General features: G+C 39.3%; 1 protein-coding gene across 20 annotated transcripts; it reads left to right on the top strand.

The window, feature by feature from the left end:
* The first annotated feature begins 36,861 nt into the window (after positions 1-36,861).
* On the top strand, positions 36,862-64,650 carry LOC143852704 (uncharacterized). Of its 20 annotated transcripts, none has more exons than XR_013236841.1 (8): positions 36,862-36,969; positions 37,093-37,125; positions 37,478-37,566; positions 37,738-37,918; positions 39,267-39,382; positions 40,069-40,138; positions 42,203-42,273; positions 43,095-43,263. XR_013236841.1 is itself a non-coding variant. In XM_077362258.1 (7 exons), exons 4-7 carry the CDS (start codon positions 37,879-37,881, stop codon positions 63,362-63,364), a joined length of 336 nt encoding a protein of 111 aa, XP_077218373.1. In that variant the 5' UTR covers positions 36,862-36,969; positions 37,093-37,125; positions 37,478-37,566; positions 37,738-37,878; the 3' UTR covers positions 63,365-64,650. The 20 variants fall into 20 exon arrangements, 3 of the variants coding, with proteins under 3 accessions (XP_077218373.1, XP_077218374.1, XP_077218372.1); XR_013236834.1 differs by having other exon boundaries at positions 42,829-43,263; XR_013236832.1 differs by having other exon boundaries at positions 42,819-43,263.
* Positions 64,651-72,089: the final 7,439 nt, after the last annotated feature.

The following is a 72,089-nucleotide window of genomic DNA, read 5'->3' as shown; positions in this document are numbered from 1 at the left end:
CAAACCATAGAACCTTTGGTATCCCTTAGATATTTAGGAATCGAAAATCCTTGAAAATAAAAAATCAGTCAATCTAAAAATCATCAATCTCAATAAATTGAATTAACTTAATCAAAGTCATAGGAGCAGTTGGATTGCGGTCTCCTATCGTTGGAACCTTTTTGGGCCCCTTAGGAATACTTACGTCACGTTGTGTCCTAGCTTTTAGGGAGTCCTAGAGTTAAGAGTCTAGCCTCATCACGGCCGTTTGCTATGGATAGCAACCGTGCCATAGATCTAGTTACACTAGTCACCCAATTTTCCCCTAGGACAAACCTAGTTACCTAGGATGTCGGTTAACCTGCATTAGCCTGAGGGACGATTTGCACTTAGATAGGACCATATAGCATCTTAGATGAAGTCCTAGGATAATAAAATCTTCAACTTGAACTAAATAATTTCTCTTAAACTGTTAAAACAGTCAATCCAGTCTAGATCGGTGTCCTAGATGAGTTAGGCATAAGTAGCTTAGTTCAGGTGCACCGAACTACGTTGACTCTGATCCCAGTGAGGCTTGGGTACGTAGGCAGCTTGGATGCTTGATGGCATACCAATCACGAGTCGGCTTCACACAGAAATTGTGGGGTTTTGTATATTAGTTTTTTCTAAATTCTTAATTAAATTAACTAAATATATAGGATTTCCTCCAAATTAGAATTTTAGGAAAACATTCACTTTGATTGAATCCAAACAAATCAAGAAAATCAAGATACACATTAGGAAATACATTGAAATTAGATTCTAGGATGCATATCATATAGTTCACACATTAACATAGAGTTAAATGAGCCATTTAAAAGAAATTCATGAGAGTTAACTTATGGAATTGAAGACCGGATTATCGGGCAAGAATAGTGCTTGTGGTGGTAACTCCCCATACCTTCCATTCTCGTAATCAGGTAGCGAATATAGATTTCTGGTCACTTATGGGTCCCAGATCTCTCATCTAGGTGGAGACTCTGTCATTCTCTTTTGCGTGAAATTCGGATTGCTTTAGTGATCCAAGTTCACGGAAATGATGAATTAAATCAATAATAAAAAGTACACGTCAATCGCGTGGGTACGAGAGACCAAGAGAGAGGAAGGCGGCTCACGGGCCACTCCCCTCTCGCGGGATCGGGTCCCACAGTTTGGCGACTATGCTGGGGATTACCTAACTTCATTAAAATTCCAAAGGATAACTCATTTGAATTGATTTTAATTGGCTCACGAAAACTCTATCTTATATCTTATATGCTTGATAGATTAGTTTATATGTTTTATTTTCTCATCACATCATACGCAAACTTAATCTAACAAAACCTGAAGGCATCATAGATTGCGCAAACTTATTTCACACACTTACATCACTTGCATCTAAACCCTTGCATCTCACATTTACACACGTCCTATTTTCGGAACCTGGAACCCTTGCATCTCACATGCACACACAACCTATTTTAGGAACCCGGAGTGTTTTCTAGCATGGTTGACTGGGATTTCATCACCTGGTGCCTCTGTGCTAGAAAAGCATTCCACTCTTAGCCTAATACCTTTATGGTGCGTAAACGGATCTCTTGTTCACGTACTCTTGGCCTTACCCCTAGATTACCCCACACATGCATATAGTTCGAACACGCGTGTACCAAGTGTGTGAACCTAGATTAGGATAACCTACCCATCTGTGTTTAGATTAAGCCGTAGTCCATCTTCCAATGGCTACGATCGGTCCTTAGGTACACAAACAAAGTCATGGGTCGTGATACTCTCTCCACTCCGCTAGATTAGGATTAGGGTTTGATGCCTTCAGGTAACACTTGTTAAAATGTAAGAAGATTAAAAGCTTTTCCTTTGGGATTAGGATATAAATCCCTTCTTTTCAAAGATCTCGTAGGATTAGTCTCTTCTTGATCTACCAATTGAAAGCAATCTCGTGCGATCTCATCTAATCTTTTGATCATGTGTCTATCATTCGCCTCTTGTGTGATTCGATTATGTCTTCATTCCCTTTCTCAATTGGCAAGAATTGTGTCTCAATCATTTGATTCTGCAATTTTGATGATCTAATCATACTTGTACCCTTGGTCTCTTCTTACTCTAGGGGCAACCTTTTTCGAGATTATTTTGCTAAACCCCTCAGAATTCACTCTTATGATCCTTGAACTAGGGGCATTCCCCTATACGATTCTGGCATCATTGTCATGTCTTGGTCCTTTAGGATTCATTTTATTGTCCCAATTACTTGCGTAGCATGTAATCTTTTTTCAGTCATTGAGAATGAACACTCCTTGAATGTCAAACTCATATATCGTTCTTATTGTTTCCATGTCAGGACTGTTCACAACTGAAAATCCAGGAAAGCTTCTTGGGTTTGAATCTATTCGCGGTCAGTGAGGAAGCTAATTCCCCATTTTCTTTGGAAGCGTCTCTAATCCTCTCATTCCATACTCATGGTAGACTCTATGAAAAATTCACAGCTCTCTTACATCATGGAAGCCTTGATCCACCTCGTCCAATTGATGAAGGAATTGAAGGAAGAAAATCAATTCATCAAAGCTCAACTGACTGACAAATTTGGTCCAACCACTATAGTTTCTAAGGGAAAAGGTCCTAGCTTCTCCATGGTTATGGGTTCGGAAGAACTAATTGTGAATCTCTCAAGACAAATGGCTGCACTAACAGAAGAAGTTCATCAGATGAAGCAACAAATGCAAACCTGGCATTGTCAGTCCCAAAGTTCTGAATATTTTGCTGACAAAAATATCAAAGTTAAGGATGTTACTAGGAACTCCGTCTCTCGGCACCATCAGGATTCTGTTGGGCCCTTAATTCTTGAATATGACCAAGAGCCACCATCTGAAACTCCTAAAAGAGAATTCACTGACTTGCCGATCTCGCGACCTGATGCTTTGAAATGGTTGCTCAAGGAAAGAATGATAATACTATTGGGACCAGAGCCTGTTCCTAATCCTCTTCCCAGGACCTTCCAAATGAAAGTATTTTGTGATTACCATTTACGTCCTGGTCATGCTACTGATAAATGCTTCAGTTTGAAATATAATATTCAAGACCTTATAGACATGGAGCTCCTCGACCCTCAAAATCTTTTGTCAAGCGGTGGAACTTCATCCTTTCCTGATGACCACAAACCATGGTTTGAGCAAATGAAGAGAAAGTCTTACGATAATCACGACCAACAATGTACAATGATGGGTCAGAATATATTGAGCCCGGTCTCCACAGGTCAGGAAATCAAAGAGGCCACAACGCATGGGGCTTATAACAGGGGCAAATTTAGTTAAAAAATATCAAGGAACTACAAAATCCTATGGTATTCAAATACGATCAGTCAGGGGCTACACCTAAGCAAGAGCTCAATAAGGAATTTACCCCTCTCCCATTTCTACCGTCTATCATATTACAATGAGAATTGGCTTCAGGCAATATTTATTTACCTCCCATTAAACCTCCTCCTAATCCACTCCTCAAGACATGGAGGGCGCAGGATCACTGTGATTTTCACCGAGGACGGGGGCATAGTACTGATCAGTGCATAACTTTGAGACATGTAATCCAGAAATTGGTTGATGAACGTAGGCTGGGATGCCAACAAGCGCTGAATATTGTTGATAATCCCATGCAGAACCTTCTCGTGTCGCCTGCCAATCTCAATGCTTAGAAGGCCCTATACTTGAGAAGCACCGATCCAGATGCAGTGAAGAAAAATCAGAAATTGAGAATACTAGACATGAACCGGCTTTCGTCGGGCCTCCAAAGCCAGACAGTTGCAGCAGTTACAGTTTTAGTCATTCACTTTTTTATTGAGTTGAGTCATTATGGTCAGTCTAGTTATTGAGTCAAGTCTTACAGTTCTACAGTTCAAGGTCAATGCCTAGTCTAGGCCAATTATCTTCTGCTTTTCTTCTTATTTTTGAGAGTTGTGAATCGTGAGCATGTTCAGGATAGGTCATGGGATGTAATAACCTTTCTTTAAATGAAATTTCAGTCCCAATAGCTCTTTGTGTTTATTTCTCAAGTATGCTTCTGATCTTAATAATAATAATAAGACTCCCTCAAATGACGAAGAGATCGATGAAACTCCACTTGATTCACAGCAATTGCTTGAACAAGTGGAGAAACGCTGATCTCAACCTCTCAAAGAGAAAATTGAAATGATAAACATTGGCACTGTAACTTTGATTCAGTGAATGCCTATTGGAAATACATTAGAATGTGCGGAATTGATAAACCCATTTCGAGGATAAAGAGATGGTAAAGTAAGCGCTACCATTAATGCCAGGAGAAAGACCTAAAAAGAAGGTTCAAGAAAGAATGAAGGAAGTGAATGTCACATGCTATACAAGGGGCATGGATTGGAAAAACTTTCATATCTTCAGTCAATAGCCCTGGTTACTGATTTCACCAGTAATAATGTAAAGCCATCGAATTAAATATGAAAAGTGCAAGAGCAATCATCTCAGAGCGATCATCAAATTATCAAGAGTCACCGATTCAAGGATGAAAGGATGTCTAAAAATCAGTATGCACTCTCAAAGTCAAAGTACATATCAGAATCTTGAAAGAAGAAGATCCATTATCTCTTACCTAGAAATGCCGTCAAACTCTGAAAAAAAAAGAGAGAAAATAATAAAGAGAACTCATCAACCTAGATCAATTCCAAACCTAAACATTGGAGGCCTTCTTTGGCCGAACAAATTCCAAATTCATGACCCAGTGTTAAAAAGAATACCCGTTTGCAAACCCCTTTGAGCCTGAATAAAATTCCTTTAAAAACCCATCAAACTAGGGGCATTCGCCTTGAACTACGCGAGACCTGATCCCTACGCTTAGGTACGTAGGCAGCTGTGGGACCCGATCCCGAGAGAGGGGTGGGGCGCGAGCCGCCACGCTCTCTCTCTTAGTCTCTCGTACCCACGCGATTGGCGTGTGCATTTTAATTATTGATTTTAATTCATCTTTTATGTGAACTTGGGATCACTAAGGCAATCCGAATTCCACACAAAAGAGACTGACAGAGTCGCCACCTAGATGTGAGATCTAGGACTCGTAATTAACCAGAAATCTAGACTCGCTACCTGGTTACAAGAATGGAAGGTATGGGAATTTATCCACCACATGCACCATTCTTGTCCGATAATCGGTCTTCGATTCCAAAAGCTAACTCTTTTAAATTTATTTTAAATGGCTCATTCAACTCTTTGTTAGTGTGCGAACTAAGTGACATGCATCCTAAAATCTAATTTCAATATGAATCCTAAATGTGTATCTTGATTTCTTAATTTGTCTGGATTCAATCTAAGTGAAAGTTTTCCTAAAATTCTAATTTCAGGGAAATCCTACATATTTTAATTATGAATTCATAATAAAATAAATATACAAAAACCCCACATTTGTTGTGGAGCCGACTCGCGGTTGGTATGCCATCAGACATCCAAGCTGCCTACGTACCCAAGCCTCACTGGGATCAGAGTCGACGTAGTTTGGTGCACCTAAGCTAAGCTACTTATGCCTAACACAACTAAGACACCGACCTAGACGGGATTGACTGTTTCAACAGTTTTAAGAGAAGTTATTTAATTCAAGTTGAGAATTTTATTATCCTAAGACTTCATCTAAGATGCTATATGATCCTTATCTAAATGCAAGTTGTTCCTTAGACTAATGCAGGTTAGCCTACATCCTAGTTTACTAGGCTTGTCCTAGGGAAAGATGGGGTGACTGGTGTGACTAGACCTATGGTACGGTTGCTATCCATAGCAAACGTACGTGATGAGACTGGACTCCTAATTCTAGGACTCCCTAAAACCTAAGACTCCCTAAAACCTAGGACACGACCTGATATAAGTGTTCCTAAACTGGCCTCTAATGGTTCCTATGACGGAAACCATAATCCAATGGTTCCAAAAGACTTGAGACAAATTGATTCAAGTTCTTGAAGTTAATGAATTTCAGATTTCATGGATTTTCAGTTTCTGGACATTTAAGGATTACCAATGGTTCTAGGGTTCACCAATTTCGGCCCAGAATAACATCCAAGGAAGGGGATCGTGCGCTCTTTCCTTGTGCAATTTAATACTTATAGCATCTTATTGCCTGGCATATCTCAGGATTTCCGTGGACAGTAACCTCGGAGCCAATGTGGACCCCGATCCGAGAGAGGCGGGGGGACGTGCCCCCACGCGAGTCTCAGGATCATCCACGTGAAGGAGAGCTCCGCCAAGGAACTCTCGAAAGAGTGCCCCTCACAGCATGAGCGGCGATGTGAAGTGAGATACCTCTCGATTCGGGAACTAGCCCGGATTCGAGACGCACCTTAAACAAAGAAAGAGTCGCCATCCAAGGAAGTGGGCCCTGGATCCCATGCTGTGCTCTGTCGCAACAGATAACCAGAGATACAAAGGGTCCGTGCCTGATGACGAATGGGGAAGGGGTTAGGCGCCCCCAATTCGCCCAAGTGCAAGCACCTGGTCTCTTATGCCATTTATTATTAACTTTGAAGAGTTTTGGGCAAAAATCATGTGAAATGGGAACCATCATCCCCGAGATAACGTCTATCTAAGCATGCATGACCCGAGGATGGGCAAAGAAAGTGAACATTCAAATCCTAACTCATCGCATCTAATCCTAACTCATCACATCTAAGAAAGCAATAAACAATCACATGCATAGCTACAGCTAAACAGATAATGACAGATATAATGAGATAAGGAAAGCAAATATCTAAGTTTAGACAGATAATCAAGCTAAGACGAATGGATAAATGCTATAGCTAAGCAATCAAAGCAGTAAGGTAAACACACTAGCATGCGAGCCTATGCAAGAGATAAGACTAAGAAAATGGCAATCGATCGCACGCTAGAAGAACAAACAAACTAGAATGCATAAGAAATCTAAGATAAGCGCACAGCAAGCTAAAAGGTGTAAGAAAAGAAAGAAATCGGAAAATCAACGGCACGTGAGAAGCAAAATGCCAGGGGAAAGAAGATGGAACACACGATAGGCTCAGAGGGCGATTCAAAAGGAATCAAGCCCAGCGATCCTAATCTGCTGAAGATCGGACAAGTCTCGCGATCGTCATAACCTATCGTTGGGCTCAGCAAGGGCAATCCCTGTAAAGGGGCCACACTACGTCATCGCCCGTCCCAAAACCCGATAAAACATCAGAAAACCGATGGAAACCGAAAATCACGATGAAAACCGAAAATGGAATGAAAAGAGGGCTCCGAGTGACCGGGCAATCACCATCCTTGCCCATTTTTGCTTTTGTTTTGAAATGTTTGAAAATATTTATTAAAAATGTTTGACTGAACTTGGGTGGACGAAAAGATGAGAAATATTTGTAAACTAGTGATTTAAAAAAATGGTGACTGGACTCAGGTTGTCAGCAGCACGCCTGAGCTGCCTACGTACCCCTCAGCTAGGGATCAAGCCATCCGTAGTTCGGACCAGATTTTCCTAACTACACTCTAATGACTCGAGATTTTTGAGATTTTTGATTTTTCAGATGTTTTTGATCTTTTCGACACAAGAGGACAGAATCCTATCATCACAAGGGGAGGACAGACTCCTGATATCCCGCAAAGGTTGGACAGCATCCTATGCTTTGCGGGGGGAATGAACAGAATCACGACTCTGCAAGGGTTGGACAGCATCCTATATCTTGCAGGAGCGGACAAAATCACATGACTTGATGAGGGGATGGACAGAATCCTAACCCCTATGATGATAGGACAGACTCCTGAAAGACTGAAGGACTGACTCCTATGCTGAAGACTGACTCTGAAAGATGCAAGGACGGAATCCTAAATTTTATGAAGGGATAGGACAGAATCCTAAACTCTACAGGGGAAGGACAGACACCTAAACCCTAGGATGGTAAGACTGACTCCTAAACTCTCTAGGACTGACTCTAAAGAGGAAGAAATCCCTTAACTTGCGAAGACTCTAAGGCAGGAAGGGAAGGGGTTGGCTCAAGATACATTCCGTCATAGCCTAGCGCGGAGGAAAGTTCCTGAGAATCGATGGCAAGATCAAATGGTGTTGACAATACCAAAGGACTTACGCTCATTGATGGTTCAAGTTTTCACTCATAAAATGGTCTAAAGAAGGAATAAGAGGAATGTCGTTGAAAGCGCAAGATTTATCTTCAATGGAGGAAATCAATCAATTAGGCCCTGCTGCCTCTTGCTCCAAACATACTCATAAAGACAAGAATACATTATGCACTGAAATGAGACCTGTGTCTACATCTTCCGTCAACAACTCCAAATACCAGGATCACAATCAAAGAAGAATAAAAATTATCGAGGCTAAAGATCATGATAGAAACTGAACTACAACAAAATCATACTCAATACTCATCATTAGCAATCGGAGGATCAAGATCACAATTAAAACAAAGATCAAACTCTATCACAATACCATACAAAGACACCTCAAGAATCAAATGTTGAAATTAGGAATTGGGAACAGGGTATTGGGGTTAGCAACCATCCAAATTTGGTTGGGCTGATATCCTTCCCACAAGAGATATATATAAATAAACAAATAAAAGGGTTGAGGTAGCATGCCCAGATAAAAACAGCAAGTGCTCTGATACAATTCACCTGATAGATCTAGTGATTTATTATTATTATTATTATTTTATTCAAGCAATCCCAGACCTATATGACCGAACCATTCCAACAAAATACATCTGGGCCAGACGACGAATTGGGTCGAATGACCAATTTCTTATCGAATCAGCATTTTAGATGCAACTCCACACAGAAATGAACAACAGTAAAGGAGCTAAGGGAATGAATTACCTGAATTTTCAGAGATAGGATCCTTTGCGCGGAATCAGCTCCGAGAGATCCTTCTCTTCTTCTTCTTTTTTCGGATGCTAGTGATGACCGGAGATCGTGATGATGCGAGGATGATGTGAGGAGCTTCAAAATTGCAGATGATGGGTTTGATTATTGCACTGTTGGGAATGAAATGGGTTATTGGGGATGGGTTCTTTTAGGAACAAGCTCAGGGAAAAATGACGTGGGTTTGATGGGGGAGGTGGAGTTTATAGGGAATCAAATGGGTGTAATAGTGGGTAATGGGCAATGGGAAAATGAAATGGGTTTGGGCAGAGATGATGGCTGGCCGGAGATGGGGCCGGATTCCGGCACAGCTGGTCGGGGAAGAGGATGAAGAGGCGGCTGGTTTGGGGTTTGAAGAGGGTGGTGGCTCGTGGAGCCAATGTAGAGGTGGCGGTGATGGAGGGTAGAGGCCGGCCGGAGGTGGCATGGCGGTTGGTGGTGGCGCGGTGGAGCTCGAGTTCCCTCCCTCTCTCTGTTTCTCTGTCTCTCTCTCTTTCTCTCTCTCTGTTTCTTTTTTTTTTTTGAAAAGGAGAAGGGGTTTAAGGATTATGGGTTTGGGTTTTCGAAATGTGATTGGGGTGGAAATGGGTTGCGATTTTGGAGGTGGGGATTGGAGGAGTTGAGGGTGGAAGAGGGTTTTCGAATGGGTGGTGGTGGTGGTGGTTCGGTGGAGGTGAGTGGGGGTGTGGGTTTCGGATCTGCAGAGGTGATGGAACGGGGAAGGTAGATTTGGGTTTCGGTTTTTTTGAGGTATAGACAAAGGGGTTTCGGTTTTGGGGTTGAGGGTGGTGGAGGTGAAGAATGGGAGGGGATTTTCGAAGGGTGGTGTTAGGGTGAAAATGGGTTTTGGGTTTCGGGTTGGAGGTTGAGGGTGGTGGCTGGTGGTGGTGCGGCGGCTATGGAGGTGGACGATGGGTTTTGGGTTTCGGGTTTGAGGTTGAGGATGGTGGCTGGAGGTGATGGTTGTCGGTGGTGGAGAAGGGTGATGGTGGGTTTGATGGGTTTTGGGTAGGGAAATGGTGTTGACGGAGGTGGTGGATGTCGGTGGTGGTGGTTGGAGAGGATGGTGGTTGTGGATGACGATGGTGGCGGAGATGATGGCCGGAGGTGGCTCGGCTCCCTCCCTCTCTTTGCTTTTTCCTCTCTCTGTTTTCTTCCTCTTCTTGTTTTTTTTTTTTTTTTTTATGATGGTGGTGGAGCTGAGGGTGGCGGTGGTGGATGACGGTGGTGGTGGAGGTGACAGAGAGGATGGTGGTGGTCAATGGTGGCCGTGGAATGGGTGGAGAAGATGCGATGGAAGGGTTGGAAGTGGAGATGAGGGTGGCTGATGGATTCTTTTTTTTTTTTTTTTGCTCTCTCCCTTGTTGCAGCTAATGGTGGTGAGAAAATTAGGGCTTCTCTCCCCTCTCTTTGATATATGTAGGTAGGTTTTGGGGGAATGATATTGGCACACCCATATCCTATAAGCGCACCAAAACCCACTCTTGATGCGCGCACGAATTTGGCTCGTCTTGTCTGCCATTTCTCACTCGATTTCCGCAAAATTTTGCGGGCGCATTCCCTGGGGTTATGACAATCTTTTGGGAGATTTGTACCTATAAATATACACAATAAGCTAGTAAAATTCGGGTTCTCTCCTCGCTTGGGGTCCGCTTCCTCGGGAATTTATTTTAACTTCAAAGCTTCGACTCAACTTTGGGACCTTTGGGGCCTGTCAAAATGGGGTGTCTACAGATTCCCCTCTTTGGCAGAGTGTGCTTGCCGCACGAAAGCCAAAGCCGAACAGACAACACATTTTGACTGGCCGAAGGCTTTAAGCAGAAGAGATGCAAGGGGGCGACGAGATGGATCGAAGAGACAGATTCTCATCGAGAAGGAATGATAGGATGAACTGACGAGACAGATCCTCGAACAGAAAACTGAGATGGACTCTCAAGGGATAGTGAGACAGACTCTCACAAATTGGAGAATGGAATGATTAGACAGCATCATGATCAAACCAAAATTGGGATCTGGGAAGACAGCATCTTGACAGATGAACAAAGCGGAATGATTAGACAGCATCATGATCAAACCTGAATTAGGATCTGAGAAGACAGCATCTCGACAGATCGACAAAGCGGAATGATTAGACAGTATCATGATCAAACCTGAATTAGGATCTGAGAAGACAGCATCTTGACAGATGAACAAAGCGGAATGATTAGACAGCATCATGATCAAACCTAAATTGGGATCTGAGAAGACAGCATCTTAACAGATGAACAGAGCGGAATGATTAGACAGCATCATGATCAAACCTAAATTGGGATCTGAGAAGACAGCATCTTGACAGATGAACACGGCGGAATGATTAGACAGCATCATGATCAAACCTGAATTGGGATCTGAGAAGACAGCATCTTGACAGATGAATACGGCGGAATGATTAGACAACATCATGATCAAACCTGAATTAGGATATGAAAAGACAGCATCTTGACAGATGAACAGAGCGGAATGATTAGACAGCATCATGATCAAACCTAAATTGGGATCTGAGAAGACAGCATCTTGACAGATGAACAAAGCGAAATGATTAGACAGCATCATGATCATTCCTAAATTGGGATCTGAGAAGACAGCATCTTGACAGATGAACAGAGCGGAATGATTAGACAGCATCATGATCAAACCTAAATTGGGATCTGAGAAGACAGCATCTTGACAGATGAACAAAGCGGAATGATTAGACAGCATCATGATCATTCCTAGATTGGGATCTGAGAAGACAGCATCTTGACAGATGAACAAAGCGGAATGATTAGACAGCATCATGATCAAACCTAAATTGGGATCTGAGAAGACAGCATCTTGACAGATGAACAAAGCGGAATGATTAGACAATCATCATGATCAAACCACTCTAGGAATCAAGAACACGAAACTCAAGGAGGAACAATTTTGATTCAAGAAATCAAGATTTCGATCGATTCCATTACAGGATTGATTGTCTCTTGCCGAGAACTTTAGGAGTGCGCGATCTCTGTTGAGAACCAGACACATGTAACCTGCTGAGGTTTTGAGTATTGACCATTTTTTCTGAGAGAACTGAATTTTGCCGGGGATTGAAGGCTGCGCGAGCAAATTCTAGACTCCGCTAGGGAAACTGATTTTCTTGGAGAATTGACTCTTCCGAAGAGTGGACTCAACTGAGGAGTTTAGAGGTTTGGCTTGAGATGTGCTCGTACCCTTCTTATCTTAACTTGTTGGAGACATTGTTTACTGATTGCCTTTGTGTGCTTGACATCTTTTATGACGCAAGTCATAAAAGATGCCCCTAGTATATTGTGTTTCCATGACAAGAGTTTTAAAGAGGTGGAACGATGATGGTTGAAGAAAAGATGCTTCGTTTCATGAAGGCTTGAGGTTGCACAGTTTTTTTTTTGTACGGAGAGAGTAGGACAATCACCATGATGGCTGGGTCTGAGAATCCCTTCTTTCGCATTGCTCACTTTTGGAGGCTTAAGGTCTCTGGTAGGTTTGAACAAGATGTCTCTCGCCCCTTCTGATACCTAAACCAGGATTTACTCTGAATTTTCTTTGCATTTTGGAGGACACACTCCCATTCTTCCAGCACCCGACAGTTTGGACTTTGCAAGGAAAGGGAACACAAATATGGAGGAGGAACAGATTTCCAAGGACTCAATCAAAGAAGATTCTTGTTGTTCGAAGGACTCGACTCGCTTTCGACTCATTCTTAGATCTGATGTGCCATTTTTTAAGGGTTTGGCTTAGCCACTCTTAGAGTATTTCGAAGACCGTGTCAAGAGGCACTACTCTCCTCTTTCGGTGTTTATATCATGGTCATTATCCCTTTCGGATTGCTCGGTTTCAATGCCCCTAGTTTAGAGGAATGTTGAAGTAAGCTTGTTGGCACTACTTGGACTCCGAGATTTTACCCTGGTTGAAGACTGTTTCTCCATCTCAATGATTCACTTTTTGTTGGAAGTCATTGCCATTGACCAGATTGCCTTTTCATGTTTTCAATCTGACGGACCGCTTGCCCTAACTTTTGCCTGGTTCGCCCTTTCGGGTTTTCAATCCAGCGGGCTTGATACCCTAATTTTTGCCTAAGCCGACTTTTCAGTTGTCAACTTAGCGGGTGAATGACCCTAAATTTTGCCTAGACCGCCCTCTCGGGTTTTCAGCCTAGCGGGTCTTCAGACTCCATCGTTTTTTCTTCTTGACTTTGAACCTCTGCTTGTTCACCATAAGGACTTTCTAGGCGGGCTTGGGTTCAAAAGGGTTGGATATTTCTTTTGGATTTCAAAGTTTCAACCGAACCTGGATCGGTCAGGTTGCCTAAGTACCCCAACAATGGAGGATCAGGTTCGCGTGGTTCGCTGGGGTTTGGAACACAATGATTTGGCTTTAAGCTCAAAGGTTGAAAGGGAATAATTTGACTTTTATTCCAAAGGTTGACCGAACCTGAATTGATCAGGTTGCCTACGTACCCTGTAGAAAGGGATCAAGTCAGACGTAGTTCGGACCTAAATGCCCCTGGTTTGAGGGTGTTTGAAAAGAATGTTTGATTTTGTTGAGGCTCGAAGGTGTTTGCAAAAGGATTTTTTTTTTAAACTTGGGATTTTTGGCGTTTAAAGCGCAGGGTCCAAGGATGGCCTTCTGGTGTTTTGGCATACAAGCTTCTTGAATGGCCAAGGTTCAATGGCTTTGAACTTTTTCTCTTTCTTCTCTTTTTTTTTGAGGAGTTTGGCGGCATTTCCTGGCAAGACGTCATCTGCACTGTGCAAGCTAGACTGATTGAATTCCCACTTTTTCTTTGGGATCTCGCACTGATATTCGGGATTCTACGACTCTGGGTCTTCTCTGAATGCTGAAGATTTTGAAATCTTTCAATCTATTTATCAGCTCTGCTTTTTGAGATTCTGACATTCTTGAGGAGTTGACGTGGGGCATGCTCCCTTCTCCTTTCTTCTCTGGATTCTATCTTTTTTTTCTCTTTGTTCATTTTTCTTCTTTTTTCACTTGAAATGCGGGAATGCCCTTACTCTTTGATTACTTTGACTTAGAATTCCATCGGAATGTATAGCCCAAGTATTCTTTTTGGGGTTCATGTTCTATGCTCATGACTTTGTTGTCCGAAAGTCTTCTCTCAATTTTTCATTAACTTCACTTGATGTCTGGTATTCTTCGTTTGAAATTTTTGCTTTTTCGACCTGATGCCTGAAGCTGAGGGTGACTCACGTTGAGCCAAAGCACGCCTCCGGTTTATCCTCATAGGACCAAGCAACACTTCTTTGAACCCTCTAAATAGGTTTATCGATTCTTTGCGCTCTTCGGGAGATTTTGCCAATCCTTATATTCCGAGTTTCGGATTTCGATGCCACTATCCACAGTATCGATTTCATCTCCAAGTGGCTTTGCTCGGCACTCCTCCTCTCGTTTAATCATCTTTCAAATCTCGAGGAGAATTTCATCAGCATCCTCGTCCGAGGAGGGTGTCTTAATGTGTTTATTAACATTAGATCCAAGAGTGAACATATACGAGAATATTGACAACACTGGAATCAAATGTTTGTTGCATTGAATGTTTGAAGTATATACAATGGTTTTTGACGTGCCACGATAGGCTCTCCATCAAATTCAACAAAAGATTGGACATTGGCTCACAATGAGAGAGACCAATAAACACAACATACTTAGAATTGATATTGACATGGTTAGACTTACCAACTTTGACAGGAGGGTTGGTATACACACTTCAAAGCAAATTTCAAAGATGAGATACGTCATCAGAGGCAACGGATTGGAGCTGAAAGTTCAAGGACAACGTGCCTTCATTAATGATGATAATGATTGGAGAGAGCAATCCTGGAGTTAGAGTCTCAAAAGGGAGGGCCTCTTTGGTTTCTGTTGACTCAGCTCAAATTGTTCCTTAGCACCTGACAATGGCAAGGCTTTCTCTAGTATGCTGTTTTCAAGGAGTTCAAGCTCTGACATTTTTTTTTCTTCCCAATCATTTTCCAGCCCAGAGGTGGTACAGGTAATGGTGGTAAGATATATGAAGGGTTGAATGGGTGAAATGGCTCCCATGGTGGGTGAAGGAGGTGCAACACGGTTAGGTGCAGGGTTCTTGGAAGCACTTGAGTTCAAGAAGAATGAGGGGATCCCTGTCTATCAGGTCATGGATATCATCATCATCTCTCTCATTTCTGTCAAGAAGAGATTTTCAGTGTACTCAGCCATCTGGGCAATGTGAGAGGAAATAGGTACAACGGACTAGCTAGACCAAGCAAGTTCAGAGATGAAAGCTCTTTTGGGGTTAATAGTAGACGAGTGACTAAGACTCCTGTCATGGACACTGTAAACACTAGGCTCAATGAGAATTAATCGCATGACAATGTAATGTGCAAGTTGAAACCAAAGGTAGAACCAACACATCCATCCCATGGATAAAATCCGACAGCATAACGATTGTACATGAAGATGTGGTACGGCAAGTACATGGTTTGTCAACAAGCCTAAAAGGATGACAACCACAGTCAAGGTATTTTGAGAAAATTCGGCAGCATAACGGCTATACCAGGAGATGTGGTAAGGTAAGCACATGGTTGTCAACGAACCCAAAAGGATAATGATTACGCTCAAGGGTTCTGAAAAAAAAAATCGGCAGCATGACGGCTATACTAGGAGGGTCTCAGCAACTAAACATGAAGAGTATGCCGTCATGGTCAAGATAAAGCAGGGCTCTCAGCAAGAACACACTCCGGTAATGATAATGGCATGATAGACTCATAATCGACATGCGGAGTACATCTGATCAGGATCAATCAAATGATCAAGCACATGGGAGATAGATCATGGCTAAAAGAGCCAAGCATCTGATGATAATCCATAGAATGGATAGAGAGGAATAATTGATTAGATTATGAATGAAAACTTAACTAGGAAGTAAACCCTAATCTAATAACAAATATGTATACATATAAATATATATATACATATACACATATATACATATATCCTAACCAGGGGCACCATCCCTAGTCTAACCTAGCGGAGTCAAGGATGTCTTGACTCCAAAAATGTTTGTGAGTGTACTAGACAGCGCGGCGGGTAATCACAGTGTGATTTACCCTTCTACGCTACAAGGGTAGATTGACTTCTATCCTAGGCTCACACATGCCAGTCGCACATGCTCGTCCTATATGAGTACATATATATAGTGTCCTAGCAAGGGTTCCCTAATTTTGGTTCTAAAGGGAGCAACTAATATATACATACATAATATAATGAAGTAAAAGTAGGGCCCAGGCATCTCTGCAGGGTACTATGCTTATGACCATACCCTTGATGTATAACGCCAGCACACCCAGCATTATACAAAGTATGTTCATTGCTCATCGGCTGCTGTAGAACACCAGCACACCCAGTGTCTACGGCTGCAGCTCCGGCGCATAGCTCGGAAATAGATACAACGGTTCCCTCAAGGTCATAATTACCCATCTGGTACGCGTCATATCTATTCCCTGAGGCCAATAATGAAAATAATGAAAGAAATAAAGAATATGACAATGCATGATGTGCAGTGTGTGAATCCCTTGTTTTATTTAGGCACCTACTTGGTGCCCCTGGATTTCTAACGATAAAGTTCCCATTTAACTTGGTTTTGACCCAAATTTCCTCAAAATTAATTAAAAATGGCATTTTTACAGAGTTAGGCAATGTTTCAAAGAATCCCCAGCAGAGTTGCCAATCTGTGGCCCCGATCCGAGAGAGGCGGGGGGACGTGCCCCAACGCGAGTCTCAGGATCATCCACGTGAAGGAGAGCTCCGCCAAGGAACTCTCGAAAGAGTGCCCGTCACAGCATGAGCGGCGATGTGAAGTGAGATACCTCTCGATTCGGGGACTAGCCCGGATTCGAGACGCACCTTAAACAAAGAAAGAGTCGCCATCCAAGGAAGTGGGCCCTGGATCCCATGCTGTGCTCTGTCGCAACAGATAACCAGAGATACAAAGGGTCCGTGCCTGATGACGAATGGGGAAGGGGTTAGGCGCCCCCAATTCGCCCAAGTGCAAGCACCTGGTCTCTTATGCCATTTATTATTAACTTTGAAGAGTTTTGGGCAAAAATCATGTGAAATGGGAACCATCATCCCCGAGATAACGTCTATCTAAGCATGCATGACCCGGGGATGGGCAAAGAAAGTGAACATTCAAATCCTAACTCATCGCATCCAATCCTAACTCATCACATCTAAGAAAGCAATAAACAATCGCATGCATAGCTACAGCTAAACAGATAATGACAGATATAATGAGATAAGGAAAGCAAATATCTAAGTTTAGACAGATAATCAAGCTAAGACGAATGGATAAATGCTATAGCTAAGCAATCAAAGCAGTAAGGTAAACACACTAGCATGCGAGCCTATGCAAGAGATAAGACTAAGAAAATGGCAATCGATCGCACGCTAGAAGAACAAACAAACTAGAATGCATAAGAAATCTAAGATAAGCGCACAGCAAGCTAAAAGGTGTAAGAAAAGAAAGAAATCGGAAAATCAACGGCACGTGAGAACCAAAATGCCAGGGGAAAGAAGATGGAACACACGATAGGCTCAGAGGGCGATTCAAAAGGAATCAAGCCCAGCGATCCTAATCTGCTGAAGATCGGACAAGTCTCGCGATCGTCATAACCTATCGTTGGGCTCAGCAAGGGCAATCCCTGTAAAGGGGCCACGCTACGTCATCGCCCGTCCCAAAACCCGATAAAACATCAGAAAACCGATGGAAACCGAAAATCACGATGAAAACCGAAAATGGAATGAAAAGAGGGCTCCGAGTGACCGGGCAATCACCATCCTTGCCCATTTTTGCTTTTGTTTTGAAATGTTTGAAAATATTTATTAAAAATGTTTGACTGAACTTTGGTGGACGAAAAGATGAGAAATATTTGTAAAATAGTGATTTAAAAAAATGGTTACTGGACTCAGGATGCCAGCAGCACGCCTGAGCTGCCTACGTACCCCTCAGCTAGGGATCAAGCCATCCGTAGTTCGGACCAGATTTTCCTAACTACACTCTAATGACTCGAGATTTTTGAGATTTTTGATTTTTCAGATGTTTTTGATCTTTTCGACACAAGAGGACAGAATCCTATCATCACAAGGGGAGGACAGACTCCTGATATCCCGCAAAGGTTGGACAGCATCCTATGCTTTGCGGGGGGAATGAACAGAATCACGACTCTGCAAGGGTTGGACAGCATCCTATACCTTGCAGGAGCGGACAAAATCACATGACTTGATGAGGGGATGGACAGAATCCTAACCCCTATGATGATAGGACAGACTCCTGAAAGACTGAAGGACTGACTCCTATGCTGAAGACTGACTCTGAAAGATGCAAGGACGGAATCCTAAATTTTATGAAGGGATAGGACAGAATCCTAAACTCTACAGGGGAAGGACAGACACCTAAACCCTAGGATGGTAAGACTGACTCCTAAACTCTCTAGGACTGACTCTAAAGAGGAAGAAATCCCTTAACCTGCGAAGACTCTAAGGCAGGAAGGGAAGGGGTTGGCTCAAGATACATTCCGTCATAGCCTAGCGCGGAGGAAAGTTCTTGAGAATCGATGGCAAGATCAAATGGTGTTGACAATACCAAAGGACTTACGCTCATTGATGGTTCAAGTTTTCACTCATAAAATGGTCTAAAGAAGGAATAAGAGGAATGTCGTTGAAAGCGCAAGATTTATCTTCAATGGAGGAAATCAATCAATTAGGCCCTGCTGCCTCTTGCTCCAAACATACTCATAAAGACAAGAATACATTATGCACTGAAATGAGACCTGTGTCTACATCTTCCGTCAACAACTCCAAATACCAGGATCACAATCAAAGAAGAATAAAAATTATCGAGGCAAAAGATCATGATAGAAACTGAACTACAACAAAATCATACTCAATACTCATCATTAGCAATCGGAGGATCAAGATCACAATTAAAACAAAGATCAAACTCTATCACAATACCATACAAAGACACCTCAAGAATCAAATGTTGAAATCAGGACTTGGGAACAGGGTATTGGGGTCAGCAACCATCCAAATTTGGTTGGGCTGCTATCCTTCCCACAAGAGATATATATATAAATAAACAAATAAAAGGGTTGAGGTAGCATGCCCAGATAAAAACAGCAAGTGCTCTGATACAATTCACCTGATAGATCTAGTGATTTATTATTATTATTATTATTTTATTCAAGCAATCCCAGACCTATATGACCGAACCATTCCAACAAAATACATCTGGGCCAGACGAAGAATTGGGTCGAATGACCAATTTCTTATCGAATCAGCATTTTAGATGCAACTCCACACAGAAATGAACAACAGTAAAGGAGCTAAGGGAATGAATTACCTGAATTTTCAGAGATAGGATCCTTTGCGCGGAATCAGCTCCGAGAGATCCTTCTCTTCTTCTTCTTTTTTCGGATGCTAGTGATGACCGGAGATTGAAGTTAAAATAAATTCCCGAGGAAGCGGACCCCAAGCGAGGAGAGAACCCGAATTTTACTAGCTTATTGTGTATATTTATAGGTACAAATCTCCCAAAAGATTGTCATAACCCCAGGGAATGCGCCCGCAAAATTTTGCGGAAATCGAGTGAGAAATGGAAGACAAGACGAGCCAAATTCGTGCGCTCATCAAGAGTGGGTTTTGGTGCGCTTATAGGATATGGGTGTGCCAATATCATTCCCCCAAAACCTACCTACATATATCAAAGAGAGGGGAGAGAAGCCCTAATTTTCTCACCACCATTAGCTGCAACAAGGGAGAGAGCAAAAAAAAAAAAAAAAAAAGAATCCATCAGCCACCCTCATCTCCACTTCCAACCCTTCCATCGCATCTTCTCCACCCATTCCACGGCCACCATTGACCACCACCATCCTCTCTGTCACCTCCACCACCACCGTCATCCACCACCGCCACCCTCAGCTCCACCACCATCATAAAAAAAAACAAAAAAACAAGAAGAGGAAGAAAACAGAGAGAGGAAAAAGCAAAGAGAGGGAGGGAGCCGAGCCACCTCCGGCCATCATCTCCGCCACCATCGTCATCCACAACCACCATCCTCTCCAACCACCACCACCGACATCCACCACCTCCGTCAACACCATTTCCCTACCCAAAACCCATCAAACCCACCATCACCCTTCTCCACCACCGACAACCATCACCTCCAGCCACCATCCTCAACCTCAAACCCGAAACCCAAAACCCATCGTCCACCTCCATAGCCGCCGCACCACCACCAGCCACCACCCTCAACCTCCAACCCGAAACCCAAAACCCATTTTCACCCTAACACCACCCTTCGAAAATCCCCTCCCATTCTTCATCTCCACCACCCTCAACCCCAAAACCGAAACCCCTTTGTCTATACCTCGAAAAAACCGAAACCCAAATCTACCTTCCCCGTTCCATCACCTCTGCAGATCCGAAACCCACACCCCCACTCACCTCCACCGAACCACCACCACCACCACCCATTCGAAAACCCTCTCCCACCCTCAACTCCTCCAATCCCCACCTCCAAAATCGCAACCCATTTCCACCCCAATCACATTTTGAAAACCCAAACCCATAATCCTTAAACCCCTTCTCCTTTTAAAAAAAAAAAAAGAAACAGAGAGAGAGAAAGAGAGAGAGACAGAGAAACAGAGAGAGGGAGGGAACTCGAGCTCCACCGCGCCACCACCAACCGCCGTGCCACCTCCGTCCGGCCTCTACCCTCCATCACCGCCACCTCTACATTGGCTCCACGAGCCACCACCCTCTTCAAACCCCAAACCAGCCGCCTCTTCATCCTCTTCCCCGACCAGCTGTGCCGGAATCCGGCCCCATCTCCGGACCTTTGGGATTCAACTTCTCCATCTTTGATTGCACCTTACAAGCTAAAGACAGACTTGCCAACCTGCATTAACAATTCGATCTTTTATGAGTGGGACCCCCTATTCGGCCGAATGAATATTCCTTAAAGAAAAATGATCTTTTAAACCTCGACCAATCCCATCAACTTGGATACATTCCTAACGCTGGGCGATTGCATATTGAATATTTTACGGGCCCCACTTTCAAACTTGGCCGAAAATGCACGGAAATCATCAAGAAATGGTGGGCCCCCTGTTCGTTGAAATTCGATCTAAAACTGTCCATTTATTGGGTCACCTCTCAAATTAATCGCTCCCCATAAGTCATCTTTATAGGATGACCCTAACCATTCATTTGATGAGCGACAATGTAATATGATAGCGTCCCAAAACCATATTCATAGAATGATCCAAACCTTCCAATTAGTGGGCCACCATGTAAATTGGTTATTAAAATGACTTTTCTGAGATCTTGACCGCTCCCTTGATAGACATTTTTATACACTGGATCGAAGTAGGTTCAAAACTCATTTTTCATTAAAACAATATGCGGACCCCCTGTTCGATCCAAATCTTAAACAAATGCTCAATGCGGGCCCACCAAACGGGTCTGAATTCTCTCTTGCTTGGATTCTTCTGAATAACCCTTCTCAACACTTAGCGAAAAGAAAAATACGGAACATTGCGGAAATGATCGGAAAGATTGAGAAAGCATAAGGGACGAACACGGGAATGGGAAACACAGAAGAAGACTAATAACAAGAACACTAACTTCTTTGTTGATTACAGCAGAGCAAAATGGGGTGTCTACAGCAGCTTGGTCAAACCGAGTTCGGTCGATAAGAAAAAAGAAAAAAAGAAGAAATTCAATCATCCCAAAAAAAAGAAAAAAGAAAAAGAAAAAGGAAGTCAATCGAAAAAAAAAAGGAAGACAAAAAGAAACAAAAAAGAGAGAAAGAACAAAAAGAAGAACAATTTACCTTCAAACTAGGGGCATTCGCCCTGAACTATGCACGACCTAATCCAATCCTGGGATACGTAGGCAATCTGTTCACAGGTTCGGTCGAAATCTTTGATCAACCTTAAGCCATTCTTTGAAAAGCCCTATCCTACATATAAAGTTCTCAAATGTTCAGAATCAAAGATGTAGGCCTAAAAAAATGAACAAGAAAAAGAACGGAGTTTGAAGATCTGCTAGACTGAAAACCTGAAAAGGCGGTCTAGGCAAAATTTAAGATCATTCACCTGCTAAGTTGAAAACCCGAAAGGGCGGCTTAGGCAAAAGCTTAGGGGATAGCTTACTTAGTTGAAAACCTGAAAGGGCGATTCAGGCAAAAGTTAAGGTTAACACGGCCCACTAAGTCAAAAACCCTGAAGAGGTGACTTGGTCACGGTAAGAGAATCATTACAAGAAGGCTACAACTGGTATCAAGACTGAAGATCGAAAGGAAGTTCAAGCAAGCTCAAATGTCATCCTAGAAACTGGGTGCGTTGAAACCAAGGACTTAAATCCCTGAGGTATCACTGTGTTAAGGAAGAAATCCAGTGTTTACCAATTGAGAAACTACTATTTGAAAAGCTAAGACTTACCAAGCAAAACGTTAACTACGTCAGAAGCATCACTGTGTCTGTCAGTGTAGTTAGTTAATCTTTGTCATTCTAAGTTCACCCTTTTAGAGTTTCGCAATCCTTTGAATAATGTCATTTACCAAATCTCCTCTTTAAGAAGAGTCAACCGCCATCCTTGTGTCCAAATGATGCAACTGTCTCGGTGAAGGAGGCCTGGCCTCGTCAGCTCCCTCCGATTATACCTGAAAGAGCTCGAGAATCTAATCAAACAGCTTCATTTCAAAGAAGATCAGCTCAGAAGAATTCAGAAGTAGAAACATCAGAAAACCCAGTTCCCATAAGAAGATCATACCCCAAGAAAGTACATTAAGCTTGGAACAGCCTCAGATGCAATGGTGGTTGGGCCAATTTCTCAGAAATATGAACCATTAAAATTCAGAATTTCCTTCTAGTTAGTTGAATACTATCCTGGTCAAGAAATGTTTATCTAAATACCTGTCAAAGGAAAAATCCCACTTCCCAATTTTCAGTATCCAAGAGAGCCGTTGTTCTAGATTACCAATCCCAAGTAGTTAGATCAAGGTTTCAATTATCAAAATCCTCAGAAGAAAAGACCAACAATCTCTTTGCGAAAAATCTTGTTTAAGCTTCCTGAAAGCGTTCCTAAACCATTCTCGTTAATCATGCTTATTCATTCCTAAGGTTTGTCGTCTCGTCATTCGTCAAAGTCTTAGTTTCCAATATCTTCATCGGGCACGATCTTTATTATCCCCGATTTCATCCTTCATTTATTTCAAGAAACTAAAGTTCATCAAATTCAACTTCACATAGAATTCAAGTTCGTGAAAAATCTCCAAATTCTCCATCGTCAAAGTCATCAATTAATCAACAATCGATCAACCAAGCAATCTGAATTTGATCTCCCGTCTCGTTTGCAAACAAGTTAAATCTCTCTGAGTCCATACAACTATGGTCCCTTATTCTCCTTGAGCATCATACAAATATGATGTCTCATTTTCTTGAACTCCGTATAAATACGGTATTTCATTCTCTCTGAGTCAATTCGAAAATGGTCTCTTATTCTCTTCGAGCATCATACAAATATGATGTCTCATTTCCTTGAACTCCGTATAAATACGGTATTTCATTCTCTTTGAGTCCATTAAAAAATGGTCTCTTATTCTCTTTGAGCATCATACAAATGTGATGTCTCATTTCCTTGGAATCTGTACAAATATGGTATTTCATTCTCTTCGAGTCCATACAACTATGGTCTCTTATTCTCTTTGAGCATCATACAAATGTGATGTCTCATTTCCTTGGAATCCGTATAAATACGGTATTTCATTCACTCTGAGTCCATTAAAAAATTATCTCTTATTCTCTTTTAGCATCATACAAATATGATGTCTCATATCCTTGAACTCCGTATAAATACCATTATCTCTGAGTCCATTAAAAATGGTCTCTTATTCTCTTTGAGCATCATACAAATGTGATGTCTCATTTTCTTGGAATCCGTATAAATACGGTATTTCATTCTCTTTCATTCTCTCTGAGTCCATTAAAAAATTGTCTCTTATTCTCTTTGAGCATCAAACAAATGTGATGTCTCATTTCCTTGGAATCCGTAAAAATATGGTATCTCATTCTCTCTGAGTCCATTAAAAAATGGTCTCTTAATTCTCTTTGAGCATCATACAAATATGATGTCTCATTTCCTTGAACTCCGTATAAATACGATATTTCATTCTCTCTGAGTCCATTAAAAATTGTCTCTTATTCTCTTTGAGCATCAAACAAATGTGATGTCTCATTTCCTTGGAATCCATATAAATATGGTATTGCATTCTCTTCGAGTCCATACAACATGGTCTCTTATTCTCTTTGAGCATCATACAAATGTGATGTCTCATTTCCTTAGAATCCGTATAAATACGGTATTTCATTCTCTTTGAGTCCATTAAAAATTATCTTTTATTCTCTTTGAGCATCATACAAATGTGATGTCTCATTTTCTTGGAATCCGTAAAAATACGCTATTTCATTCTCTCCCATTAAAAAATGGTCTCTTAATTATCTTTGAACATCATACAAATATGATGTCTCGTTTCCTTGGAATCCGTAAAAATACGGTGTTTTATTATTTCTAAATCCATTCAAAAAATGATCTCTTAATTATCTTTGAACATAATACAAATATGATGTCTCATTTTCTTGGAATCCGTAAAAATACGATATTTCATTTTATCTGAGTCAAATAAAAAATGGTCTCTTAAATGTCTTTGAACATCATACAAATATGATGTCTCATTTCCTTGGAATACGTAAAAAGACGGTATTTCATCTTATCTGAGTCCATTCAAAAATGGTCTCTTAATTCTCTTTGAACATCATACAAATATGATGCCTCATTTTCTTGGAATCAGTAAAAATACGGTATTTCATCATATCTGAGTTCATCTAAAAATGGTCTCTTGTTCTTCTTTGTGATCCATATAAATATGATGTCTCCTTTCCTTTGGGAATTGTACAAATACAGTATTTCATTCCATTTAAGTTCATTTGAAAATGGTCTCTTATTCCTCTTTGGGATTCTGTGGGACCCGATCCCGCGAGAGGGGTGGGGCGCGAGCCGCCACGCTCTCTCTCTTGGTCTCTCGTACCCACGCGATTGGCGTCTGCATTTTCATTATTGATTTTAATTCATCTTTTATGTGAACTTGGGATCACTAAGGCAATCCGAATTCCACACAAAAGAGACTGACAGAGTCGCCACCTAGATGTGGGATCTAGGACCCATAATTAACCAGAAATCTAGACTCGCTACCTGGTTACAAGAATGGAAGGTATGGGGAGTTATCCACCACATGCACCATTCCTGCCCGATAATCGGTCTTTGATTCCAAAAGCTAACTCTTTTAAATTTATTTTAAATGGCTCATTCAACTCTTTGTTTAATGTGCGAACTATGTGACGTGCATCCTATGATCTAATTTCAATGTAGATCCTAATGTGTATCTTGATTACTTTATTTGTTTGAATTCAATCTAAGTGAAAGTTCTCCTAAAATTCTAATTTCATGAAAAATCCTAAGTGATTTAATTAAGCATTTACAAGAAAATTAATATACAAAACACCACAATTTGTTGTAGTGCCGACTCGCGGTTGGTATGCCATCAGACATCCAAGCTGCCTACGTACCCGAGCCTCACTGGGATCAGAGTCGACGTATTTCGGTGCACCTAAGCTAAGATACTTATGCCTAACTCAACTAAGACACCGATCTAGACTGGATTGACTGTTTCAACAGTTTTAAGAGAAGTTATTTAATTCAAGTTGAAGATTTTATTATCCTAGGATTTCATCTAAGATGCTATATGATCCTATATAAGTGCAAGTTGTCCCTTAGACTAACGCAGGTTAACCTACATCCTAGGTAACTAGGCTTGTCATAGGGAAAATTTGGGTGACTAGTGTAACTAGACCTATGGCACGGTTGCTATCCATAGCAAACGTCCGTGATGAGGCTGGACTCCTAACTCTAGGACTTCTAAAACCTAAGACTCCCTAAAACTTAAGACACGACACGACATCAGTGTTCCTAAATTGGGCTCTAATGGTTCTTATGACAGAAACCGTAATCCAACGGTTCCGAAAGACACGAGATGAATCGATTTCAGTTCTTGAAGTTAATTAATTTCAGATTTCAAGGATTTTCGGTTTCTGGACATTTAAGGAATACCAATGGTTCTAGGGTTCACCAATTTCGGCCGAGAATGGCATCCAAGGAAGGGAATCGTGCGCTCTTTTCTTGTGCAATTTAATACTTAGGTTATAGCATCTTATTGCCTGGCATATCTCAGGATTTCCGTGGACAGTAACCTCGGAGCCAACAACATGCTATAGCTTAAATATTCAAATTGTCAAAGATCGGTTGCAATTGGGATACGATTATGGATGCACTGGCCATTTTTCCAGGGAAATCTAAAGATCCGAAGATTTCTGTTTCAATGGATTAAGGAATTAATATGTGACAGAATTTTAAGGTTCTTTAGAAACTTTGTGATGATTTTTAATTAATTTCGGATTTTCAATGAATTTTATCAGTCTTATACCGTAAGAGTGATTTTACAAGTGAAATTATTGTAAACGAATTCAAAATGAATTGAAACTTCAGCAGCAATAAGACATGATGGGATGTAGCTTTTTGAAAGAGTTTTGCAGATTTTTACATTAAGCTCATATTTAATTTTGATTTAACAATAATAAGACCAGATTACAAAACTAACACAGAAACTACTAGAAATAGAAATCTAAATTCAATGAAATTTCAACAGTAGTAAGATTTAAGTACAACTAGCATCCTGGGAGAGTTTCATGAATTTTGGAAACTATTTACTATCAGTTTCGGATTTTTTAATTTTCAGACAAGATTATGAATTAACACTACATCCCATATGAAACAAGATCTAAATCACTTGAAAATTTTACAGAAACTAGAAATATGGAATATAAGACTACTGTAAAAATTTGGGGAATTTTATCTGTGATCTGATGTTAGTAAAAAGTCTCCCAAAAGCTGAAAATTTTTAAAGAAAGCATAAAATAATATACCAACCCAAGTCCAAAAATTATCAAAAATTCATGGTAGAATGTACCGGCATTATATTATTTTTCTACGAAATTCCATTAATTTTCGAATCCGTTTAGTATATAATTTATTTTTCTTCGTCAAAAAGATATTTTTGAAGAGTTTTCTATTTTTAAAACACGGTTTTCGAGAAAATTACGACTTCGGAAAACGTCCTTTAATCTTGTTCTGATATATAGATTAGGAAAGGAAACCTAACCATGAAGCAAGCCCTAATCTAGTAATAAATATATATACATATATATATATATATATATATATACATCCTAACTAGGGGCACCAGCCCTAAATATAATCTTGCAGAGTCAAGACACTTGACTCAAGACAGACATGTGAGTGTACTAGGACCGCGTCTGTAGCCACATAAAGTGAGCTACCCTAGTCTAAAAAATGGGATAAGGTCCCTAACTCTAGGCTCCACCTGTGTAAGCAACACATATGTTCGTCCATAAATGCAAACAAAAGGACCATGCAATATATAGAGAGAGTAATGTCGCGAGGTCCACCTGGGCGGGTGCATAGTTACTTGTATGTTGTGACTATCGCCCAGCATACAAACTATGTCCGTTTTACACACAAGGTGTCCAGGTGTTGAGATACTACTGGTGCGGTGGCACTAGAAGGCGGGTATAGCCCTCACGGCTCCTACTTATAGTATCTCTCTGTGGGACCCGATCCCGCGAGAGGGGTGGGGCGCGAGCCGCCACGCTCTCTCTTGGTCTCTCGTACCCACGCGATTGGCGTGTACATTTTTATTATTGATTTTAATTCATCTTTTATGTGAACTTGGGATCACTAAGGCAATCCGAATTCCACACAAAAGAGACTGACAGAGTCACCACCTAGATGTGGGATGTAGGACCCGAAATTAACCAGAAATCTAGACTCGCTACTTGGTTACGAAAATGGAAGGTATGGGGAGTTATCCACCACATGCACCATTCCTGCCCGATAATCGGTCTTCGATTCCAAAGGCTAACTCTTTTAAATTTATTTTAAATGGCTCATTCAACTCTCTGTTAATGTGCGAACTATGTGACATGCATCCTATGATCTAATTTCATTGTGGATCCTAACTGTGTATCTTGATTCCTTAATTTGTTTGAATTCAATGTAGGTGCAAGTTCTCCTAAGATTCTAATTTCATGGAAAATCCTAAGTGATTTAAATAAGAATGTACAAGAAAATTAATGTACAAAACCCCACAATTTGTTGTGGAGCCGACTCGCGGTTGGTATGCCATCAGACATCCAAGCTGCCTACGTACCCAAGCCTCACTGGGATCAGAGTCAACGTAGTTCGGTGCACCTAAGCTAAGCTACTTATGCCTAACTCAACTAAGACACCGACCTAGACGGGATTGACTGTTTCAACAGTTTTAAGAGAAGTTATTTAATTCAAGTTGAGGATTTTATTATCTTAGGATTTCATCTAGGATGCTATATGATCCTATCTAAATGCAAATTGTTCCTTAGACTAATGCAGGTTAGCCTACATCCTAGTTTACTAGGCTTGTCCTAGGAAAAGGTTGGGTGACTAGTGTAACTAGACCTATGGCACGGTTGCTATACATAGCAAACGTACGTGATGAGGCTGGACTCCTAACTCTAGGACTCCCTAAAACCTAAGACTCCCTAAAACCTAGGACACGACCTGACACCAGTGTTCCTAAATTGGGCTCTAATGGTTCTTATGACGGAAACCGTGATCCAACGGTTCCTAAAGACACGAGATGAATCGATTTCAGTTCTTGAAGTTAATGAATTTCAGATTTTAAGAATTTTCAGTTTATGGACAATTAAGGAATACCAATGGTTCTAGGGTTCACCAATTTCGGCCCATAATGACATCCAAGGAAGGGAATCGTGCGCTCTTTCCTTGTGCAATTTAATACTTAGGTTATAGCATCTTATTTCCTGACATATCTCAGGATTTCCGTGGACAGTGAACCTCGGAGCCAACAACATGCTATAGCTTAAATATTCAAATTGTCAAAGATCGACTGCAATTGGGATACGATTTTGGATGCACTGGCCATTTTTTCAAGGAGATCTAAAGATCCTAAAATTTCTGTTTCAATAGATTAAGGAGTGAACGTGTGACAAAGTTTTAAGGTTCTTTAGAAGCTTTAAGATGATTTTTAATTAATTTTCATTTTTCAGTGGATTTTATCAATTTTAAACCGAATGAGTGATTTTACAAGTGAAATTATTGTAAATGAATTCGAAATGAATTGAAACTTCTACAGCCGCAAGACATGATGGGATGTAGCTTACTGGAAGATTTTTACAGATTTTTACATTAAGCTCATATTTAATTTTGATTTAACAATAACGAGACCAGATTGCAAAAATAACACAGAAACTACTAGAAATAGAAATCTAAATTCATTGAAATTTCTACAGTAGTGAGATATAAGTAAAAATAGCATGCTGTGAGATTTTCATGAATTTTAGAAACTAGTTACTATCAATTTCGGATTTTGCAATTTTCAGACCAGATTATGAATTAACACTACATCCCATAGGCAACAAGATCCAAATGAATTGAAAATTTTACAGCAGCAAGAAATATTAAATATAAGACTACTGTAAAACTTTTGTAAATTTTAATGGTGATCTGATGTCAGTAAAAATTCTTACAAAATCTGACAATTTTCGAAGAAAAATAAAATAATATACCAAACAAAATCCAACAATTCTCAATAATTCAAGATGGAATGTATCAGCATCATATTAATTTCCCAAGAAATTCCATTATTTTTGGAATCTTTTTAGTATATATTTTATTTTTCTTCGTCGAAAAGATATTTTTGAAGAGTTTTCCATTTTTAAAACACGATTTTCGAGAAAATTACGACTCCGGAAAACGTCCTTTAATCTTGTTCTGATATGATGAACACAAGAAAAATTTAAAATTCCAAAAAATAGATCATCCTGAGATGGCTATTTTTTTGAATTTCGTAATTTCTCAGCCATTATTTTAAATAAAATTCCACTCTTCACTCAAATTCTAAAAAAACGTTTGATCCAATGTCTGATCCGATCCGATAGTTATTTTAGTCTATTTAAGTAGATCATTGTATTAAATTTCGGGACGAAACGGAATTGAAACACTCATGTAGATCGTGATTTTGAGCACACACATATAATATTGAATTAAATTCAATTAAATGCTAAAAATCATGCAAAAATACATAAAAAAATATCAAATAATCCTGGAAAAATCTGAGAATAGTGCACCTACCTGTGATGGAGATTTTGGGTATCCTTTGAATAGGACAAGATTTGAAGGCGGGGATATGGAGGATTTCTCTAGTAGTTTTCTTTGAGTCTTCTTCCTCTTTTTTTCTCCTTTTTTGAAAGAAGAGAGCATGGGTATTTATAGGTGAGGGATGAGCCAGGTTGCCATCTTTAGGGCCTAGAGGTGTAGGGTGGAGATTGAGTGATGAAAAAAGGAAGGGGAAAGAATGGCCAAGATCGGATTTTTCTAGAATATTCTCCCTCTTCTTTGGCATCTTCCATTTAAGCCATGGCTATGTTAAAAATGGCAGGCACTTATGCGGCCAGGATCAAGTACTAAAGATTTAGGAACAATTCAAGGTCTAAGATGATGCCATTTGTCCTTGAAATCTTTGTAGATTTTGGAAGCAAATTTCAAGGTAAGGGAAATGTCCAATTTGGTTGCCTTTGTAGAGAATGACAATGATTTGGATGGTTGCGATTAACTACAATCTCCATGTGATCGAAAGAACGGGCGAGATCGGGTCTCCAAATATCCTGAAATCTTTGCAATGATATGGAATAAGATTGGGTGGTTGAGATCAATTTCGATCGAAAGAATGGACGAGATGACGTCTCCAAATCTCCTAGAATCTTGTAAAAGATTTTTCAAATATTTTGAATGTAAAAATCGAAAAACGCGATTTTCAGGAGATTTTGAAGTCCGATTTCGATAATTCTTTCGCCATTAAAATCGTTGATTTTTCCTCTTTCATTTAAGCCCAATGTTGCCATAGAAATATTATTTTCAGAATTTTTGACCAATGCGAGCCGTCGGTTTTTAACAGCGAATCGTTTTTCCAACCGTTGATCAAATTGACGATTCGATTGATCCAACCAACTTAATCAATTTTTGATGAATGATCCTAACCTTTGAAATATGAATTTTGACAACAATTAAAGTACTGAAAGCACTGTTGTTGATAATTTGGTTAAATTATTTCAACGGTTCTCGTTCACCCACATTGATCCGTGATTTTTCACTGGGTTTTTGCTCAATTAAGTGACACAATGTTTAATCTGAATTTAAGATTAACCTTGATCGATCCTATTTTGACTTAATGATCACAAATTCTTAGTAAGGAAAGAAACCTAGCTTAAGATCTGCCCTTGATCTAACGATTTACGGAAATCGGGTCTCGGAATGGAATCAGGTCCCGGGCTGTGAAGTGACCGTAGCTTATTTTGTCCTGATTGATGATCCGTAAAGTCAGATCGAGATATTAATGACCTAAAACATATAAATCCATGATAGAGGGGCTCTCACATGGATTTAACACACTAAATTCACCAATCAGGGTATTTTTTAATTTTTCGGATCTAATCATCTCACCAGGTACATCTCTTTATCATTTCGGTTTTCAGAAAATTTGAGGATGCATACTTTACCAATGAAATTCCACGGATCAATATATTAGGTTATTGTTGGTTAAAGTGTAGCAAAATGAGGGTGTTTACACTCTCCGAGAGTAACCTGATAGTATATCCACAGCAGAAAAGTAACCACAAAACAGATAATATATGCAAGGGATGAAAGTGAGTGTGTGAGCCCTTGTTTTATTTTGTATCTATTTGGTGCCCCTGGCATTCTAACGGGAAATGTTCCCATTTAAAATGATTTTAGTCCAAATTTCTTCAAAATTAGTAAAAATGGCATTTTTACAGAGTTAGGCAATGTTCTAAGAATTCCCCAGCAGAGTCGCCAGCCTGTGGACCCAGATCCCGAGGACGGCGGGCGAGGGACACGAGATCCCTCGCCGGTCCTCTAAGATCTCCACAATGTGAAGGAGAGCTCTACCAAGAAACTCTCGAAATGATGCCACTCACAGCATGGGTGGCGATATAAATGAGATACCTCTCGATTCAAGGACCAGCCCGGAACCAAGGTGTACCTATAACAAAGAAGAGTCGCCATCCAAGGAAGTAGGCCCTAGATCCCATGAAATACTCTATTGCAACGGATAACCAGAGATACAAAAGTTCATGCCTGATGACGAATGGGGAAGGTATTAAGCGCCCCTGATTCGCCCAAGTGCAAGCACCTGGTCTCTTATGCCATTTTTAATTAATTTTGAAGAGTTTTGGGCTAAAATCATGTGAAATGGGAACGAGTATCCCCGAGGAAACGTCTATCTAAGCATGCATGACCCGGGAATGGGCAAAAGAAAATAAATATCCAAATCCTAACTCACCGCATCTACTCCTAACCCATCACATCTAGGAAAGCAATAACATCCGCATGCACACCTACAGCTAAGCAAGTAATAGCAGATATGATAAGCAGAAAAGCAGTAAATATCTACAGCTAAGCATGTGAAACTAAACGCACAAAGAATAAGCAAGCTGAAAGTAAACACACAAGGAACCAAAGACAAACACACGATAAGCTAAAAGATGCGAGGAAAGAAAGGAATCAGAAAATAGACGGTATACGCAAACCCGAAATGCCAGGAAAAAGAAAATGGGACATACGATAGACTCAGGGAGCCATTCTAAAGGAATCGAGCTCAGTGATCCTGATCCGCAAAAGATCGGACAAGTCTCGCGATCGTCATAGCCTATCGTTGGGCTCAGCGAGGACAATACCTATAAAGGGGCCACGCTACGTCATCGCCCATCCCAAAACCCGATATAACGTCGGAAAACCGATAAAATCGGCAAACCACGATCAAAATCGGAAATGAAATGAAAAGAAGGCTCTGAGTGACCTGGCAATCACCATCCTTGCCCATTTTGGTTTTTGTATTCTTGGAAAAGCTTGGAAGATATTTTTGGATGCTGAAATGATTTTTTTGAAGGGTTTAAATGATTTTATTGAAAAGTTTGACTGAACTTGGGACGAAAATCCCAAGCTACCTACGTACCCTGTGAAAAGGGATCAAGCCAACGTAGTTCGAAACAGCTTTTCGAAAAACGCTTTGAGTGTTTTTTTATGTTTTTTGGATTTTTGTTATTTGATTTTTATGTATTTTTTATCCCTTTTGATTGAAAGAGGGTTTTGGCTCAAGAGGTTGTCGTCCGTCATCGCCTAAACCCGACCAATGTTCCCAAAATCGATGGGGATCCCGAAATGCAAAGAGAATCCCAAGGAACGCAAGGAGAATGACTCTGAATGCAAAAGAAACCCGAGAAAATGCCCCTATAGGAGACAAGGTAGAGCTGCAATTAGCTAGACATAATTGGTTTGATATCACAGGTTAGATTCATCCAAGAAATGTTAATGCTACAGTTCTCCCAAAACTGCCCCAACTCAACCTGTCTTTCATCACAACAGTTGTGTATAACCAACACCATCTAAGAGGAATGGGGATTAGGCAAACTGAGTTAATGCAATTAACAGAACATGGTCAACATCTCGGGCTAACATAAATTATATAACTGCATGGCATCCACAAATAATAAACCAGGAGGAAGGGAATCACCTTGGTTATTGACAGATATTGGCGGAGTTTTTTTATTCGAGGTAAATTCCCGCGGCCAATGAATTGTAGCCGAAGAAAATGGCGCTGCTGGTAGGAAATTGCCGGATTCCGCGGAGTTGCCGGAAATGATTTGCCGAAGATGTAATATCTCACGCCAAGGCTTGGGTTGCAGATAATTGGAATTGGGCTTAAGAGGGTTTAAAATGGTCCAGATATGCTCCAATGGGTAAAAAATACGTGGGTTTGAGATCTTGGGGAAAAGGGCTGAGAAATGGGGTGGCTACCGGTGGAAGAAGTGGTGGTTGGAGATTGGGAAGTTTGGCAATGGTGTCTAAGTGGGTATAGAGGTAGGGGTAGGGTCGGATATTGGGTTAAAATAGAGGTGTGGATGAGATGGGTTTTTGAAATGAAGGGAGAAGGGGTTGCAAATGGAAGAAAACCCAAGTGGGTTTAATGGGTAAAAGAAAATGGTGGTGGATGGTGGCCGGAGCAAATGGTTAGCAGGAACGAGGTTGGGGAAAATGACCCCAAACCTCTCTTTCTCTCTCTCTGTCTGTCTCTCTCTCTCTCTGTTTCTCTCTCTCTCTGTTTTCCCCTTCTTCTTTTTTTGAAAATGGGGGGAGCGGTGGTGGAGGAAGTGATGGACGGTTGGAGGTGAAGAAGGGTGGAAGAGGGTTTGGGTGGGAAATGGCTATGGTGGTTTTGATATGGGTTTTGAAGAGAGGTTGGGGTGGAGATGGGTTTCGGTTTTTTGAGGTGGTGGTTGGAGAAGATGAGGGTGGAAGAGGATTTTCGAAGTGGGTTTGGGGTGGAGATGGGTTTCGGTTTTGGAGGTGGTGGTGTAGAGTGGTGGTGGGTTTTGGGTTTCGGGATTTTTGAGAAGTGGGTTTAGGGTTGTAAGAAAAAAGCTGAAGGTGGAGAATGTGGTAGAGACGATGGGGGGATGTGGGTGTGGTCGGTGGGGAAGTGGTGGCCGAGGGAGTGGTGGAGATGATGGACGGCGTAGATGGAGGTGGCGGCAAGATGAAGATCCCTCTTCCCTCTCTCTGCTCCTCCCTCTCTGTAGCTCCTCTCTGCTTTTTTTTTTGAGGGTGGTGTCGGTGGGATGGGGAAGATGGTGGAGGTAGGGTCGGTGGCCGGCGGGATGTGGGTGGAGCTCAGGCTCCCTCTGCAATTTCTACCTCTCCCTCTGATTTTTCTCTCCTCTTGGGTTCTTTCTTGCGGCTGCCCTCCCTAGAGAGGAAGAAAACCCAAAATGATGAAGCCCCCTCCTCGATGCCCTAGTTCCGTGGGATATAGGGAAATGATATATTCATGCCCCCATTCATTCCTTGAACAGCCACCTCTAGCATACTACGACTACTTCTTTTTTTTTTAACTCTTGGGGTGGCCTGGGTAGAAAATGGGGGGGGGGGGTCAACATTTAGCTCTTATTTGTTCACTGCCCATGGGGTTGGGCTATTAACTTAGGATCATGTCGGGTTCGGATATTTTGGGAAATTTTAAATTTGGTTCCGGACCTTAGGTTTCGGGAACTTGAGACTTGATTCGGGAAGACAGTGAATTCGGTTTCGGGACTCGAATTTCGGGATTTATTCAATTTTTTTTTGGGGAAATTGGGGCTAGGTTAATATGGGGTATCTACATGGGCCATTGAACCTTATATTTTGCTCTGTTTTAAGGTGTGGTCCTTACAGATATATGGGTAAGGGTTGTGGTTACAATTATGGAAGGGTTAGGCACCCCTCTTGCCCGTATTAATCTCGTCTCTTAACTTTGAATCAGGATAATTTATATTATTACCCTTTATTTTGGTTAAGCTTAATTCCAGTATGTAAATAAAGATGAATTTATCGAAAAATTCAAAAATAAGTGATAGTTATCTTGATCGGTGTTGTAAGTTGTCTATTCTTGTACCGATTAGAATACTAGCTATGATATAATGTTGCCTGGCAAAATCTCAGGATTTCCGTGGACTTGACCTCGGAGCCCACACTATATATAAGCGTGCATTCTATTCAATCTAAGAATCGAATTCAACCAAGATCTTTTTCATTTAAAATCTTAATTTAGGCAAAGTGTACCAAAATTCTAATGATCTTTATTAACTACTTATCTAATCTAATTAGAAAACCAAATTCTAAGGGCTTAAGTAAATTAAAAAATTGCAAAAGTAATTTGGAATAGTGTAAAAACTTTAATTTAATATAAGAGAATACTTAGGGTTAGAATCCACCATGGGTTTGGATAAAATTGATTAATTAAAACAATCATTTGAATTAGGTTGAAAATCCAACTAAACAATCAATAAATAATAAGATCTAAAAAATGTCATTATTTATGAGTATTTAATCGAATTAACCCTCTAATTTATATTAATTATATAGAATTTAATCTTTGTCAATCAATAATCATCCATACGAAAGGGGAAAGCCAATGGCATGGATGATTGGGATTTGTACAAAAACAAATCCCTACATAATTTGTTATATAATCTACTTGTTTTAATTACTTCTCTTTCTCTTTCCCCATGGCTTCATCTAAATCCTAAGTATAGTGGGTTTAGCTACTCATGGAGAAGAGGAAAGAAACACAGAAAATAGAGAGGGGAATTGGAATTGCCATTAAATAAACAAAGAAAGCTCTACTTTAATTGAATTTGAAACAAAAATACATTGAACTAATTATTGGAAGAAAGAACACTTAGTCTTTTCGCAATGATTGAATCCTTGGCCGAGAGATATGACGGTGCCAAAACATAAACTTGAAGAAGAATAGTGTTGAACCAAATTTGCAAGTGGGAGAGATCTTTGTTGATGAAAATTCCAAGTATTACAAACTAGAGAACCAAAAAAATATGAAAAAGTGAGAGAGCTTGAGAGTGGTGGAGAAGTAGAGAGAAAGAGAGTGTAGAGAGAGGAGAGTGAATGATCCTTCAAAGTAATGAAAAGAGTCGAAATATATGGTTGTCCCCTCCTCATGGAAAGAAATCCAACATGTTGCCTAATTCCTAACTTCTCTCCCAATGCATGCTAATTTCGTTGGCACATGTTATTGGCTTTCATTGAGAAGATAGTAATTGCTGCAATAAAAATTGCCTTGTTGGTTTCTCCACTAAGAATACATGTTACACGCGGGTTTTAACAAAACCTTCTTCTCAAACTTGCTTCCATCTCCATCGCCAACACCTTTGAAGTGAGATTCTTGGTAATTTCTTGATTAAAGCCTTTACCACGGGTTCTTTTTCTAATTTTTATATTTTAAGGTTTTTTCATTTTCATTTTTCTTTTAGTTTTTTAGGGTTTTTGAATGTTTTCGTGTTTGATGCAGATGTTAAAGAGTTTTACCAGCAGTGCAATCCAAGTTGGCTTTCTCCTTATTTAATTTAATTTATTTTCTCTATGTCATTGTGTTCTCTTATTGTTTCTCCATGTCTGGTTTCCTGTAGGGTTTTTGATATATAGATGTAATGTTTTTATTTTATTATTTTTTTGTCTGTGTATTTTATTTTTTTTATATTATTGGAAGTTTGATTGTGCTGGTTTTCCATATTAGGACCTCTTTGTGAGTTGTGAGTTGTGACAACATTTTGTTTTTTCATGGATCCGAGAGACAAGACAGGCTGAAAATATGCATTTCTTGTGGCTGGAATTTTAGTATTGTAATTACCAAACACACACTTTGTTTTTAACCTCTCGGTCTCTATCTCTTTCAGTTAGGCATGACTTTCATTGGAGAGAATATCACAAACTTGCCTGAAGATAATCTCCCTTTTCTAGAGAGGATTAGAGAAAATTCGATTGGGTAAGTACTATTTTTCGATTTCCTTGGTCATTTTTTATTTCAGGAATATGATAAAATCTATTTTCCTTCTCATTTTTTGATAAGCTTCTTTTGTTGTCTACATTCAAATGGTTCTGCTTTTGGTTCATTGTCCATGTCTATGGGGTTTTCAAATGTGGTCTTCTTTGCTAGAACTCCTGTCATGCACTCACAAGTTATCGGGAGGAAGCCCTCTGACACAAGTCGCACTGGTCCTGGGGCAGCTGTTCCGAAGAGAATTGCTTCTTTCTCTAGCAGTGAGGCTTGTATGATCTTCCAGGCAAGCAATGCACCATGAGGGTAGTGAGAGTGTTACACACATTGATGATTTTCGGTACTGAAGCTTTCTTATCCATTGTTTTTTAACTGTTTATGAATTCTATTTATGGCAAAGCTCTGCTTGTAATTTCCTTGATTCTTATCTCTTTAGTTACAAAACATTCTGAGTAATTGAAGTTCTTGAAAAAAACTCAAGTTGATTGGTTTCCTATTTATTATTTATATAATTCCTTTTTTGAAAAATGGGTTTTAAATTTTTGTGGTCTTGTGTATTTTTCATGGTTAGACGGTTAGTGGGATCGCAAGAGTAGTTTGGGCTACATTTGGTTTTATCTTCGATTATCTTTAACAGTGTGCTTGTGGTTTCTCTGTGGTGTTGGTTGCCTGGTAACTTAGTTAACTGGTACTCATGTGGAGTTTTGTCAGTTTCATAACACTAGACACAACTTCATTGGGATTTGAGTCTGGCTTTTAGAATAATGTGTACTCAAAAGAAAATAGTTTATAGCTTCGAAGATGTTGTTACCACTTACCAGGGTCGAACAAGAGAATCCATTCTATTCATCGTCACTGGCATGGTATTTGCTCTTTGGTCTCCTCCTTTTCCATTGGATTTTTTTATTTTATTTTTTAATCTGCTTTGTTTTTTGGTTATATTCATTTTCCGTTGGTAGCATTCGGGATGGTTGCTGATGTAATTTTGTCAATGCATTTTTTTTTGGTCAACTATATTTGATGAATAATTAGCTAACCCATTAAATTGGTTGAGGTCAATTTTGAGAACGAGGAGTTTTATGGGTTGGTTGAGGGAATTACAATACCAGTACGTGGATGTCTCTTTGAGTAAAAAAATTTAAAGATTTGAACCAAAATGTGGAGTTCATTCTCCGATAAAAATAGGTGCTGATGAATAGTTAATAGAAGAAATGTGTGCGTCTTTCAAGGAGCCTTTTGGGATATCTTAGCACCAATATGTGTTGATAGGGGAAATGGTACCTATAAGGTAGATCATTTACAGAAGAAATCAATTTTCGGTGGCATTTCAGTTTTTACCCTTTTTGGATCGATATTTCCAATGAAGAAGAAAAATTAGAGATATTTTCACGAGATAACCAAGTCAATGTCATTTCTCCTTTGTCTAAACTCAACCGGAGTGAGGCTTTCCCCATTAGCAATATGCCTTTCAAGATTGTATGAAAGTTCCTTCTTCTATGGGTCGTGAAAGAAATAATTCCATTCTTCAGTGTTGTTTTGTTAGAGTACTCTTCTGTAGATGGTTTTCTTCTCTCTCCTCTCTGCTCGAGCTCAAAGATTTTGAAGTGGTCCTCTGCATCTTTTGCTCTGCATGGTAATAATGCTTCATACACTTTCATAAATGATGGTTTTCGTCTCTCTTCTCCCAGCTCAAGTTCAAAGATTTTGATGTCGTCCGATTCTTTTGCTCTCGATTCTTTTGCTCTCAATGGTAATAATACTTCAGACTTGGACAAGATATGGTTTTCTTGGGTTCTTCTTTAAGGTTAGTTGATAATTTCTCCCGTTCTTTGTTCCTATTTTGTTGATTTTTTAGTAATTTTGCTTCACAGGATTTCTGTTTATTAATTTCTTATATGACTGAGTTTTCTATCGATTTTTCCCTTCTAATGTCTGGATGATTGGGTTGTAGGTGACTCATGTTTTTAATACAACTTAATTCATTGCTTGTAGAAATCTCTGAGTTCTAATGCTTTTCTATTTTATTTATCGAGATTTACTAAAGTTTCATTCCTTTTGTATGGGGAATCTCCTTTAATTTATTTATTTATTTCTCTCAGAGGTGCCATTTTCAATGAATCTGTGTGATGTTGGAGAATTTTTCTCTATGGGGTTCGTTGATGTTCTATGAGACTGATTTTTTAGTGTATACTGGGTAATAGAACCAAATAGGAAAACCTTGTGATAAATTTGCTATAGAATGGTTCAAAATCCCTTAGTGTATGTTGGGTAATAGAAGCAAATAGGCAGACCTTGTGATAAATTAGGTATCCTTTCATACTTGGAGACAAACTATTTTACAATTTTAATGTATTCCAGGATTGGCATTTTATTTGCATTTGCTTCATTTTATTCTTTTTGCTTTCTTCTAATGTTATTCTTCTCAATACATCTTATATTTTTCTTGAGAAGTGATTCTTTTGGAATCTAATTACCATTTTTTTCCTGCAGACCGAGCGAAGATTTTGGAGTTTACTCAAAGATGCATTGTTGGAGAGCTCCCAAGTTCCCTAATAGGAAGGTATTGATATTCATCAGTAGTTGTTCACAACTTCAGATCCTTAGTTTTCAATATGTTGTTTTCAGCAACTTTAACATGCTTAACTCCTACTTGGCTATTAGTTTTACCTATTAAATTAAGCATTTTTCTCCCCTGCCTTCACAAAATTTTAAGTTGCTTTTATATCCTTTATTTTATTTTCCCATTATGCAAATTAGTTACACGAAATTGAAATAGTATCTGGAGGTTATTTTCTGTGTGATTTGCTTCAGTTACGAAAGACAGATGGGTGTTTTAGCAATATGATGTTTTAATGGGTTTCTAATTGGGTTTTTTACTTGGTGAAAGGCTATGATGACTGAAGAGTCATATATGGAACTCTATAAAAACACGTCATGTTTCTCTTCATGAATTCATTCAATTAACTCCCACTGTCACACAACGATCTTTAATTGGAAGATATCAACAGCCCTCTCTCAACATTTTCCTTAATTTTATTTGTATCTTCATCACTGTAAACACCAACGGTGGTATCAGAGCATTGGTCTACAGAGATCATTCTCCTTACCTTTCTCTAGAAATCCTGTTACCAACACTTGACACCGTTTGGCTATAAACGGCCCCCTATAAGATTTTCTCTTGTTCTCTTTTCTTGTAAACTTAAATCAGAAGAGAAAGAGTAAGGATTGGTAGAGGGAGGCGGTTCTACAGGGCGAGAAGATAAAGGGTCTGGTGGCAGAGTAAATTAATTCAAACACATTGTTTCAGGAGAGAGGATCGGCCACTGGTATAGGAAGCGGCAAAGGGGACATGTTTCAGGAGGGAAGAGCCTGCCATTGGTCGAGAAACGACAACTTTTTGGCCGGTTGTGCAAGGGTAATTGGGCAAAAGGAAAAGACAATAGTAGGATGGAGTTTGGACTCATAGGATTGTTTTTAAGAAACAAAAGCAAGAATCTAAGGCCATGGGAGCAGGACACAACTGGAATTTAAGAGGAAGATGGTTGATGAACTTTCGATGGTTTAGGCGATGCAATTCTTTTTATCATGTCCACAACGATTGACATGGGCAGTTACCTTTTTCACTATCTCTACTATACTTTTTCAAGATGCATACATGGAAGTTAATCGAAACACATTGGGATTGTGTATGGACTGTGCTGCATAAAAGAATTGCCTGATCTGTAACTAGAATTATCTTACTATATGGTTTTGATTGTGGATTCTTATTATCTACACAGCTTCTTGGATGTCTTGTTTTGGTAAGTAAAAGTTGTAACACTACCTAACTTGCCGAATTTGTCACTGGGATTATCTTACTTAGTTATTTAGATTCTCCAATTTATTGCATGATTTGGCCATGTCTATTTATTCTAGCACATTTTGTGTCAAGGTAGTTGATGCTCTTGGAGAATAATTATTTGATCTTTTGAGAAGGGTCAGCAAGATGATGATCCAATCTCAAATGCAGAAAACCTATGATTTTCATAAGGTTATGGGTTATGTCCTACTACAACAAAGCCAATTATTTCAGTGAAATTTCTAAAATTTACAGTTGTTGAGTTTTGGAAGTTTAAAACACCAGGATAATATAACAATATAACAGATGAACTATGACGACTGCATCTATGCATTGAGTTCCATTCGACCTTCCTTCCCCATCTTTTCTTAGTCACATATTCAATTAGATGATCATTTTGACCACTTAGGGATATTTTGATCATTTGTGATCACGCATGCTCTTTTCCTGTTTGGGGGGTTTGTCCCTTTCTCTTATATGAATTTCTCAGGGTTTGCAATTTAATTTTCTAACTCTGTTTAAGAACCTCGTTATATATTCTGATTCTTTTTTTTAATAATTTTGTTTTACGTTGTTTTGGGATTTCTGTTTGCTATGTGAATATCAGTTCATTTTTTTAATGTACTACATCTACTTTTCTCTGTTCATGGGTTATTTGGATGTTATGTTCTACCAATTACGTAATTGGGTTTTATTATTTTGTTATCTGATGCTTTTTTTTTCCTTTTCTTTACCATTACTACTACATTTTTTACTCTCTTGTTTGGGTTGCTGATCCAAACCTAGCTTGCTTACCTTGGATACCCTTCATAAAGAGCAGTTCTTAAACAGGGCCTCTTCTAATGGCGTTTCTCAAGGTGAGACTCGTGTGTATTATCTGATGAGTTTGCATTTTTTCTTACTCCCTTAACTGAGAGACTGTTTTATTTCGAATTTATGAAGTTTTTGTGTTGGGTACTTGGTTTGTTTAGTTTATTTTATGGATTTTATTATCTCATCAATTTGTCCCTTTTATTTTAAAACATTTCTTACCGATGAGAATAGAGCTGCTTATGTGATCTGTTGTTATTTCAATACTTTTACTCCTGCTTTTTTTACAACCCAGGTTCCATTGGTTTTTACTTATGGTTTTTGTTCTCTTTTAGTTTGCCCCTGTTGTAGGTTTTGGTTTCTATATAGATTGACCAATCTTCAAATGCCAAAATCTCTATTTTTTTTAACTATTCACCTAAAAAATAAAGAGTTTTGCATTGGGCAGTTTCTTCCTTTTGGTTCCCATTTTATAGATCTTGAAAAAAAAATTATGAAGATTGCTAGCACTGTTGGCCTTGAAAATTTTTGGGTTTTCTTGGTGAATGAATTCAATGCAAGCATGGGTATTGATGATTTTCAATCCTGTTAGAATGAACCAGATTTAGAGGTCAGTGATCCGAGAGAGAGAGAGAGAGAGAGAGAGAGAGATTTTGACATTTGAAAACCACCAAATGATGGGCGTTTTGAAAGTTGGCATTTTGTCATGACAAGGGTGTCAATGGTCAATGGGTTAAGAGGGTCAATGAGCTACGTACCCTCTCATGTAAAAGGCCTCACCATCAAACGGGTTATTGTGTGCATTGTGCAAAAAGGATGAAGAATTTGTATGTGGCCATTGTTCAATTTTCTTCTTTTATTTCTGTAGCTTGGAATTGACGACAAGATTGTATTGCATTTGGACAACTTTTCCTAGCCCATGTGGAGTTTTTGGTTTTTGGTAGTTACAGGCTTACAGCAACATATTATGTGTGTATCTATCTCAACATGTATTTTGCAGTTTTATGTAGTAAAATACTCGTTACATTCACTCTCAATATGTATTTTGCAGTTTTATATAGTAAAATACTGTGGACCCCGATCCGAGAGAGAGGCGACGCGGTGAGGGACGTGTCTCACGCGCTCAAGTCTCTACGGATCATCCACGTGAATGGAGAGCTCTACCAAGGAACTCTCGAAAGAATAATGCCTCTCACAGCATGAGTGGCGATACAAAGGTGAGATACCTCTCGATTCGGGGACTAGCCCAGATTCGAGGCGTACCTTAAACAAAGAAGAGTCGCCATCCAAGGAAAAAGGCAAATGGGCCCTGGATCCCATACTATGCTCTGTTGCAACGGATAACCAGAGATATAAAATAAGGTTCGTGCCTGGTTACGAATTCGGAAGGTCTAAAGAGCACCTCATCCGCCCAAGTGCAAACACCTGGTCTCTTATGCCATTTACTTAATAATTTTGAAGAGTTTTGGGCGAAAATCATATGAAATGGGAATGAATATCTCCGAGAAGACGTCTATCTAATCATGCATGTCTCGGAGATGAAATCAAAGGCACACAAGATAAAATAAAAGAAACATGTGTCACCTAAGCATAGCTAGGTTATAAGTGACATGCCTAATGGGTGTCTAAGTTCTGATGAACAAACACATGCACGACACACCAAAAAAGTATAAGGTCTGCGCAATAAAGTAAGAAAACACTGCAAAACATAGAAAAATGACTCGATACTATACAACCCTAAGACTCTAATCTATACCTAGGCCCGAGTCTTTAGATGATCTGATGTTCATCCAAAGAAGCCTACGTATCCCCGCTTCCACGAGAATCAAGGCAACGTAGTTCTTCGCACCTATTCTAAGCTATGATGCCTAAGACATCTAGACCTCTATCCTAGACTCGATCTAAAAGACCGGACTAGTTCTTAAAGCTTCTTGTGTGATTATTTAAATTCCAATGGATTGTAGATTTTAGGACACCCTATATGCCTTAACTAAATGCAGGTTAGCCCTAAGCTAATGCAGGTGGTTCCTATAATCTATGTGTAGCTAGGCTGTACGCCCTAAGGGAAACAATGGGATCACTAGCGTATCCAAGACTTAATCATCAATCGGCGATATGAATCGCCAACTGACTGGACGGAGGCGCTCCTATAACTCTAGGACAAACTCCTAACTCTAACACAAACACAAACAAACCACACAACACATCAAAGACAAACTCAAAACTCTAAAACTCTTTATCTAGGACAAACTCCTAACTCTAGAGGAAGATCTTGTTGAAAACAAGGTTTTGAAGATTTTTGGTATTTTTTCTTAAAATGGGTAAATGATTTATTTACAAAGGTTTGGCTGGACCTGAGATAAGTATCTCAAGCTGCACTACGTACCTCGTGGAAGAGGATCAAGCCAACGTAGTTCGAAACAGAATTCCTAACTACTCTCCTAATGACTCAAGATTTTTGAGATTTTTGGTTTTTCAGATGTTTTTGTTATTTTTAAGTGTTTTTGACTCAAGGGGAATAAATCCTATCATCATAAGAGGAGGACAGACTCCCGATATCCCGCAAAGGTTGGACAGCATCCTATGCTTTGCGGGGGAAAAGAACAGAAACACAGCTCTGTAAGGGTTGGACAGCATCCTATACCTTGCAGGAGCGGATAGAAAAACACAAGATTTGATGAGAGGTTGGATAAAATCCTAACCCCTATGACGATAGGACTGACTCCTGAAAGAAAAACAGACTCTCTAGCTAAGGACAGACTCCTAGGCTAAGGACTGACTCTGAAAATAGGATTCTAAGAAGGAGGTGCTAATGAGACAAAGCCTGTCTCCTAAAAGAAAAAGAGATAAAGAAGGGTGCTAGTGAGACTATCAAGCTAAGATAAAACTCACAAGTACCAAGGAAAAAAAAACCTTGCGCATATTTAGCAAAGGTAAAACATCCAGCCGGGCCGGACAGCTACCTAGCCCTAGGGTGCAACAAATGTGCAACCCAATACCCATAGGGTAAGGGGTATGATGCCAAGCCGAGTAGGATGTTCTCCCAAAACCAAATGATGCACAAAGAGGAGATTTAGCAAGAAAATGAGACTAGGTAAGTCTCTTAGACACAGAGGTAGGATAGAGAAAAATACTAACAAGGAAAAAGAGACCTTGTGCATATTTGGCAAAGGTAAAACACCCAGCCGGGCCGGACAGCTACCTAGCCCTAGGGTGCAGCAAATGTGCAACCCAATACCCATAAGGGTAAGGGGTATGTTGCCAAGGCGGGTAGGGTGTTCTCCCAAAACCAAACGACGCACAAAAAAGAGGGTTTAAGACCTATGAGACTAGAGGTAGTCTTCTAGAGGTTAACTCAGGTTGATTCATTAATGAGACAATGCCTGTCTCCAAAGATTTGGATTTAAAAGACTAGGCAAGTCTTTTGAGAAAATAGAATGCTATTCGGACTGCGCAAGTCCCCTAGAGATGGGCTTGGGCTAGCGCCTTCATCGCCCTACAAGAAAAGGGGATTCTAATATCTAAAGAAAATTAACAGCAATCTATAAGACTGTGTTAGTCTATCAAAGAGAGAAGAAAAAGCTGCCAGATAATTGCAAATTTCACTCTATTTTTATAAAAATAAATCAAGTGCTAAGCAAAGAAGAATTTTCAATAAAAAAATAATACACAATCTAAAGCAATCATAAAATGATAAACATCATTAATTAGTCCAGACCAGCCGCTGGATAGCCTAATAAAGTAAAATAAAACAATATCAAACACTTCTAAACCAACCACAAACCCCAATACGGGGACTCCAATGAAATCAGATGATGCCAAAGTAATCATCTGATATCATATACACATGATAATATTTCTAATCCCGCCTTGAGATCAGACAGTACTCATGTCGATGATATCGAATAGAGTAGTCATCTGATCTCCTCCTTCCTATTAACAATTCATTTAAATAATAAGGAATGAATATAATAAGCTTTAAAATAATCTCACCTGAACAATCCATTTATTACCGTCTTCGAACCCTAACTCAAAGCTTAGTATGAAAGAGAAGTATTGAATTTCCAACAGATTATAGAAACACATTAAATGATATTTTCAATTTGTACAAATTTTAATACATAACAGGGCATCAACTTGTGTAACTATTAATACATGCAATGTTTATACTGAAAAGGGAAATTGAACTCGTGTGACCGTCCTAAGATTTTCCAAGGCTAAATGACTGAATCTTAACATCTCAAAACAGGGACAGCACTATGGACTAACTCTTGTGTTAAAACAGAGACAACACAGTTCTTGTGTTAAAACAGGGACAACACATCTCTTGTGTTAAAAATAGAGAACATAACCATGGCTGATTTGTAGACAAAATTATGTCAAAACTGAAGCCAAATCATGTACAGAATTTGTGTTCAAACAAGAGCGAAATCATGGACATAATCTGTGTACAAACAAAGGCTGATTCATGGACAAAATTTTATGCCAAAATTGAGCTGAATTATGAGCAAAAAGTACCAAAACTGAGGCTGAATTAAGGATAGAATTCCGTACTTCAATTTCCCTATATAATGTTTCTATCAAGAACAACTTCAATGTTTAAAAGAATGCAATAACATAACCAGCTACATTTTATACATTCATTCAACATTTCTTAATTTTCATCACATCAGCCCCACTCTGAAATTGTTAATGATTGAGGTTCAATTCTAAACAGTAATGAGCTCAATTTGTAAAAATAAGTCACACCACCAGGTCCTCCTTCTCTTGAAAATTGTAGCTTTCTATAATTTCAATCCTAATAGAGATGATAGCTAATTTTCGCAGAAATGATAAAAGTAAATTTTGAAACAGATTAGTGGAACATGAATAAAAATCTGGTGAAGAAATGATAGCTAACCTTGTCTACCAAAAACGAGAACAGATCCAATTCACAACAAAACAAAAAAAAAGATCCAATTCAAATTTCTAAGAGATCTGAACCAGAAAAACGCGAATTCCAACAGATCCACATGCAATTCCTATTCCCGATCCAGCAACCGAAATTCAAGCTCTTTATTTACTTAATACTGAAGATCAAAAGCATATAAAATACCATCGAGGAGTAGAAACTAGAAATTCACTAATCTGGAAGGTAAATTCAATCTGAAAATCTCTAGAAAAAGTAGCAGAAACTATTTCTTCCAGATTTAAGAACAGACATAGAAAACTGAGATCAAAAGAAGCAAAAAAAAAAAACAAAAAAACAAAAAAGAAAAAGAAAAAGAACCTGAAAGATCGAGGAGCTTGAAATCCGTTGATCTAATCTCTCTGTCTTGGATCTTGCGGTCGAAATTTGACCGGAATCTGACCGGATTTGAGCCGGAGAAGATATGCGGCTACCGGCGGAAAATGATCTCTGCTCCCAGCTTTTCAGAATCCCTCAAAATTTGCAAAGAATCATATCAAGATTGAACAGATCTCGGTGTTCTCCAAAATTTCGTTAATTTCAGAGGATTAGCTGGCTTCAAGATCGGGAAATGTGAAAATTTCCACCGGACGTGATGGATCTTGAAGGTGAAGGCGTTAGGGTTTGAAATGTGGAAAAACAAAACTTCAAAACTTCTAAGACAGATCTGAAAGATCTAGATGGATCAGCAACTTTTATAAAAAAAAATCAAGGAAAAGATCTCAACCGGAGTTCCGGTGAGCTCGCCGGAGAAGGAGATCGGTGATGAATTAAGGTTTCAATGGCCGAAACTGAGGGTTTTGCCTTGAAAAGAAAATGAAAATTAGAACTGATAAGAAATGAAGTAGCTTAGGGAAGATTGCTGGCCGGAGGTTTACTGAAGAGACGATCGGAGAAGAATACCAGAATCCGGCAGACTTTGCCGGAGAAGACAAATTGCAGAGATCTCCTTCTCTCTTTCTAATGATCTGAGATTGAAACTCAAGGCCTTGATCGATCGGAACTTGCCGGAGTACGATTGAACTTGATCGGAGAAGAAATAGAAACGAATTTAGGGTTTGGATCGCACGAGATCTATTCTCTCTCTCTAACTTTGCAGAGCTTCTCTCTCTAGAAAGGGGAAAAAAATGGAAATTCTCAATTTTTCCCTCTTTTCTTCTTTAACAAAAGCTTATGCTCGTATTTATATATTTTTTTTAAAATGATATTGGCACTCATTTGATAAGCGCACACATGCGCGATTCCACCAGGCTAAATCACCCCCTATACTTTTTGATAACAGCACAAACTCCGCTTGTCTTTTTCGAAATTTTTTGTCGAATTTTTCTGGGATTTTGCAAGGGTTTTTCTGAGGTCCCAAGGCTTCCAAATATGTATACATGGGTATTTGAGGTCTTGATTTGACTTGGATTTTCCTTGAAATACATGGATTTTGGGGAAATCAAAGAAACAGTGTGGGCCACCCTCTCTTTGCACTGCACACACCATTTCAGCCCGTTTGCCAAGCAAACGAACTCCGATCTCGATGAAATTTTGCAGAGATTAAAATAAAGCCTTAATCAAGCTTAGAGTGAAGTTTAGAACCCTAATGCTGAGATTCGGATGGATTTGGCACGAACCGGGAAGGTTTAGGGCTTAGTCAAAATGGGGTGTCTACAAATACCCAGCCACACGTGCAACTCACGTGCACTTTTACTAGTTATATAAACATGTCCCCATGTTGGATTGGTCGTCCTCCTAGTTAGACTGGTACAAGCAGTGCATTATTGAAGCATTCATCAATATAAGAAAGTTGGGTTTTACCACTAGTCTAAACCGTTGGTAAAAGTTCTAAAATCTATGAGTAAAAGTTCTAAAATCTATGGGTACAAGTCCAAAATTTTAGCAGTAAAACCTCTGCAATCTTTACATTCACGCGGTCTAAAATCTGCCGCTACATCTGGCATCCCGCCGCTACATCTGGCATCGGTAAAATCTATAGTGTCAGTTACACGATCCCTGATAAAGGTTTTTTCCCTTCGGGTCTGTTCAGTTGCACGCAGGAAACGGAAAGGAAAAGAAAATGACGTGGCAAAAGGAAATGGAAAGGATAAGAAACTGCTAACAAAGCAGCAGGAGTGCGCATTCAGTTGCCAGAAAACGAAAAAGAAACAGTAAAGAAACAGCAGGAATGTGCATTCAGTTGCCAAGAAATGGAAAAGAAACAGCACAGAATATGTTCTTTACCACATATAAAGCAAGTTACGCTCCCAAACCCTACCAAATAGTCCACTAACATAAATAAATTCTCAAACAAACTTAAGAAACAGGTTTTAAAAGCAATATAATGGAACCAACAACAAAGAGGGAAACCCATGGTAACATCGATGTCGCCGCCTGTGGCACCGCCTCTGCCCTTTCATTTGGCATCTCTTCTATCCTTTGCGCTTCCTCGACCCTTTCGCAGCTCCGATATTTGGCTCTCTCGAAATATGTAGCTAGCTGTGATTGAGCCTCCGCCAACGTCCCGTATGAGCGGTAGCATGCTCTGCTAAATTTGTCAACTTGCTCATGGCCCTCTGGCCAAGTATAGTAAATCCCAGGTTGTCTGCCATTAAAGACAACATAGTCCTTTTGCTTCCCCATACTCACCTAACAAAAAAGACAACATATCACATCCAAAGATATAAGATAAGAATATGACAGTAGGCATGAAATTCCACCACCAAAAGTTTACTACATCCATCAAAAGTAATTAACATCATTACAGATAAGTTAACTTCCACCATTACTTACCTTAATACTACCATAACAAGTTAACTACCACCATCACGTAGTTAACCACCATCCAAATGTCAAAGCATCATTACAGATAAAATAAAACAAAGACTATAAAGTTCATATAATCATAACTACCACCATAAAGTTCATATCACCATAACTCCCACAAAAAAGTGCTATAAAAGTAATGTTCAATGAAATAAAAAGATAGAAGATACGTCACCCATCGCCATCTCCTCCCTCAATCATCCATCTCTTGCCTGATGAAACAAGCCATCTTTCTTCGTATGTATGACCTCCTCTCGTCCTCCTCGTACATGATGAAAAGATGCGTTTGAGATGGATTTATTGTGAGATACTCCTTGGCCCTCAAAAAGATCTCCTGCGAAAAACCACCAACCCTTCTAACAGCTTCGCAAAGGTGTGCAAGGTAAGCAGGGGCACTCGAACCTGTGAGGGCATCGGCAACCTTGTCAATGCTTGATGAAAGATGCGACATGCTGTCCAAACATGCCCCACCCTGGCGAGTCGTTTGCTACCAACTCGCCATAGTGGAGATGTCTCACTACCACGATTAATGGGATCTGCCGTCGGAGATGGTGGGCATTGAGACATGGGGGCATGGTCATCTGCGAAGTTCTCCCCAATGTCATCAAAACTAACTGGATGCGAACTTTCTATGGTTGGATCCTCATGAGTCCTAGACTTGGCCCCTTTTGTGAATTCATCTCCAAAGAATTTGGACATGTCGTCATGCAAAACATGATGGGTAGTGAAGTGTTTCTTATGTTCTGGATGAGCCTGTGATAAAGAGCATAAAAATAAGAAGATATTGAATATGGTATTACTATAAAAATATTGTATCTTGAGAGGAAGTGTTTCTTACATCGACGTAATCATCGTAGATCTCTTTCTCGCAGGTGACCATTTTTTGTGTCATCGTTCTGACCAAAACCACTTCTAGTGAGGATGATGCAGGCATTCTTGTATGTTTGTTTCATAGTCTTTATGCGGTTCTTTAGGTGCTCCTTGTTGTGATTGAGGTTGAAAAAGTTATTCATTGCAGTGGTCGCAGCTACGTAAGCGTGTTCCTTAAAACCACTTGGAATTTTGTACCCCTCCGCGATTAGAACTATGAGGATATCTACTAGCACCTTATCCATTTGGTCATTCCAAATAACATTCTTCCCCTTCTTCTGTGAGTTTTGTGGAGTAGTTGTCATTCTGATTCAAAGCACATATATGGTTGTTAGGAGTCATACATCCATATAACAACCAACATAACCAAAGATCAAAACATAACAATGTTATACAACCATATATGGAGTCAAAGGGTAAAAGAGTCATACAACCATTTAACAACTAACATAAGCAAAGATCAAAACATAACAAAGTTACTCCAACCATATATGGAGTGAAAGAGTAAAAGAGTCATACAACCATATAACAACCAACATAACCAAAGATCAAAACATTACAAAGTTACTCCAACCATATATGGAGTGAAAGAGTAAAAAAGTCATACAACCATATAACATAACAAAGTTATAACCTACAAATGACGTCGATGGCAACAAACATGAAAGTATAATCCCCTAAAGTTAATGACGTCTACTGAAATCATTCCACATCTGTGTGGTAATTGTGTTTCTAATTTCCTCTCCTGCTCGTTTGTCATCATCCCTTGATTGAGGAGGATCTCGTGGTATGTCCTCATCTTCCACAGCTTCTATAAAGAGTTGTGCAGCTAGAAAGTTGTCCACAGCTTCTACTATTGAATCATCAGGCATGAAACGCCGAATATGGTTATGGATGCAACAACATGCCAAGAAGATGTCAATCTACTTATCGAAATTATACATCAGTTCTTTATTAAGAATGTTGAAACGGTTCTTCAAGACGTCAAATGTGAACTCAATGACATTTCAACACAATGAGTGTCTATGATTGAACAACTCATTACTAGTACGTAGAGGCCACCCTCTCCACTCATTTAGGTGGTATGTTGTCTTACGATGCGGGGTGATGAAATGTCACAAGAGAGGGTAGCTGCCATTGGCGAGGTAAAACTTTCCTACAAATAAAAATAGATTCTATATCAGCAACTAATAATAAGTGGGAACTTGTTTACTACAATGGAACTATGTCATATACAATGTATTTGGAATAAGTGGAATCTTGTCAGGCCTTGTTATTGCATCCGCTAATACTCTCGACTGAGAAGCCGAACCCTCCCATCCGGCTAGGACATACGTGAATTTTAGGTCAAAGTCACAGATTACCAAAATATTTTGAGCTATAAAATGCTTATGACAAAAGTAGTTAGGTTTTTCTTCAATTGGGACTTTAACACGTATGTATGTCCCGTAGCTAGGTTTTCTTCAATGCTTACGACAAATTGATGAAAGCAGATGACATTCATCCGTAGCAAGTTATGACAATGTTCATCTGATTGGATGACAAAAGTAATGAACGTATGATGCGTTAAGTAATGGCTTTCATAGGGAGCTCTAACAAGATATTGTAAGATATTATTCGTAGTATTCTTTACAGTGTACTAACATAGTAGCTGCCCCAGCCATTAATAGTGCGATTGCTCACCCAACTAGTTCATTCATATGCTTCGATTCATCTCTTCGCATCAACTTTCTCTTCCTCCTTGTAAGACGACGAGGCATCTTACTCTACATAAGAACTCATTAATTCAATGTAAAATACAACACAATGACAAACAACAAAACCACAAACCATCCATCCACAAACCATCCATCCATAAACCACCCCTCCACAAACCATCCCTCCACAAACCATCCATCCAATCACATGCAAGCACATCTACCTAAATATATTTATCTACGACATGGAAGGAAAGAAAAATTAACTGTGAATATTAATTACCATGCAAATGATGGAACAGTTCTTGAAGAGGAAGCTCAAATGAGGATACCAACCACCTGGAAAACAAAGGAGAGCAAAAATAAATGATAAAAAGCTACAAGTATCATCTCCTACTTCCAAAAGCATATGAGAAAACCCATAGCCCAAGAGGAAATGCCATCAGAAGCTAGTTCAAAATATAGACAATTTGAAGCCCAAAAGACTAGAGATCAAAGCACCTAAATTTGAACCATCATATAAACCCCTAAATCATATTTAAGAACTTTGAATATGAAAAGCTAAATCTGAACCATATTGTGGGACCCAATCCCGCGAGAGGGGCGCAGCGCGTGACCCTCTCTCTTTGTCTCCCGTACCCACGTGAATGGCGTGTGCCATTTTTTATTATTGATTTAATTCATCTTTTTCGTGAACTTGGGATCACTAAAGCAATCCGAATTTCACGCAAAAGAGAATGACAGAGTCGCCACCTAGATGAGAGATTTAGGACCAATAATTGACCAGAAATATAGATTCGTTACCTGATTATGAGAATGGAAGGTATGGGGAGTTACCACCACATGCATCATTCTTGCTCGATAATCCGGTCTTCAATTCCAAAAGTTAACTCTCTTGAATTTCTTTTAAATGGCTCATTTAACTCTATATTAATGTGCGAACTATATGACATACCTCATAAGATCTAATTTTAATGCATTTCCTAATGTGTATCTTGATTTCCTTAAATCGTTTGGATTCAATATATGTGAAAATTCTCCTAAAATTCTAATTTGAAAAAAAGTCCGAAGTGATTTAATCAATTTCAATTTAAGATTTTAAATGATGAAAGAACATAAAAACTACCCTAAAAAAACCCCACTGATTGTGTGTGGGGCCGACTCGTGATTAGTATTCCATCAAGCATCCAAGCTGCCTACGTACCCAAGCCTCACTAGGATCAGAGTCGACGTAGTTCGGTGGCCTAAACTAAGCTATATGCCTAAGACATCTAGGACACCGATCTAGACTTGACTGACTGTTTTGACAGTTTAAAAGAGATTATTTAGTTCAAGTTGAGTAGATTTTTTTTATCCTAGGACTCTATCTAAGATGTTATATGACCCTATCTAAGTACAAGACGCTCTCTAACCTAATGCAGGTGGGTCCTACATCCTAGGTTAACTAGGCTTGTCCTACAGCGAAAAGAGGGTTAACTAGTGAAACTAATCTAAAGGTCAATTGCTAATAATAGCAATAGGCTATGATGAGGCTGGACTCCTAACTCTAGGACCTAAAACCTAGAACACAACGTGACGTAAATGTTCCTGAAGCGGCTCTAAAGGTTCCTACGAGGTGGGACCATGATCCAATGGTTTCAAGATTGACTTAAACATGGGTTTACCCAACCCAAATTATTAGGTTAATGATTTTTAATTCTTTTAAGAGTTCCTAACACCTAAAATTTAGGAAAAATCTCAGGCTCTAAGGATTAGTTATTTTCCTACATGGGTTGAATTCATAAAAGGGAATCGTGCTTTTTACCCTTACACAGTTCGGCAAATAAATCATGATATACTATTGCCTGGCATTTTCTCAGGATTTCCGTGGACAAAGACCTCGGAGCCAATAATATATTTAGATTTAGATGCTAAAAATTCAAGGGTTGATCGCAATGAAGAAACGATTATGAATACAACCCTCTCATCTAAAATGGCCTAGATTAGCCAGTTATGAAGGAATTTAATGATTTTTAAGGTTTCTATTTAAATGACTTAAGGATTACATGCATTCTGGAAAGTCGTGATATTCTGAAATTTTCACGACTTTTAGAATTAAAGTGAATTTATAATGATTTTAACAAAATCAGACCAGATTGATACTGTTACAAAGCAACATATAGCAAACATGCTCCAAATCATTCCAAATTATCAATATAATATACTCACATAAATATCAAACCACTCACTCATTATCTCTAAAATTTACTATTTTAAATATATTTATTATATTATTTCTGATTCAAAGATAAATCATAAAAAATATCAAAACATGCACAACAAATCCGAAAATTCATAATATGATTTTTCAGGGCCAATTCATCTTACTACAAAATTTCAGCTTCCGAGGAGTTCATTTGATGGTATCTCCTTCATAAATGGGAAAATAAGTAATTTTCATTAAATAATTCCAGTAAATATAATAAATAAACTCAAAATTTTTCAGAAACTTTTATATGAAATTTAAATATTAAAATACTACTAAGAATAAAATTTTGTCCAATTTTGAATTGTTTTGATACATGAACGAATTTTTATTTGTCAAATTTCCTTTTTCTAGGTATTTTTTGGACAAATTTTAGAGTCATCAAAATAAATGAATTCTAGTGGAAATTTTGGATTTCCAGTGTTCTTTTATCCTAATTGAAAGTCAGAAAATATAACTTTGCGAAAAATCCTTGGTTTTGAAACACTTGCTTTGTAAATCGACTTAAAAACTACTTGAAACCCTAATTGGTTGATCGAATTTTAAAGCCATCAATATAAATGAATTCTATTGAAACTTTTAGATTTATAGTATTTTTTTAAATCCAATTGAATCTCAGAAAATATAACTTTGCGAAAAATTCTTAGATTTGAAACACTTGCCTTATTAATCGATTCAAAGACTACTTAAAACCCTAATTGGTTAAACATATAATTTTTCAGATTTGAAATACTTGCTTTATAAATCGATTCAAAGACTACTTAAAACCCTAATTGGTTAAACATCCAATTTTTCACATGTAACATAGTTATTCTTCAACCAAAATCAGTAATAAAGTAAATTGACCCATCATAAATCATATTAGATAATGCAAGACAACCTCTCATTAAATTCTCTACAAAAACCCATGAAGAAAACAAAGAAAAGACACCTCTAACATGTTACTAGTTCTTGATTACATAGAATAAGATATTAATCGTTGATCGCTTTCCTTGTCTCTAAGGTGTGTAAATCCAAGATATACGCTTTGTCACACCTTGTATAAGCAAAAGAAAACCCCAAAGATCGCCCAATATAATCCGGTTTTGACCTTTGTTGAAGAAGAGACGAAGAAATCCAAGTGTGCTTTGAAGAAAAGCAAGTAATAGAAGATGATCAAGAACACCACAATGGGGGAAAGAATTTTCTAGAGGAGGAAAACAAGGTGGGATGTTTTTCCAAGAGAAGAAAAGCCTTGGGTGGGTTTGCTTTTATAGGCACAAGGCTAGGTTTGAGTGAATTTGGAAGTTTCCAATGTGAGCTCTCTCCTTTTGGCCTATTTCCAATTTGTGCTTTGACTTTCTCATTCTTTGATTTTCATATTGAACTTATTTCTAAACCTTGTTTCTTGCAAGCTAAGCAATGCTAAATTACACAATGGAGATCCTTCAAGATCAATCTAGAAGCCTTCTCATATAGAAAACTAGCTTTTATGAATGATTTTCGTCCAAAGAGGGCTGCCCAACATTTAGCTTGTTTTTTACCTATTTAGAGGCTGATTTAGGAAACGTTGTAGACTAGAAAGTTGTAGATCTTTATGAAACGTTCGAAAGAATTATAACAAAAGAATTTTGGACTAGAAGGTAAAAAGTTATGGCTATTTTACTAATCTGACCATACTAGCCCTTTCTAATTATAGCCCTTCCTTTCTTTATTATTTTTTCAAAATAAATATGATGTCACCAACCACCTCATCCCATGTTGGACGTTTTTGCATGTGGCTTCCCCATGTGGGGCGCCCACTTATGTGGCCGACCCACGTGGGTGGGTCCATATGGACCCCCACCTTGTGGGCTTTAGCCCAATGGGCCTTATGACATTTATTTTGGGTTTTTTTTCAATGAAAATTCAATAAAATCCTTTAAATTCAAAATTTTTATTGATGAACCCAACCCATATGACATTTATGGTGCACCCTCAACATATAGTCGAACCATCCCCTTTAGAAGAAATAATTTTTCGGACCAAAATGCCCATGTTTCATCATTACGCACCCAAAGGCGACTAAAATGACCTTAAATTGGATTGCCCCCAAAGGAAAAAGTTAAAAATAGAAAGTCTTCATGGTCAAACCTAAAAAATAGAAAGTTTTTAAGTTTGTTTCTTTTGGTGGGTGATATCAAACAGGATCACTTGGAATCCCCTGAAAATGCCCAAAATGCCCTCGACACACAAAATTTTCAAATCAAGCGAAACCCCTGAGAAATTCCAAATTTAGCAGGTTTTCCAAAATTCATGAAATGACTCGTGACTCCTTAGACACACTCTAGAGATCAAATGAAACACATTGAAAATGACCAAATTACCCCCGAGGTACAAAAATAGGCAAAAATGAGGAAAACCCTGAGAAACTCAAAAATAGCAGTTTTTCCTACTTGATTGGAAACTTGATTATTCATCTTCCAGAGGCCAATGGAATCCCCTAGAGAATTTCAGGATTGCGAATCAACTTCAAAACTCCTAAAATGAGATGAAATTCACCCTAAAATGAGATGAAATTCACCCTAAAATGCAAGAATACCTAATCTAATATGAAAGACTGACTCAAGACTCGATGAAACTACCGAATCATTTGCTTTTTAAAGCGTAGCAAGGGTGTCTACACATGTCAATAGAAAAGGACCAACCAAGCATAGGTGTTTCTTCATCAATGGCATATACCCAGATACCTTTGAAATCCCAAAGGGCAACAACCAAGAGGGGGTGAATTGCTGTTTTTTTAATTTTCTTCTTAAATAACTAGGGCAAATGAGATTTACCTAATTAGTTCTAACCATTGTTCAAATTGTAATCAAAGTAGAAAATGGAAAGAGATTACTAATCACACCAAAATGGAAGAGAGAGGGAGCAAGGAGACTACACGACGATTTATAGTGGTTCGGTCACAACTTGACCTACTCCACTACCTAAGTACTTGGTCTTTCCTTGGGATTTTTTGCACTACGGTGAGACTCCTCAACGCCGCCTCACAAAGCGTTACAAGCACACTCCACCTCCACAAGGGGACACACCCTTGTTCTACAATCCACCACCGAGGACGCTCTTCTTCGTTGCACACCACCTTGAAGAAAGACAACGCCTTTAGCACAACTCCAAACACAAGGAAGAAAAGTAAAACAAAGCTCTCAAGCCTCTTAAAGCGAATACAACTCTCAAGCTCACACAATCTCGAAATGATTGAAACTAAATGCTCTTGGAGACCCTCTTGACAAGAAATGAATGCAAGTGTTAATGCACAAGAGGTTTGAAGAAGATTCCTTTTGATTTTCAAATAAGAAAGCTTTAGGGTTTCAATAATTAATGTTCAAAAGGTGTAAAAGAAGGTCTTTGATGATGTTTAAATAGCCCAAGTTCATTTAGGACCGTTCAGGGGCAAAACCGTAATAAACTGGGTAAGTATACCTACCCTGCGCAGGCCCTAACGGCTCTTTTGCCAGACCGGCGCGGTCGACCAGGCTACGGCGGTCTCCCGCCCTTATCGGACGCTCATTTTTATTTTTAAAATTCAAACCTCCTCGGTCAACCAGAGTGGCCGAGGTCGCCCGTCGAGAGCTACATGTTTGAAACAATTTTAGCTCGAAAAATGAGTCGCAGTCGACTGACCTATCGCGGTCGCCTGCCATAGGCTACCTGTTTGAAAAGTTATTTTGCTTAAAAACATTCCGAGGTCGACCGGGGGATTGCGGTCGCCCTCCAAGACCTTCCTAGATGATTTCTCAATTTTGTAAAATCATTCCGCAGTCGCCTGGCGTGACCCGGTCGACCGGCCGGCTTAATTTCGGAGGATGCTGGATTTCCAGCCAACCTTCCGCGGTCGCCCGGCCTAGCCCGGACAACCGGCCCTGTGTTAAAAACTTGATTTTAAAAATTTGTTCAAAGGGACTTTGGGCCATGGTGTTTGGGCTTTGTACATGCGTTTTTAAATCTTTTAATGCACTATGAAAAATGGTTTTAAAGATGATTTGAAAACATCAAAATATGCAAACATTAAATGCCAAGAGGACTTCAAAGCATTCTAAACTATATGAATCTTGAGTCTTCTTGATCTTCAATCTTCTTAGGCGCTTGCATGATTCTACTCTTGTCTTGAGAGAGTCTTCAAACATGTTCTTGCTCTTGTGGTTCTCTTGATTCTTTGATATACTATCCAGCTTGAAGGTTGACCACCAAGATTTGACTTTCTCCAAGACTTGCCCTTGATCTTCTAGCTTCAAGTTTTGACATGATTAAAACCTGTCTAAATCACAACACTAGAGAAGCCATTAGCAAACTACTATCAATTTGGGTTTGTTGATCATCAAAACAAGAGAAGGATTTACCCTTGGGCTTACATTCTCCCCATTTTTATGATGACAAACCTAAATTGATTATGGGGTTGGAGGCTCCCCCTTAATAAAATAATTAGGCAAATTTTGCCTCCCCCTCAATATATGCTTATCATAAGTATGATGATTAAGAGATTTATGTATTTATTTAAGACATATGACAATGAGCACAAGATAAGCACAGGTAGAGCTAATCATGGTGACTAGAGGAATCATATGTATGGAATACAAAAGTGATCGCACAAGTGAGTATACATGCATACATAATCAAATTACCATTCTTCTCCCCCTTTAGTTACATAAAAAAGAATGGGTAAAGATAAAACATGTGAAAATTCCTTTTTTTTGTAAAAACCTTTTCTCCCCCTATATAGCTGAATACATGCCTAAGTAAATATAGTACTAAGAAGCAAATAGACGTGTTCATGGTCTTGATGAGACATATAGCCAAATTGTTAGATGTTTTAATTAAAGGTCATACTCTGCAACTTACTAGGTAAGAGGACTAAGAGTACCAATTGAGTAGCTTTTAAAGTTAGAATGGACACCATGACCATGCATTCAATATCACACAAACCATCAAGTAAATAATATATATATACACAATTAATAGCTCAATTAAATTCTTTTATTTGATTAAGTGACCACATATTCAAGCCACTCCTAAGATCACAGAATCTTTCCTCACTTAGGGGTTTAGTGAATATGTCGGCAAGTTGTGCATCAATGTGTATATATTCAATAGATATGTCACCTTTTTGTGAGTGATCTCTAAGAAAATGATGCCTAATTTTAATATGTTTTGTCTTTGAGTGTTGAATGGGGTTCTTGGTTAAATTGATCGCAGTTGTGTTAACACAATGGATTGAAACATACTCAAATTAGAGACCATAGTCTTCCAAGGTGCTTTTCATCCAAAGGATTTGTGCGCAACAAGCTTCTGCGGTAATATATTCAGCCTTCGTAGTGGATAAGGCGACTGAATTTTGCTTCTTACTAAACCAAGATGCAAGGGATCTTCCGAGAAACTGACAAGTGCCACTTGTACTTTTTTTATCAACTCTACATTCGGCAGTCTGCATCCGAATACCCTACTAGGTTAAATTCTTTGGAACTTTCATACCATAAACCTAGACTAGGAGTCCCCTTGAGATATTTGAATATCCTTTTGACAGCTCGCAAATGGGATTCCTTAGGGTCTGACTGAAACCTAGCACATAAACAGACACTAACATAATGTCGGGTCGGCGACCAGTCAAATATAGTAGACTTCCGATCATACCCCTATACTTCTTTTGATCAATAGATGGGCCAAGATAATCTTTGCTTAGTTTGGTGGATGTACTCATAGGAGTAGGCTTTGTTGGAGAGCTATCCATCCCAAATTTTTTAAGCAATTCTCTTGTATATTTTTCTTGATTAATGAATATGCCATTTTTCAATTGATATGAATTTGTAGACCTAAGAAATATTTGAGTTCTCCCATCATGCTCATTTCAAATTCATTTTGCTCATGCATTGAGCAAACTCATCACACATACTCTCATATGTTGAACCAAAAATGGTAACACCAACATAAACTTGCACAATGAGTATGTCATCTCCTTGCCTCTTGATGAAAAGGGTCAAGGGTCCTGTCTGGGCAGAATACTTAGAGCTTGGTATGATAGGCTTAGTTCATTCTTATTAAACAAAGGCTTTGTAATGGGTAAGGTTGAGAGATCATATTGGTCTATGGACCCACTCTAAGGCTTTGGTCTAGCTTATAGTGGCTCTGGGTTAGGGTCACATTCGGGGTAAGACTAAATCTTAGGGCAAGCCCAAGAGGTCAATAGAGATGCTCGACTTGGAATCCTGCCCCCTATTCTCAAGGGATGTCATCTACAGTTTCAGTCAGAGTAGGTGGCCTATAAAATAGCCTGGCTAGGTAGATTTGACAAAGTATTTATCAAATGATTTTTTCAAAACACCTACATATTTTTTGAAATGAATTTGCAAATACATTTACGGGCCTAGACTGCTTGACTTGAATGTATACCATTAGGGCCCAGGGGGTAGTAGGAGTCCACTGGTTACGTCTAGGGGTATAGATGATCTGGCGGTCATCTTAGATGATCTGACGGTCATCTTTATGGTTACATCTCGGTGGAGGACATTGGTCAAATGCGAGATCACAATGGGGCCCATCATGGGTTCTACACGATCGACTGTCGGATTCCTACTACGATCCCACTTGCTATAGTGTAAGACCACCCAGGTCCTTGGAGGATCAGGATCCCTCATTTATTTAATTGCATGAACGGATTTGATCTGTTGTATTGGATACAAGGGAGGAGATATAGATTGCTATTATGGTATGTACCTAAGGCCTAAGGGCATTTAAGGTTCAAATATATTAGTTAAGTGTTAACTAATGGGCAAATAAGGAATTATGAATTATTTAAAGTAGCTTTTATTCCATTGGATGAGAGGTGTTTAATGATGCAATACATAAAAAGGTTTTTAATTTGAATTTCAAATTTCAAATGAAGTTGGACAAAACCAACTTTGATAAAATTAGAGGAGGGGATGGCTAGGACGTCCAACATGGCTTGGTCGTCCCACCTCTCCCCTATTTTATTTAGTTTCAGATTTTGAAATTTAAATGGATAATTATCTCTTTGAGAAAATTAAGGGTCCCATCTCTCCCCTATTTTATTTAATTTCAAATTTTGAAGTTTAAATGGATAATTAGCTCTTTGAGAAAATTAAGGGAAGTTGAGAAAGTAAAGGAAAGCAACTCAAATTCAAATTGAACTACAAGATTAGATAAAAACAACTTGAGAAAAAATAGGGGAGGAGTTGGATTGCACGCCCAACCTTTTCCCTGTTTTTGTGTAGTTCAATTTTTTATTTATCTTTAACAATCAAAATAATAAAGAGATAAAGCTAAAGAGAGAGATTTTCTGGAATATGGAGTCCTTGAATATCCAAACTCAACAAAAAATATAAGTGTGGTTGGAAGTCCAAGGCTATCAATCCAATCCCCCTTGGTGTCCTGAGCCTTCACTAATTTCTCCCCTACTTCATGCTTGATATTTGGCTGCATCTTGAGCACCATAGCTTCCAATTTTCTTTTTCCATTCCTCATACTTCTGGTCATCAACTAGAAGATAAAAAGCACAAGAGTTATTTATCTCCCTAAGTGCAATTGAAAGGAATCTATCGATTCTACTAGCGGTGTTACATTACTGAGAACGTTTGCAACAATACGAGGAGTAGATCAAGCAGACGATTTCCAACAACATTGCAACATCTGATGTATATGTTCAATCTTTGATATTTATTTCATTACGAATAAAACATTTAATCCTGGGCTTAGGGCAAGAACGAATCAAATTTTTTTGTTCTATGTGACTTTAGTTTTTCCTCTGCTCATGGAGTTCTTGCTCGGGGTTAAAACCCTCTCCCATAGCATAGTGCAAAGTGTGCCCTAGAGCTCACTGGCCATGCCGCACACTTGCTTGTGTTCATTTGCAAATGCAATTTGATTTTAAATCAAGAGACAAAATTAGAGAGATACTTATTAACCCCTCTCCACTTTTCTCACTTTTCAATGTGAGACTATTAGCACCGTCGATCAACAGATGACGACCGATCAGATGCAAGGTTCAGAGATAGAAGGGAGGAACACTAAACAAGGAGTTAGGAGGGAAAACAGAGTCAAGCGTACACCATTGTGGATGTTTGATTATGCTAATTTCTGAATTTGCAAGATAAGTAATGAATAATGATTAGATTACTTTACAAATTAGTTAATAGTAATGATGTAATGAGGAGGGAATATGTTAGTTACAGGTATGACATAGATCTGGCAGAAAATAACAAACTGATGTAAAACTCCTTTTTAAAAGGGCCTGGTCTCATAGGAGAGGACAATGAATGAAATTATTCCTTTTCTCCCTCTCTTTCTTCTTCGTCTAGCTCTATCTTTCTGCAATTCTTAGATTCGAAACTTCAGAACCCTAACATTGGCGCTTTCATTGAGCCTTTCGTTTCCTCACCATGGCAGATAACACAAGAGCTCAATCGAAAATCAACGAGCAATTCAAACAGTATCAACCGCAATTGAATGAATTGTGTCTAACTCAATCCCAGCAACACGAAGAGCTTGTCAACATGATCAAGCAACTACAAGTTTGTCCTCAACGTACGTATTTCCAGTGATCTAATGGCGAAGACCATTCTGTTAGCAGTTCTGAAGAAGGCGCGCTAACAATCACCCGTCGTCTACAAAGTTTATACGGATGGACGTTCCCAGATTCGATGGAACAGATCCAAGGGGATTGATATTCAAGGTCGAACAAATTTTCAACTATTACAGCACGCCCGAAGATCAGCATTTACTGATTAGCTCTTTCCATCTCGAGGGTTCTGCACTTTCATGGTTCCAATGGGCGAAATCCAACAATCTGATTCATTTGCGGAAAGGTTTTCTAGACGCCATCCAATTACGATTTGGTCCTTCTCTCTATGAAGATCATAGAGGAGAACTTGCCAAATTACATCAAACATCTACAGTAGAGAATTATCAATGTCGATTCGAAGAAGTCTCCAACAAGGTCAGTGGCTTATCTGGATCATTTCTTACTAGCTTCTTCATTTCGGGTCTCATACCGGACATGAAAAGGGAATTAATGGTTTTACAACCTACTTCTCTCCTACAAGCAATTGTATTAGCCCGTATTTATGAAGAAAAATACGATGACCTGAATAAATCATGGCGTTCAAATTGGTCGAAACCCTCCGGTGGTCCAGGGTTATTACTTGCTCTATCAGCGACTCCATGAAAGGCCATCACCGCAGCTCCTATTCGACAAGTTCCTGTTTGAACTCGGCAATTAACAAAAGAAGAAATGAAAAGTAAGCGTGATAAAGGTCTCTGTTATTTCTGTGATGACAAATACAGTCCAGGCCATGATTGTGGTAAAAGATTGTACCATCTAGTTGTATTAGATGAGGTGCAAGATCAGTCTCAAGAGCTTGTTCCAGAATTAGTCTCAGAGGATCCTTTGGAGGAAATCCACGGCCACGATGCAGCAGAAATCAGTTTTTATGCTCTGGTAGGTCAACAAAACCCAAGCTCTATCCGCATCACAGGGGTAAGTTCTACTCACTCTATTCATGTTCTCATCGATAGTTGTTCTACCCACAACTTCGTCAAAAAATACATTGCCAAAGCACTGAACTGGCCCATTCTGCCAACACCACCATTCAAGGTTCTCATTGCCAATGGCGAATCATTACTCTGCACCAAATAATGTTGCAATGTTAGGCTTACTCTTCAATCTCATGAATTCACATTTGATTTGTTCATTATTCCGATTAAGGGTGCTGATGTGGTTTTGGTTGTTTAGTGGTTAGCTACATTGGGTCCTATCGTCACCGATTGTCAAAATTCTACAATGGAGTTCCAGTGGTGTGGTAATACAATCAAATTAGTAGGTGAAGCAAAGTGAATTAGTAGGTGAAGCAAAGTGATGAGCACATTTATGTGTGAATTGTAGGTAGGAAAAGAATGTATTTTTCTCATTTAAAGTGGTGCTACTTAGGTATTTTGTGTGTTTTTTGTGTTTCAGGGATATTTCGAAAATTCCGAGGAAAATAAGCTAAGGAGATCAAAAATCAAAGGAAAACAACTAATTTCTAAGAAAATCCGAATACTTTGGTGGCCGAGTTCAGGATGCTTTAGTTGGGTTGATTTTAACTGTTCGAATCATCTTATTGGAATTATTTAAGGGGTGCAATCAAGTTACATGGTGGATCACTAAATTGGATAGCTCTGATCATCCTATGGAAATTTCATTGGGTCCATAACTAATTTATTTCGCAGCCCACTAATTGGACCGTTAGAATCATCAATTGAAAATAATTTTTGGTCATGAGTAGCTTTTGGGAACACGACCAATTTCTGTCGTGCCATCAATTTGTACGATTGAGATCAGCCCATGAAGAGGATTCAAGGGGCACGACCAATTTACGTGGCAGCACACACTATAGACTGATCTGAATCATCCATTTAATGGGGACGAATTTAGGGGTGCGACCAATTTATACCGCGGCCATTAAAATTGGATGGTCTAGATTGTCCCATGGAAATAAATTAAAGAAACAAACGGCTCGGATTAGCTTATGGAAATGATTTAGATAGAGCAGTCACTTGCCATTGTGTCCCAACAAAATAAGCGGTTTAGACCAATCAATTGGACGGCTGGGATAATCCAAAATTTCGCATCACTATGTGTCCAACAAATGTGGGCCCCTTGTTTTTAAAAAAAATATGACGCCTATTCCAAAATTTGGTTCGGTCATTGCTAAAGTAGGTAGAGGGATGCCTTAATGTTTTTTCTTTGGAATTTATTGGATGTGGGCGCATTTATTTGGATAATTGACCAAGTCAAGTGTGGAGTTGCCATTTAAAAAAAAGAAAAAGAAAAAAAAGAGAGGCAAGTATCGTTTTTTTTATTGAATTGGCAATGTGGGCTCTTACGAAACGCAAGTAAGAAGTTGGCAATATTACAAAATCGTAGGATCATGATTCAACTTACACAATGAGTTTTCAAATGAACGGTTTTGATCACCTATGGAAAGGGCATGCATATATGTAAAGGTGGCAACAAGGAGTAATGATGACATGAGCTTGAATTATTTTTAGCAAAACGTGGGACCCATTTGCATTACTTTTGGAAGCTTTTGAATCTTGCCTATTCACGTCAAAGCATGCATGCTTTCTCCTGTAAATAGTTTCTACTTAAATGTATGGCAATCAGGTGCAATGAATGTGGGACCCACTTGGACTTCCAATCAATGCAATCACAATGTATTTACAACAGTTATCTCACGTGGGGGTGGAGTTACCAACTTGAGGTGAAAAGATATATATTTAGTACAAGCTATTAGTTTGGGAAAAAAATACCTACTCGGCAAATGCAAGTGGGACCCATGATTTTATTAGGAATTTTGAATTCTATTTCCAAAAGTAGGTTCGGTCAACTTAAGCTCAATTGGAAATTGCCATAAGGAGATTTAAACTTGTTGTTCTGAAGCATATAATGGTAGAAATAAAAGATTTTAAATGGACTGATGGCGTCTGAATCCGGGTCTGCGATCGTGCGGTCGGTAGAGGGTCAAGGGGGTCCGGGGTGGGTCCCGGATGACCACTTCGACACCCAAGTCAGATTCTTCGACCACTCAATATAAAGGACAGCGAGAAGAGGAGAGGGTTCGATCAGGTTTACCAAGGCCAAGGAGCGGGTTCTTTTCTTGGTGTGTGGGTGGATGGGTCGGAGGGGACTAGCGGGGAGAGGGGGATTAAGTTCCCGGCGTCCTCCGCTGCTTGCCCTGCCTCTTTCTTTTCCGGTTGTCTTGCGGAAAATCAAAAAAAGATCGATCCTTCTCTTCTTCCCCTCCCCTCATTTTTAAAGGGTGGCGCGCGGACCTTTTCATCATTATGGAGAGAAAATCTTCCTTGGCGGGATTGGGCCGTCCCTCTGTCTGGACGACGCGCGTGGTTTCGCTGGATAATCTGTGGACCCCAATCTCAGAAGGACGAGTGCCGAGGGAACGAGATCTCTCCTGCAATCCTTTGAGATCTTCACAACGTGAAGGAGAGCTCTGCCAAGGAACTCTCGAAACGGTTGCCACTCTTCCTGTATAGCATGAGTGGCGATACAAAACGAAAGAGATACATCTTGATCCAAGGATAGATCCCCGAACCAAGATGTACCTAAAATAAACTCAGAGTCGCCATCCATGGATACGCCATGAAACAAAAAAAAACAAATGCTCTGCTTGCAACAGATAACCAGAGATACAGAGGGTCCGTGCCTGATGACAAATGGAGAAGGTCCGAATAGCACCCCCAATTGGTCCGAGTGCGAACACTTGGTCTCTTATGCCATTTATTATTAACTTCAAAGAATTTTGGGTAAAATCATGTGAAATGGGAACAAAATATCCCCGGGAAGACGTCTACCTAATCATGCATGACCAGGGGATGAAATAATAAGCACATACAAAACAAAATACAACATGTGTCTCCTAATCACAACTAGGTTATGAGTGACATACCTAACTGGTGTCTGAGTTCTGGTGGACAAATACATCCATGCTACAGCTACAGGTATAGGGTTTGCACAAGAAAGTAAGAAAACATAACAAAATATACAATATAACAACACAACAAATCCTAAGACTCTAAACGATTTAGCCCGAGTCCTTGGATGGTCTGATGTTCATCCAAAGAAGCCTACGTATCCCCGCCTCCATGAGAATCAAGGCAATGTAGTTCTTCGCACCTATTCTAAGCTATGATACCTAAGACATCTAGACCTCTATCCTAGACTCGACCTAAAAGACCGGACTAGTTATTAAATCTTCTTATGAGATTATTTAAATTCCAGTGGATTGTGGATTTTAGGACACCCTATATGCCCTAACTAAATGTAGGTTAGCCCTAAGCTAATGCAGGTGGTTCCTACAACCTATGTGTAACTAGGCTGCGTGTCCTAAGGAAAACAATGAGATCACTAGCGCATTCTAGACCTAGTCATCAATCGGCGATGTGAATCGCCAACTGACCGGACGGAGTCGCTCCTATAACTCTAGGACAAACCCCTAACTCTAAAACAAGCACAAACAAGCATACAACAAATCAAGGACAAACCCCTAACTCTAAAAACTCTCTAATTAGGACAAACTCCTAACTCTAGAGGAAGATCTTGTTGAAAACAAGGTTTTTAAAAGATTTTTGCATTTTTAAAAGGTTTAAAGATTTATTTACAAAGTTTGGCTGGACTTGGGATGAAGATCCCAAGCTGCACTACGTACCTCGTGGAAGAGGATCAAGCCAACGTAGTTCGAAACGAACTCTCCTAATACGCTACAAAACTCAACACTTTAGATTTTTTTAAAGGTTTTTTATGTTTTCAAATATTTTTGAAGTGCTTTTATATTTTTGACGTTTAAAAGTGTGTTAACACCCTTTTGGCTAAAGGGGATCCGATAGAAGAGCCTCTATACCCACCATATCATGGTAGGGTATTAAAGAGGGAAACGGGATCCCTAAAGCCTTGGGGGAAAGAAGACGAACGAGGGAACTAAAATTCCGATACGAGAAAAATGATTTCAAAGAGATGACCAAAAGCTGACGAGGCTTAGTTAGTATCCAAAAGAGACGAGTTCTAACCTTCGAGGGAAAACCCTAAATAAACGAGAGATGAAAAACCTCTAACCCAAAGGGTAAAGTTCTAAACAAAAGGGGACAGATAAAAACTCTACAAGAAGATCTACTAAACGATCAGTCACTTAGGAAGGGTCCTAACTGGCTAAACACTCTAAGAGGAGAGAATCCCTTAACCAGCGAAAACTCTAAGGCAGGAAGGGAAGAGGCTGGCTCAAGAAACGTTCCATCGTTGCCTTAGCCCGACAAAGTGTTCCCAAAATCGCGAGAATCCCAAAACTCAAAAAGGATCCCAAGGAACGCGCAAAGAATGATCTCGAAAGTGACGGAAGTCCTGAACCCTTGTAGACACCCCCATTTTGCTCCGCTCTAATCAATAAAGAAATTAATGTTTTGCTATCAGTCTTTTTCAGTGTTTTCTATTCCCGTGTCCACTCCCTATGTTTTCTCGATCTTTTCAATTATTTCTGCCGTGTTTTGCATTTTTCGGTCAAGTGTCGAGAAGAGTTATTCAGAAAAATCCAAACCAGAGAGAATTGGGACCCGTTTGGTGGGCCCGCATTGAGCATTAATTTGGATCGAGAAAGTTGGCCCCTATAAAAATATCCAAGTTATCTGTGGAGTTTATCATGGATGATTAACAATCAAATTTTATAGGAATAAGTATGCCCAACATGGAGTGGAGTTCATTAAGTTGAAGCAAGCGGACCCGCCTAAATTTTTGATGAATGGATCTCATGGAAAATTCGGCCAAGGAATAGGCCTGGCGTTTGGTTGAGGGATTTAAAATGAAGTAGCCCACTAAATAAGCGTGGGGCCCACCCAAGGTAATTCAATCGTATTCTTCGGGGTCCGTATTGAAATCTAATGGAAAAGATTTGCGGGCCACCAATTAAACAATATGGAGTGATTTAAGAGGTGGTGTAACCAATCCACATTGTTGCCTACCAAATGAGCGGTATAGATCATCCCATGAAAGCGATTTTGGGGGAGCAACAAATTTGTGATGCGGTCCATTGATTGTACGGTTTGGATCATCCCATGGAATGATTTATGGAGGAGCAACCAATTCAAATTGGGGTAATCTAAATGGACTGTGCGGATCATATCATGGGGCTACTTTCGACCGGCACGTTTTCAATTTTGAAGTGTAAGGTATGTCATGAGGGTTCATTGGTTGATAGAGATTACCCAAGAGCAATGTTTTTGTTGCTAACATGGGCAGTGGTAAGAAAAAGGAACTTTCTTGAATGGTAAGATTGACACTCTCCACGATTTCTAATTATGGCAATCAAAGATTTGGCTACTTCCTTGGTATGTAAGTCTCTCTCATCCTACTAAATAAATAAATAAAAAAGAGCACTTCTTTCTTTTTATAAAATTTGAGGCAATCTTTAAATTTGGGAAGAATGCATTCATCCGGAATGATTTTTACAAAAAAACAGCAACTACGTGCGTCGAGGCATATGGATTTTTTTTATTAAGAAGAGATGAAAGGTTACTGTAAAAAGAAAAGAGCTCACAGATTTTATTTCCAAAGAGACAAGTTGGCATCTGGAGGCTAAAAGGCAAAGATCTGCCGTGGCCAAGAAGGAGGGAAGAAAAAGGAAGAAGAAGGAGGAGAACAGCAGCGTGGAGGAGGGGGGAGTTCTGGTTTTAAAAAAAGAAAAAAAGGAGGAGGGAGGTCTCGGCTCTCTCTGAACTTCGCTCTCTCCTCTCTACAGCAATTCTCTCCATCTCGTCTCTACAGCAGCTCTTGCACTCCCATCTCTCAAAGTTTCATCCCCCATCACTCTTTCTCTCTATCTTCCTCAAGCTCTATCTCTGGTTTTCTCGGTTTTTTTTTTTTTTAAAAAAAAAAGAAAAAAACGTGAAAACAGAGTATTGTATACTCTGTTTTCTTCTCATTTTCTCGCGGTCTCCCTCCCTCTCTGTCTCACTCTGTCTCTACCCCTCTCACTCTCTCACTCTCTCTATATCCCTCTCACCCTCTCTCTGTCTCACTCCCTCACTCTCCCACTATCTCTACATCCCTCTCTGTCATCCTCTTAATCCCTCTCTCTCTGTGTCTCTCTCGCTCTCGAACCCTCTCTGTTATTTCACTCTCTCAATCCCATCCTTCTATCTCTCTAAACTCTCTGTGTATCCCTCATCTCCCTACAGATCTCTCTCTCTTATCTTTCACAGATCCTTCTCCACATCTTTCCTTTTCTCGCTCAACAGGAGCTCTCTCCATACTTTCCAAACAACCCACTCATATACCTCTCTCTCACTCTACCTCTCACACTCTCATCTCTCCACACTCTCTACAAACAGCACGCTCATCTCCCATCACATATCTATCACTCTCCCATCAGCAGTGAGAAAGAATAAAAAAAAAACAAAGAAAAAGAGAAGAATAAAAGCGGAGCGGATCACACATCGGCGGGATATTTTCGGATTTTTCGGCTCTCGGATTCGGCGGAGATCTCCACCACAGGTAGGTACACTGTTCTCGAATTATTTTGTATTTTTAGATTTTTGCATGATTTTTGCATGATTTTTAAACATTTAATTGAATTTAATTGAATATTATATGTGTGTGCTCAAAATCATGATCTGCATGGGTTTTTCAATTCCGTTTCGTCCCGAAATTTAATACAATGATCTACTTAAGTAAACTAAAATAACTATCGGATCTGATCGGACATTGGATCAAAGGTTTTTGAAAATTTGAGTGAATAGTGGTATTTTATTTAAAATAATGGCTGAGTAATTACGAAATTCGAAAAAATAGCCATCTCAGGATGATCTATTTTTTGGAATTTTAAATTTTTTTTGTGTTCATCATATCAGAACAAGATTAAAGGATGTTTTCTGGAGTCGTAATTTTCTCGAAAATCGTGTTTTAAAAATACAAAACTATTCAAAAATATCTTTTCGACGAAGAAAAATAAAATATATACTAAAAAGATTCCAAAAATAATGAAATTTCGTGGGAACATAGTTTGTTACTGATACATTCTACCATGAATTTTTAAAGATTTTTGGATTCTGTTTGGTATATTATTTTATGCTTTCCTTGAAAATTATCAGATTTTAGTATATTATTGGCTCTGAGGTTACTGTCCACGGAAATCCTGAGATATGCCAGGCAATAAGGTGCTATAACCTAAGTATTAAATTGCACAAGGAAAGAGCGCACGATTCCCTTCCTTGGATGCCATTCGAGGCCGAAATTGGAGAACCCTAGAACCTTTGGTATTCCTTAAATGTCCAGAAACCGAAAATCCTTGAAATCTGAAATTAATTAACTTCAAGAACTTGAATCAATTTATCTCATGTCTTTCGGAACCATTGGATTATGGTTTCCGATATAAGAACCATTAGAGCCCAACTTAGGAACACTTATGTCAGGTCGTGTCCTAGATCTTAGGGAGTCTTAGGTTTTAGGGAGTCATAGAGTTAGGAGTCCAGCCTCATCACGGACGTTTGCTATGGATAGCAACCGTGCCATAGGTCTAGTTACACTAGTCACCCAAATTTTCCCTAGGACAAACCTAGTTACCTAGGATGTAGGTTAACCTGCATTAGTCTAAGGGACAACTTGCACTTAGATAGGATCATATAGCATCTTAGATGAAATCCTAGGATAATAAAATCTTCAACTTGAATTAAATAACTTCTCTTAAAACTGTTGAAACAGTCAATCCAGTCTAGATCGGTGTCTTA

Source organism: Tasmannia lanceolata, unplaced genomic scaffold (genome assembly GCF_043159265.1).
Source record: "Tasmannia lanceolata isolate RefF3 unplaced genomic scaffold, GAP_Taslan_0.1 ptg000019l, whole genome shotgun sequence".
Taxonomy (NCBI): Eukaryota; Viridiplantae; Streptophyta; class Magnoliopsida; order Canellales; family Winteraceae; genus Tasmannia; species Tasmannia lanceolata.
The sequence above is the reverse complement of the archived record's forward strand: the minus strand, read 5'-3'. Positions and strand labels throughout refer to the sequence as shown.

Bases quoted from the DNA above. Each gene is read 5' to 3' on its own strand.
- LOC143852704 (XM_077362257.1), top strand. From the start codon at position 37,093: ATGTTAAAGAGTTTTACCAGCAGTGCAATCCAA. The intron at 37,126-37,477 runs GTTGGCTTTCTC...TATCTCTTTCAG, and splicing joins TTACCAGCAGTGCAATCCAA to TTAGGCATGACTTTCATTGG. The intron at 40,139-40,885 runs GTATTGATATTC...ACATTGTTTCAG, and splicing joins CCAAGTTCCCTAATAGGAAG to GAGAGAGGATCGGCCACTGG.